Source organism: Leptosomus discolor, chromosome 3 (genome assembly GCF_034619465.1).
Source record: "Leptosomus discolor isolate bLepDis1 chromosome 3, bLepDis1.hap2, whole genome shotgun sequence".
Taxonomy (NCBI): Eukaryota; Metazoa; Chordata; class Aves; order Leptosomiformes; family Leptosomidae; genus Leptosomus; species Leptosomus discolor.
In genome coordinates, this window is record NC_141393.1 from 69,532,583 (window position 1) to 69,584,927 (window position 52,345).

General features: G+C 43.5%; 3 protein-coding genes across 4 annotated transcripts; 1 reads left to right on the forward strand and 2 right to left on the reverse strand.

Annotated features, from left to right (window-relative positions):
* Positions 1-1,125: 1,125 nt before the first annotated feature.
* DARS2 (aspartyl-tRNA synthetase 2, mitochondrial) lies at positions 1,126-21,169 on the reverse strand. The gene is made up of 18 exons (XM_086462429.1): positions 21,157-21,169; positions 16,180-16,311; positions 15,099-15,198; positions 13,671-13,737; positions 13,272-13,373; positions 11,935-12,030; positions 10,782-10,905; positions 10,108-10,154; positions 9,273-9,379; positions 8,421-8,490; positions 7,681-7,860; positions 6,779-6,886; positions 5,500-5,562; positions 5,167-5,319; positions 4,088-4,306; positions 3,514-3,624; positions 3,219-3,294; positions 1,126-2,033 (listed from the first exon to the last, which is right to left on the reverse strand). Exons 1-18 carry the CDS (start codon positions 21,167-21,169, stop codon positions 1,846-1,848), a joined length of 1,956 nt encoding a protein of 651 aa, XP_086318555.1. The 3' UTR covers positions 1,126-1,845.
* Positions 16,753-20,234, forward strand: CENPL (centromere protein L). The gene is made up of 4 exons (XM_086463324.1): positions 16,753-16,890; positions 17,195-17,446; positions 18,255-18,797; positions 20,163-20,234. The coding sequence occupies exons 1-4, from the start codon at positions 16,753-16,755 to the stop codon at positions 20,232-20,234; spliced, it is 1,005 nt and encodes a 334-aa protein (XP_086319450.1).
* A 2,787-nt stretch (positions 21,170-23,956) lies between the features above and the next one.
* On the reverse strand, positions 23,957-46,631 carry KLHL20 (kelch like family member 20). Of its 2 annotated transcripts, XM_086462434.1 has the most exons (12): positions 46,594-46,631; positions 38,624-39,197; positions 34,102-34,260; positions 32,842-32,936; positions 31,517-31,632; positions 30,953-31,136; positions 29,639-29,782; positions 29,292-29,425; positions 28,484-28,692; positions 26,736-26,842; positions 24,551-24,631; positions 23,957-24,466 (listed from the first exon to the last, which is right to left on the reverse strand). In XM_086462434.1, the coding sequence occupies exons 1-12, from the start codon at positions 46,614-46,616 to the stop codon at positions 24,436-24,438; spliced, it is 1,857 nt and encodes a 618-aa protein (XP_086318560.1). In that variant the 5' UTR covers positions 46,617-46,631; the 3' UTR covers positions 23,957-24,435. The 2 variants fall into 2 exon arrangements, with proteins under 2 accessions (XP_086318560.1, XP_086318559.1); XM_086462433.1 differs by lacking the exon at positions 46,594-46,631 and having other exon boundaries at positions 38,624-39,229.
* Positions 46,632-52,345: the final 5,714 nt, after the last annotated feature.

A 52,345-nucleotide genomic window follows, 5' to 3' on the forward strand; every position in this document is an offset into this window, starting at 1 on the left:
CTCACTCTATTACTGACAACTACTCAGGAAACAAACAAACAAAAAAAAGCAAAACAGAGGTGAATTAATTTCAAGATAAGAATTCATAGGTCATACAAGGAAAAAATTAAGGCATTCACAGTGTTTGGCTAGAATGAATGCGAATACAAATCCAGGATTGTGGTGTTCATCTTATTTTAAAATAGTATTTAACCATGCTCCGAGACTGACAATAGAACCATAACACGAGATAAGAAAGGATTTAAGTTTTCTTTTGCACACATAACTCCATTTTATAATCTGCAAAGCAGCAGCAAGGCCCTAACTTGTCTACGTATGGTACGCTCAGCCTGTATAAAGTACTGGAGGGGAAAAAAGCTTAAGAGCCACCTCCCTTTAGTGTTTCTTACCAACAGGACAGTCCAGTATTTAAAAAATAAGAAAAACAAACGATGTGCACCACCATGTAATGTTATCCCACAATGTGGAGGCCGAATTAGCTGACAAGCCTTGGAGCAGCCCAGAATCTGTCAGAGTCTGGAGGAGAGGACCTCCCGCAGAAGGCTGGAGTTCAGCATCAGCTCAGACGAGAACCGCAGACTTCCTTCTGTCCTCAGACACCTCCTCTGGCAGATGCCTCCTGCTGTCCTTCCCTGCTGGGACACAGTAGCACTTCCTTTTCTTCCTTTGCACCATCTTCCTAGCTCATTCAGGTAATCTCTTCCTTCTCTTTTCCTCAGCTTCTTCACCTTCCTCCTTTCCTCCCACCAATTCTCTGCTTTCTCCAGCCTAAACACAGTTAGGAACACCTACTGGAGTGCCTTGGCAGAGGGCTTGCAATGCACTACAGAGCAGAACCAAGAGGCTTGGTCTGGTGAGATGCTGCCAGAGCCCATGCTCGCCCTGGTACAGAGTCACTCCTGCACTGTGGCTGTTCTGGTGCGGGACAGGGGTGAACAGTTACTTGGAGGGAACTTGCTGCTGCATCACTCACCACTGTAGCAGCAGGTTTGCAGGACCAGGCAGAAGTCACAGAAGGCTGGCAACCCTGCTATCTCCTTTCATCTCCTGGAAGGATTGGGGTCACAAAGAAAAACAGGCAGCTTCCTCTTGTAGAGAAAGCCCAAAGCTAAGCTCAGTCAAAACCACGTTGCCAGATAAGCTTTATTTACAAACATACACACTTCAGAATTAGCGTGCTGAAAAGCACCAGGACCACAGGCCCCAAAGACAGATCATCACCTCTTCGACAAGTATTACAAGCACAACTGTTGCAAATGTTACGAACGCTTCTCTCTCCCTCTTTGAAAGCAGAACACAGCTGAATTTGAACTCCCCGTGGCAAGTTGTGGATGATCTTGTATCCTCCAACATGAAGACAAGCTGCTAGCTGCACTGAAGTTTTGCTATGAAGTGTTCAGAGAGAGCTCTTGGCCCAGCACAGCACTGCTTTATTGTAACAGTTCTCAGCTAACAGAGTCAATGATTATCAGGAGTACAAGGCATCCTGACAGGGAAGCTGACACTATCTCCTCCGGGTGGAAGGGGAAATTCTTTACAAGGGACATGTAAAAAGTAGAGTCTTCAATATCACACCCCAAAGCCAACATTCTCAATATCCTATGCTAAAAATTACGTTCTTTTCTTTTGATTTTCTACTTCTCCTTCCCCTTATCAACCCAAACATGAATTCCTACCAGGGAGTCCTTGTATCTATTTCCCATTCAATCCTGCAACTGCCATGGTACAGTGGGGTTGTACTGCTCCCCACCCTCCCACAACAGTTGATGCTTTCTGAACTGAATTCTAGTATTTAGAAGCTCTAACCACAGATCAGGCTGTTTAAGATTACATCACTGGCTTAAGTCAGTTTTTCTTTGCCTCTTTTTCTGCAAGAGGCCAGGAAACCTGGATGTGATATGGCTCTAGTTCTTCTGGAGTGACGTAGTCTGGAGCATTGCCCATCAGGTCTCGTCCCCTGAAGGATTTAGGAAAAGCAATGACATCTCTGATACTTGGAGCGTCAACAATGAGAGAGATCAGCCTGTCAAGTCCTAGAAGCAGAAAACAAAAATTGGTGAACCACTTGAGTTATGGCCTTATGTTACTTCCTCCAATTCAGAAAAATCAGAAGGATGAAGTACATGACACCACTGCGCTTGAAGAATAAGAGTGAAGCAAGTAAGGGGAAAAAATATCAACCAGTAGCAAAGAACCAGACTTGCCTGAAGAGCAGAAACGCTTAGCAAGATAAAGCTTTTCAGTGTTACAGAAAGTTCTGCAACACACCAAGGACTGCAAGACAGAGACAGTGCCTTTGCAAAGACAGCATGAAAAACCAGGGCAGCTAAGCGGCAGAAACACTGTCAGGGTTCTGCTTAACTGCTCAAAGCTCTTGATCAACCACTTCTGAAGGATTACAACAACTAGGAGGAACTGAAAATGAACAAGAGCCTCTGGGTGACTGGATGGAGGGGGAAAAAAACAAACAAACAAACAAACAAACAAACAAAAAAAAAAAAAAAAAAACCCAAACCACACTGGAAGACCACAGGTTAAAATGCAACCCTTGTTTTTCATAAGGATTTTTTGTTTTGTTTTTCCTTTTTTAAAACCCCAAACTTACAGGGTTCTAGGAAAAAAAATCTGACATTATCTGAATTAGTGAGCAAAATGGATAAGGAAGAAGGAAGGTGAGACTGAAGCAGAGGGCAAGGTTGTGGCAGTTACCCAGGGTGTGAAACACAAAGTACCAAGCTGCCCCAGGCCTCTAGGCAGGCAGTACAGGGATCCTGCTCTGTCTGCACAGGAATGAGAACAAAGATGACCTAATCTTAATGAATACACTGCTTGGAGAACAGCAGCTAAGGATCATCCTTAGAGCCACCAATACGTGATTTGGTCCTTACGTAAGAACTAAATCACACTATAACGCTGGGGAGGAACCCCAAAACATTCTGCATTTGGTGATGAGACCTCTGTTTCCTTCTACAAAGCAGCTAGAGAGATGGAAGCACCGTATAAGCCCACACAGTGTTACCATGTTGGTGTGCCAAATAGCAACACCAGAGCAGCCATCTCTGGTAGGAAAAGACAAGGCTTTTGTTAACAAGCACAAAGCTTGTTCCTGGGATCCAATACGATGGGGGCGGGGGGGGGGGGGGGGGACACGACCCCACAAAAAAGACAGACACCCCTGTCACAGGACACCTGCATCTGGAGAGCTATGGAGCACTTACCTAAAGCAATTCCTCCATGAGGTGGAGCTCCAAACTCCAAAGCCTCAAGCAGATGCGAAAGCACCTCAGAATCCTCCTGCAAAATCACATAAGAAGTGTCACCGGACAAGCAACGCTCTTCCTACTAGCAATGTAAGACAAAGGTATGATGAAGTCATCCATTACTCAGGGCTAGGAGTTGTGTTTCTTTATTTGAGAAGCATACGTGTGTTTCTTTCAGAATTTGAAATGAGTTTAAATTAATTAGTCCTTTAAAAAGCTCCAAGAGAACACTAGAGACATCTGTAGGTGTTACCTTCAGCACTTTCTCCAGCACAAAACGCTGTTGTTCTGCACTGTGAATTCTGATGGAGCCACCTCCAACTTCATTGCCATTCAGCACAAGGTCATAGTGCTGGCTACGGACCTGCAGAAATGAACAATCACCTTAGCAAGGCTGGGGCACAGCTACATCTAACAGCAGCCTGCATGGAGATGGCAAAGACACTGGGAATGACGCCACGACATCCTACAACACTGCTCTCTCAATGGGACCTTGCAGTTCAGCTACCAGTCCTACCAGAGTCACAGACTGCTGCTGACAGATGTGGGAACAGTACAAATCTTTTTGCAAAGTTGATCAAAACCTGAAGCAACATGGGATGGATCAGAATATAAGACTCTTCACCTTATGCAACCGTTTTCTTAAGCCCCTTTTATCAGGGGCACACACAGGTATTTGCCGCTCAGAGTAATCTGGAAGCCATCTCTTCCAGACAGACACGTACAATATGCAGTCAGTTACATGAACTCTCTTTTTACACTAAAAACAGCTGCTACTTGCCTCATTTTCTGTGGCACATAGCTGTAAGGCAGGCATAGTCAGTTACCTTTGTGGGATCAGAATAGAGGAGGCTGGTATCTGAAGGATGAGGGGCAGTGAAGGGGTGATGAGCAGATTCCAGTTCAGTGGGATTCTCTTCCTTTGGGAGGAAAAGGGGGAAATCCACCACCCACAGAAAGTGAAAAGCTGTAGGATCACGGAGCACCAGCCCCGCCGCCTCAAGGAGATCAGCACTCTCCAACCGCAGGCTACCTAACGCAGAGCACTGCAAAAGAGAAGGGAGAGAGCAAGACAGGGCAATTTTACTATCAGGGAAGTCACTCAAACATTGAGCAGGAAGAGAGGGTTTCATAAAGGTAGCATCACAGAGAGTATCAGTTGCAATGTTTTGTTGCCTTAAATACTTTTGCCTTGTATCCTGAAAGATAACACCTCCCTGCTGAAGCAGCAGCAGCTCTAGGGTTTGACAAAGACCAAGTAAGGAGCTGGAAAGTCCATTTTCTTCCAACTGTTCCATCTTCGCAGAACTTCCCTAGACTAACCTCAAGCTCAACACAAATGTGGATTAACTAGGGCAACACAGGTAAGATCTGCACTTTGCGGACAGAGAAATGAAGGCACAGAAAGAGAATACGACAAAATTTTGGCTATCAAGCAAAGCATGACACCTTGTCATAAACCAATGCTTGGAAAGCAACATCTGCTGGCACGAGTAGAGAGGAAGGTAAGGACAGAACTTCCCATCACTGCTGCTAATAAGCAGCTGTGCTTCATTCTCATCATCTGCATACGGGAGACAAAATTACCTAGTTGACCTTGTTTTCCAATCTCTGTTTGATGCTTTAGAAATTTAAGTTAAGCTGAGACAAAAGGAGGCTGATTTGTTCTGTTTTATATTCCAGCCTTCACTTCAGTTACGAGTTCTTCACAGAACTTGACTGGGGGAAATAAAAGCAATAGGTATATTTCATGCATTATTTGCCACTGCCACAGCTTCAGCTCCAGAGAAACACAGAATTAGATGATGACCTATTTTAATAAGAATAATTAGACTAAAGTTAGATAACATCAAAACCATTATTAGCAACATTCAACTCACACAGCCACCCAAGAAATTCTTCCTACCACTTGCTTGTGTTCACCAGCTGCCAACAGTACCACATCATCCACCTGCATGTTCAGCACTTGGATAAGCTGGGACTGCTGCTTCTCACCAAGAAACTTTGTAAGCAGAGACTTCAATCTTCCATCAGGCCTGCAGATAATTTCCACGATTTCCTAAAGAAAGATAAGAGTATGTTCAGTCCAGTGCTGCCCTCTCCTGTCTTGAAGCATTACATGCTCAGGCACTGACTCCACTATTAAAAACTGCTCTTCTACCTTCCTCTGCCTGCAAGTGCCTTCATACGCACTTTGCTGTTCACTGTTTCCAATGCCCCAGCAGTGTTTCTATCTCACCTGGTTAAACCGGGATTTTGCAGACTCCTTTAACGACTCCAAATCTTTATTTTTAAGGTATCTCTGAGGAAGGAGCAAGAGAAGACCATTAAAAATCAGAAAAATCTATGGAAAGCCTGACCAGGATCCAAGTCTACTGACTGAGCTATTTCCAAACTTCTCAAGTTTTTCTGTTTCTAGCACAAGTTCTTACAAGGGCTGTGAACAGGACAGGGCCCACAGCCCTAGGCTGCAGCCGGGCACCTTCTCCAAGGCCTCCTTTCCAGAACAGGCCCATCCAGGTCGTACATCTGGCTGCAGTTTTGCTCCCTGATCATCAGTCAGATGTAGCTGGTGAGCAGAGTCAGACCACGTCAACTAACTGCCTCCAGCCTGCAGAAACAAGGCTGTAACGCCACACTGTCGATGGGGAAGGCGTAGCTCAATTTGGAGGAACAGACAGAAACCAACTGGGCTGACTCTCACATGCAAAGATACGCAGTAAAGGAGGACCTGCATCAAGAGCTCGATTTTTTTTCAGCTACTCTAACGTTTCAAGAGGCTCAAGATTCCACTTCTATTTTGCTCAACAACACACCTTAGTGCCCTCTCGTGGGAAGCCAGTAACTTGCACTTTGTGCCAAAATTAAAGGAATCCCAAGAGAAACAATGTTCACAAAGTCCTGTTCCCAAAATAATACTCAGTGTTTAGTGGATTTTTTTTTTTTTTTTTTTCAAGCTGCAAAGATGCCCACAGCCAGAATTAAATCTGCTTCCCTGCCAAAATACATGACTGATCTATTGTCAGCCTTGGATTTGGTCCATGACATTCTTATTACAAGACATGAGTTGTGCCCACAAATGCAGCAAAAGCAAACATGAGAAGGGCATGTAACCACCTGACCTTTCTCTCACTAGCCTAGAACAGAGCTGTGCCATACCTGGCTCTATTTCAATCTCTTGCCACGGGGCACAATTTATTATTGAGATGCACATCAGAAGCCATCCTTGACAGAAGCAAGCTGAAGCCCCGAAAGGATTCCCTATCCTCAAGGGATCTTGCAGCTCTGTTCTCTTCCTCCCCTTCCTAAGGATAATAATATTCTTCCTGTTGGCTGACTGTCTCCATTCTAACACCACTCGGCCCAACCTGACATCAATTACAACCAATCCCAAGTTCCCTGAAGGATGCCACTCCCCCAGTAATAGCAAGGAACAATTCCATACCAACAAAGGAATTCAAATTGGCATTTTATTTATTTCACATAAACCATAAGCAGTATGTAAAAGCATCACTTACCACTCCCTGAGGGATACAAATGGCTTTGACAGTGCCACGTGGGTAACTGAGTGCGTTCTGCACAAACTGAATGTCCAGTCTTCGTAAGAAATCACTGACATCCACTATCTGAGAACGGACAGAGCATGGGAAAAAGCAGTGGTGGTAGAAACATGAAGCAGAAGTCCTGCACCTGTATCTTAACACCTTCAACACCATTCCCTGGGATATCATTTCTTTGCTCAGAGAAATTAAATGGTTCATGGAAAGAAATTAATGGGGCCAAGCTGGAATAACCATTACAAGGCTGAGCACTGCAGAAACAAAGTGCAAGACAGCCAGGAAAACTCAAGGTTGAGACAGTGACATCCTACCACAGTGAAGAGAGCTGTATATCAAAAAAGAAAAGCCCAAAACTAATTCCTGGGGAAATATAAGATGCTTTCTTACTTTTCAGTACTGCTCCTCTTAATACACTCATCAATATTCTTATTTCATAAACAGTGTATGCACACAACCGCAGCTGGTCATCTTGAAAACATCTTCAGGCCACTAAAAAGCTGGAGAAGCCTGTCTGATGAAGCATGCTCACCGGGAGTATGCTTTGGAGTGCAGCAGAGAAGATCACTTACAGTATTTGTAGATGCCTTACGGCCTTCTGTTCCTAAGACAGTCACAATACATCGCTTCGTAACACTACATTATCTTTAAAATAAAATGTTCTAAAAACACACGTTTTTCCCACAACCAAATAATCAAACCCTCTCTTTACTCGTAAAAAGCAGTAATGATGGGATAGACACCTTAGGTAAAGAACAGCGTTAAGAACCTCAGCCAACCATGTATACATGATTTAAAAAAGTTTATTCTTAAAAGACTAAGAGAAAGAAAAAGCTTCAGGTTTCCAACAGGCAAACCCTCACCTTCATCCCAAAACGAGTGTCTGGTTTATCAGTCCCATAGTCAGCCAGTGCCTCCTTGTATGTCATGGAAGGGAAAGGAGTCATAATGGAGCCTCTTTCCTCAGGCCAGGAATACTGCAGGAGGCCCTCTATCAGTCTCTGGATCCCAGCTTGATCTACAAATGACATCTCTATATCTATCTTAACATAGAAAACAAGAGGGGGGATTCCACATTAGCTACAGGTTTTGCCTTTGAACTGCTGTTTACAGAAACTCTTGAGTATAAAGACAGCATAGCAAGAAACAACACACTATATGAAATCAGGGTATGACTGCATTAGACTGAGAATGTGCTTATGATCTCCCTACAGCCTGATAACTCAGGCAACAGTCACCTCAGAGAACTGAATGAGGTAATAGTGACAAGGACAGAGGGAGAAACCTTGAATGGACCAGTCTAACTCTGCCTGGGATCTCAAGGCTGAGGAATGGGATGGCTGACCCAGCAGGATGGGATGAGATTGCATCATCAAGCCAAATCACTGCCCCAACACAATTCCCACACCTACCGCCCCTGGGACCCTGCAGTCAGCCCAGGACAGTAACCACCCTAACTTCAAAGCGCTGTGCCTGTGAAACACGCAGCAAACACTGTACCCCCGCCAAGCAGCACAAGGGCTAGCAGAAGCTAGGCCTTCAGAAAACAGCTACAAGCTGTTTGGGGTGAGGAGGAGGGTAAAAGGCAGGGTGAGCTGGTTACCTGAGTGAATTCAGGCTGCCTGTCAGGCCGTGAACCTTCATCTCGGTAGCAGCGAGCAACCTGAAAGTACCTGCAATAGCACTTTTACTTAGGTAACAATTTAAAGTTGCATAAATTAAATTGCGGCTATAGAAAAAAAAAGAAAAAAAAAGGTCTGTTCCCTTTGCAACAGATGATCATAGCTCAGGTTGTTCCCATCCCCTCAAAAGCATGAAATTTGGAGTAAAAGCAACTGTATCAGCAGCTGTATCCATCTCCAACCACATCTCCAGAGGCATTTGGAGGTTACTAGGTGAGCTGTGTCCCAACAGGGGCATACACAACCCCTTTTCTCAGCTTCTGCTCCAAACCTGGACTCTACTAATGGCCACGCAAAATTCACTCATGGTCAAGACCTGGCCTGCAGTTTACAGAACAATTGTCTCCCTCTCCTTCAATTTTATTTGCAGAAACAAGCCCAGCTAAAAGCTTTGTACTCATCCGTCCTGAGAACATGCTTTCCTTGTCTCGGTCATGCTTAGCTACCCAGCCTCATCTCAATTAGTTCTACAGGTTACTCTTGGAGAGGTTCTTATCACACACTGGATTTTCTGCCTTTTAGGCAGACTGTGCTTCAGATCATATCTCCATTTGAAACCATGAAGATTTCCAACCTTCAAACAGGATACATTTTCTCTTACTGGGTGGCATAGGGCCTGGCCTAGCTGAAAAGTCTTAAGTATTTAAAGATCCCTCTTCAAAACACAAAACCCTTGGCAATAAATTTTTGGGAAAGTATCTAAAACCTCACAAATCAAACCAAGCAATCCCTGGATGGGACATGCAGAGAACAGGAGTCCGGGAAATTCTTACCTGTCTAGGCCTGCAACCATGAGGAGCTGCTTGAACTGCTGAGGACTCTGTGGCAGACAGTAGAACTTGCCTGCTTCCCTCGAGGGCACAAGGAATTCTTTCGCTCCCTAGCATCAGAAAGAAAAGCTTACACAGTTCAGCAAATAAGTGGCCTCAATTCCTGACAGAGAGCACAGACTAGAAACACGACAGGAAAGGACCCATTTCTCCCATTATGAAATACCACTTGTGAGGGAATGGCTGTTTGTACATTACGCTTAAAAAATAAAAATCCGTTAACTTGGGCAAAAATATCCCAAAGGAGGTTTCTCCACCTTCTGCTCCAAGAGACTAATGCATAACAATACACCATCCAAGACAGAAGTTTAAGTCCAAGAACTCCCTGTGTTAACTGCATCAACAATTCCTGGGCTACAACTCTCTTCTCTGTGACTATTTTTGAAATGAAAGAAAGTCAGAAATCAAAATTACTTGAGTAGTGCCACTGCAGTAATCTACTAGTTAAGAGATAAATGCTGGGGAAACAGTGCTGAGAGGAAGTTTTTTTGGTTTTATAATCTGGTTGTCCCAGAACAGGACTTGCATTCAACATGAGCTCTACAAGACAGAAGCTTTATTCATTTGAAGGGTCAAAATTAAGACACAAGGTATCACCTCTCCGCTTTCACTCCCTCTTCTTCTAAAAGGATTCACGCACCATACCAGGAATGTGCACATAAGCTGTTACTTAGCGGGGGAACAGCAATGAAGGCAGAGCAGCAAGTGACAATAATTCAACCATGAACCGCCTGTGCAGTCGCAGGAGGCTAAAATGAATTACTGACAGAATACATACCCCTGGGGTTCTCTTAAAGAGTGTTGGAGTTTCTACATCCACGAACCCTGAGGAACAAACACATGCTTCAGACACAGAACAGGCTGAGAGCAGGGAGAACTAGCATGACGTGGAGCAGGCTAGAGTAGGGTTAGTCAGCAAAACAGGTAATCTAGCACATCATGTAGCCTCTTCAAAATCTACAGATTTTGCTGCTTCTAAGAATAACTTGTGTAATGACAGATTTTAAAGGCTCTGAGCTACCCTGATGTCCTGCCAGAACTGTTCATGACAGATTACTCCATATAGGCTGAAAACTGTTAATTCTCTACCCATTTTGAACTAGGCTTTGCTTTTCCAAAAAGGACTTCCTGATTTTAAGATAAGCAAAAGCCCTGTAAGAAATCCATCCTTTTGACACGCCTCAAGTTGGGTGACCAAGAGGGAAACTACCTGCAAAAGGCCTTTTCTCACTGGATATAAGCTCATTTGAAACAACTGGTTTGTAGCACACTAACAGTTGAACATACTTTGCTCTTCAGGCCTGCCAACATCCCTCTAAACACTTCACTATAAGCAGACATGTCCTTACTAAGCGGGACCAGTTGGAGCAGCAAGTTGCTTGGAAATCTTTCCCAGCAACAGGAAACAGAAGGGAGGGCTAAAATGTTGTTTGCTTCAAGCACCTTTCTTACCATGGAGGTTACAGAGATATTCTCGCATCCTCATCACTATCTGTGATCTCAGCCGCAGGTTATACTGCAACTGGAAGCTACGCAAGTCCAAGTAGCGATACTGCATCCGTAAGGCCTCTGATTTCTGGAGATAAGAAATAATTAGGATCAAGAGATAAAATTCAAATTGCATGTCAAATGAAACTGCTCCTAAAGCCACAGGACAAAAGGGGGAACCTAAAAAAGGATGCTGCTCTACTGTCACAACCCACCTATTACCCACAACCTACACGGACAAACATCAGCCACAGAGAGTGTTTCCATGCATGACAATTACATTAGGAAAAAAAAAAAACACAAATAAACAAAACCAAAACAGACAGACATTTACTGCGATAAAAGCTGCCCCAATAAAGCTCAGGATTTCAGCCCTCCTTATTCTCAGTCCACTGTAACATCCTGTAGCAACCCTTCTTGCTATATTTAAGCAGGGGAGTGGTATCATACATAGCTCTAAAGGAACAACTAAATGATGATACATCCTTATTACAGACAGGAAAACTAAAGCAGTGTGGATGAGAACTGTCCAGCACCCATAACACGAAAGGAACAGGACCCAGTTCTCCCAATGCCAACACCTATGTATCAGTCACAGTTTCAATGGCACGGAGAATGTCTTCAATTAACAGCGATGCCACTCCTACACCATAGAGCCTGCACTAAAACTAACCTCTTGCAAGACTCTCTACTCACAGAGAAAGAAAATCCTCTGGCTGACTAGCTACTTGTCCAGATAAGACTAAGCACCCTTGCCTTAAAACACAGCAGTGCATCGGCAGGTTCTGTTTCACACTCTCAAAAAAGCTAGCATAGCCTGATTTCTTCCACTCTTCCCTTTACCATCTGTTCTTACAGCGATATTTGAAAACCCTGAGCACTGGAATCATTCAAGCTTTGTTTTCTGCTTAACTCTAATTAGGAATACATCCTCACAGCTAACAAGCAGCATCCCTATTTTAAATACCATCCTTCCCCCAAAGCAGAGCTGGGAGAACCAGATGAAGCTTTCTGATGTTTTGCCACTGCTCTGGGCAATTTCCCAATTTAATGAAAAGCCACCGCTTTACTGAAAAAAAACAACCAAACAAAACAACACACACAAAACCAGGGACACCTTGATAAAACCCTTGATTTCAAAAGGTAGCTTCTTGCAGGAGTTTAGGATCTCTGCAGTCTCCGCCTTCACCTCAATATCCCCTGTTGGCATTTTCTGGAGCAAAAAGAAAGGGAAGGGAAAAAAATTACATAAAAAACTTAGGGAAAACAATTGCACAAAGGTATTTCAGAGATGGGGGGGGGGGGGGGGGTGGGGGGTGAGGGGGGGGGAGAAACCCATGTGATTATCCTCCCTGCCTTCTAACACAGTATAACACAGAGAACTTCTCTCCAGGACAGATTTCTCCTAGATTTCCCTCTCGTTCAGAAAAACACAAGTCACCTCACCAAAGATGGCATGTTCTTTCCCAGTAGCATACTGATCTCTACAAGAAACATAATTGCTCAACATGTCCTTCAAGGAGAAGGCAAAGGAAAAGTAAAGAGGAACAGTCAGACACAGACCCGTCTAGGGCGCGTGCATTTGGACACATTACTAGTTCCCTTAACTTCAGTGAAACCATGCAGTATACATTTTAGCGTGTGTTGCAGCGTCACCATCAGTCCTTAATACAAGTCAAAAAATGCAACTTGTGAGGAACTTCTCAGAACTTCCAGTTCTGAACACAAGTTCTCAGAACTAGTCTTCTTTTTCTTATATCCCGAGGGAGAAGAGACAGTTTTCCCTACTTAGCACTGTGCCACATCAAAGTTCATTTGATCCTACAGAACTCTTTCTATTTACCAGGGGAAAATATATACAACCTTCCAACAAAATGATAAATGATTAAAAGAAATAATAGCATGGTTTGAAACCTGCATTCTTTATGGACATCTCCAAGTGGTCAGAGAAAAAAAAAAGTTATGGTCATAAATGCAGGTTCTCTTTCTAGGCCTGCCAGTGATGGGATACGTACAATCCTGACTGATCAGTCTACAGCTGACTACAATGACAGCTGAGGAATGCACAACATTAAAAAAATTCTTCGACCTCTGTCTCCTGTACAATGAGAACAGCAAAATCTATTCCAAGTGAGAAACAGGTCATCACATACTGTGGAAATTGTGATGACAATACTTACTTTCAAGAAGAAGAAATTATCTCAACCACACTTTTAAAGCCTGAAAAAGCTAGCCACGGGCTGGAATACAATTTAATTCATGGGTGTCTAATGCGTTTTGAGGTTCTCCTAAGTTACATGTCATAGCAGTTATTTCACCTCGCATTATCTGAGGATAGGCTGTCACACACCCAGAACCCATAGCAAAGCTATGAGACAAAACCCGCCATCATCCTACTATCCAGTGCTCTTTTCCCCAAGGAATACAACCCCTGAGAGACCCCAACATCCTTACCGGATTCTCCTGCCCTGGGGGCCGAGGAGACACGATTCCAGTCACTCGCACAACAGACTCCACTGGGGCATTAGACAGGAGCTTCTTCACATGGGAATGTGCCTACAAGGAGATGACAGCATCCCACAGAAATTCAAAGAACAGACAAAGGCACCATGCTCAAGGGCCTCATTTCTTAACGGCCCGTTTGAATCCGTGATCACTTCTCATAAGCCAGAGAAAACGGCAGTAATGTTTCTGTTGCAGCATCAGATCAGGGCTCTCATAACACTTAAATCTAATTGTGAGTCAGAGCACTCAGTCTGACAAAGCACTGAATTCTGCTCTCTATGTCCGCTAGACCCAAGCCACCAAAGGAAAAATAAAAATAATAGAGACTCACATTTCGGTAGTGCTTACCTCATCCTGTGGAATGATGATCTGGGTCAGTCCCTGGAAATCCCTCAAAACCAGAAACAAGCCTTGTCTGATCCACAAAAAACACAAAAAGAAAAAGTTTAAGAATTCAGTATTCTGCTGCTTTTTAAGCCAAAGCACATGGCAACTAGCTACTTTCTGTACCCTGTGACTAATCTCAAAGCACGTCCAAGCAATGTATGTACAGATACTTCTCCCACATCTGAATCTAATCTGGACAATTTGTTTCAGATTTTGCCCAGCCACAGACAACGTGCAAACAACCAGGAGAGGTAGGATTTTAACCTGAACATTAATCCACGTAGAGCAGAGATTCTGAACACGTGCAACTTCCTGATGGGAAACGTTGTTCAGATAAACACATAGATGAACAATAAAGCTAAAGTTCACATGGATATTAAAAAAAAAAAAATCCAACCACAAAACAAGGAGAACATTGGTCCCATAAAAGGTTTCACATGAACAATCCATACTCCTACACCAGAATCATAAATCTTGATCTCTTCAGCTGCAGTAGAGTCAACTACCATTGTACTTAATCCATCAAGAAACTGTCAAATGGAACATGCTCTGGCTATTGTTAAAAGCAAGAGTGAAACAATCACACTGCAATAATCCTAACTGTTTCCTGGAGCTCCACCCATGACTGTTGAAAGATGAGATGCTCAGGACCTCCTAAAAAGATAAAAAATCCACTCAGACCATCCCTGTAGAACAATGCTGGATAAAAACCAGCCTCTCCAGACTGTAAGATACAAAAGGGATACTTTTGATACAAATTCACTTCATCAAAGCCGCAGTATCCATCTCCACTTTACAAGCACAAACCCAGGAACAGAAGATTTCGGAGCACTGTCCCTGCTGTATGCAGACACACTTTTCATCCTACATTTAGAAAACGCTCAACGCCATTAGGCGTGATTATATCATGCCTCCTATAGCAAACTGTTGGAATTAACATTTCACCCTCTCCTTACTACCTTTTCTTAATATTTCTTTTTTAAGCAAAGCTTGCATACTTTAAAACTGCACCATTAGATGCTGTAGTTGAAAAGACAAACAACCTCATTTGCTTAAAATTTAAGGACACTATATAAAAAACTATTTGCTCACAGCCGTTAGAATTGCTATTAAAATGGTATTCCTTGTTTTCTCTTCTACACAACAAGGGTAATAATACTTAACCACTTTACAGTGTTCTAACGAGGATCAATTAACACTTGTATGAAACTGAAATTCTAAGTACTGATCCGGCACAGTTCTTAACTGTTTTGCTCACTTCAGAAGTGACTGCTGCAGGGTTTTAAAAAATAATCTGAAACATAAAAAAAAAGTGTTGGAATCCAGGCCTAGAGTACACATTGGACACGGCAAATATGCATCTCCATTTTCAACTTGTTTTGCATTTACCTTTGATACTGAATCCATCCATACAGTGTGACCTCTTGTCCCACGTGAGCAGAGCGCAGCTCTCCACAAGTGTTGGTCCGAGTGATGAAGCTATTGAAGTCTTGAATACAAATAATAAATTCTTTTGTGGCTTTTGCAGACACACAAGACAAAACAGTTACAGAGTTCCCCCCCAACACCAATATGATCTAGAAATTACTTCATATATTCCCCAATATGACTGCTACAAGACATAAGAATATAAAGATAACAGGAAGTTATTCTAAATAAATTTTAAGAGGAATTATTTCCACGTCTCAGTCAAACTTTCATATAGAAATCTGAACAGTCTTGCTGCAAGCTGTTGCCCCGCAAGTTTCAGGGGCAAGAGAAGGGAAAGCCGCAGATCAGTCCTGAGGCATGGGGACAACTCCTCATTCAAATCTAGAAGATGCAGCAAAAAGGAGATTTGACAAGCCAAGACTGAAACATACTGACACCCACCATGTGCCTGTGAATTGAACAGTTTCCTGCCTGCAACTACTGGTAAAAAGCCTGAACCATGATTACAGACTTTCCGCAGACCCTAGTGTACCTGGAATCATGACTTAAGTTGTAAAATCAAGCACACCATTTACAGAACGTGCTAGGGATTCAGCTTGTAAGGAGAAATTTGAAGGATTATATTATCTAAATATATATATGTGTATAATTATACAAACTAGTCTCCCTTGCTACCTTCATCATAGCCTAAAGGCTGTAGAGAGTAAGAAGGTTTGTTTTCACATTCAGCTACACCTGTTGTTCTGAGTGTGTGCTACAGAAGAAAGAAGGGAAGAAAAGCGAAGTAAAAGCTGAGAAAAAAAAAAAGAAAGACAACTTGGTTTTGATATACTTTGAATGGCGATTCACCACGAGATGCCAAAAATCAAATAAAAGCATGATTTGGAGAAGTCATTTAAAACTTTACCCAGGAAAAACAATTTATCACAAGAGTGCTTTTAACCGCCTGCACAGACTACCCTGACCCGGGTCGCAGGGAGCAAAAGACAACAAAAACCCAGGGGAGGCGGTAGGGGTAAGACAAACGTTTCTTCCTCACCTGGAGCCGCCGGCGCCGAGGCAGGGGCCGCCCGGTGCAGAAGCCGCCCGCAGCCCGGCCGGGCCAGCCCTCGGGCCAGCGGCGGCAGCGCCCTGGGCAGCAGCCGGGGAAGGGCCATCTTACAGCCCGCACCTCAATCGGAAACAAGAGGGGATCGTCACAAACCCGCGAGTCGCTAAAAGTCAAGACAGAGGAGGGAAAGCGCCAGCCCCGAGCCTCAGCCTCTCCCCCTCAGGGGCAGCCCTGACCTAGAGCCCCCTCTCCCAGGGGGGCTGGGGCACCGTCGGGGAGCAGAGCCCCTGCGGCCAGGGCCGGGAGCGGCGGGAAGCCTCACGGTAAGACCCACCTCCCCCGCACCCCCGGGCCTATCGAGGGCGGGTGTCCCCACCCTGGGCCACAGCAGAACGACCAGGCCGAAACCCCCTCACCCCGCCGGCCAAGCACTGCCTCCTGCTTCCGCCCGCCACAAATATGGCGGCCGGGGCGGCGCGGCGCCCAGCGTGCTGCGGGGGCTGACGGGAAGGGGGTTCAAACGGCGCCCGGCGGGGAGCGGCGCCGGGGCTGTTGTTGGTCATGGAGTCGGCGGACGGGGCGGCGCGGACGCTGCTCAGCGCTGGGCGGTTGTCGCGGGGGCCACCGTTTGGGCGGGCGCAGGGGCGGTTCGGGCTCAGTTCCAGCGGTCAGCTGCTCCCGCCGGCGCCGCGCTCCCAGGTAGGGCCGGGGTGGCGGTGGGGCCTACCTGTCCCTTCGGCCGAGCTGCCCCGTAGGCCTTTGTTCCTCGGCCGAGCTCGCTCCCGCTCCGGTCCCCGCCTCTGCGGGACTCGCCACCGCCTCAACGGTGCCGCCTCCCGCTCGGCACCGCTCCCGCGGCGCTGCCAGGCGGGAAAACCGTCCCCGTTGGGGTGCAGAGCCTGCGTGTGGCGGCCCGGGGGTCTCTTTGCAAGCCCTGATGGGGGAAGCTAACCTTTTTCGTTGGGTTTTAATACTACTGTCTTAACTTTCTTTTTTTTTTTAGGAAAGCGCAGATCACCAGAGAATAGCATTTCTACTGCGCAAGCAGTGGACCTTATACAGTGTGACCCCTCTGTACAGATTCTCTAGTGCTCACCTGAGGCATTACGCTAGGCTGCTTCGTGCTTTTATTGCTGCGGAGAAGCAGAAAGGATTGGCCGTGGAAGTAGGGGGTGAGCTGGGCATCCAAGTGGCTGTCTCTAGCCTTCCAGACCTGAAAGGCAGCGACCAAGACCACGCTGCGATTCTTGTGCAGGTAAGGAGTCTTCCTAGCAGTTTTGATAACTGTAATTGAGACGCATTTTACAAGTTGCTTTTGCTGTCATAAAATGCTCTGTCTCTTATTAAAAAAAAAAAACCAAACAAAAAAAAAACCAAACAAACAAAAAAAACCAACCCAAACCAAACAACTAAGCCCTAGCTGTATGGAATAACTACTGTAGCATTTTTTGAGATGTAATGAAATCGAGTCTTGTCTATTTTTAATTGTAACAGAATGCCTCATAAGCAACAGATGCATTTAATTGCAATTTTGAGTTCACCTCTTTGATAAGATCAGAGCAAGACTATGAGGAGCAATCTTTGTCTAATTTTTTAGTTCAGCAGTCAATTTACTGTAAGGAACTCAGGTTATTTAGCTTCCTGGATAAAGTTGGTATAATCCTACCTCCTGGCCATAGCTCAAGTCTAATTAATATTTCTGAAATGCTTTGCCTCAAGTGGAAGCAGCTACTGAAATGCTAAGTTCAGTATGGCAGTGGTTTTAGGATGTACAATGGATTGGCTCTTCTGAACTAAGCAGCATAAACTCAGATTTCAGGACTGTTCCTAATGAAGTAAAAAGTGCTCCTCCCGCTGTTTTCAACAGAATTGCACATCTCTTAGGGATGTAACAGACAGACTGAATAACTGTATGAGCTTTACAGATAAGAATGTTGCATGTGAGGTCTTGAGAAAAAACTTCTACCAAACACATTTTGAAATTAAGAAAATAAAAACCATTTTTGCCTAAAAGAAGTCAAACTTGCTTTGTAGCATTCAAATGCTTCTTTTCCCCATCCCAGCTGTCTTTGAGATCACCAGCTTCCCCAAAAAACCCAGAAGAGAAACTGATATGGTCGGGCTGGTTCTGCTCTGTGTCTGGAGAGGATCTTTCTGAGAACGTGCCAGAGGACTTCACTTGTTTGCCTTTGTTTCTTGCTAATGGGGCAGAGAATTTCACGTCCATTGTTGGAAGTTGGTTTCAGAAGACTTTTGACTGCTGCTTCCGCCGTTTAGCCATCAGCCCTCTCAATCTCAGTTGGATGGCAGCTATGTGGACTGGATGCAAAGTGGACAAAACTGCATCTGCCATGGAACTCATTTTCTCTGTCCCCTGTCTACCCCAGCCTCTAGATATTTCATATGCTATTCATCCAGAGGATGCAAAAGCTCTGTGGGACACAGTCCAAAAATCTCCAGGAGAAATCACTCAAGAAGAGGTGGATATCTTTATGGACTGCCTTTACTCTCACTTCCACAGACATTTTAAGATCCACTTGTCAGCTACAAAACTGGTGAAAGTTTCTACAGCAATTGCCTCAGCACACTGTGATGGGATTATAAAGGTGAGGTTTTAAGTAGCATTTTGTCCTAACTAAAGCTGGACAAATAGCTGTGTACCTGTCTAGAAATGCCTTACTCTTAAAAATGAAGGTTTCGTGTTTCATGTGCATAATTTCCTACATGAAGTTAAAACCCTCAGCTTTTATTAGTCATAATTAGTTCTGGAGTTGGGGCAGCTATCAACACAGTATTCTACTGCCATATTGCAGCAGAAGCTACTAACCCTAGTCTTGGCCAGAAATAGGTGAATTAGCTGCGGTATGAACAGGAAAGTTCCTTTGCTCACTGGCCAAAACTTAGGCTTAAAAAGATCCCAAACTTAATAAAAAAAACTTTTAAAAGTTCATCAGCTTTCTAGTATTGCAGTTATTAACACACAGGCTGAAGACAAACACAATTAACCTGCTATTTAAAAATAACTGGTGTGCGGGTGAGCCAAGAGACAACAGATGATCTTAAGAGTCAAAACATCTCACTTAAAACTACTTCACTAGTAACCCTTTTCAAAAAGGTCCTGGTCTTCCTATAGGGGTATCTATAATATCCTTTAAAACCATGGAGTATTAATCCTTCCTGAAGTTTCTCGAAGCAATACAATAGGTCTTCCAAGTTAAAGAACAGTTTGTAAAAGCAATTGCTTAAATATAGTCTGTCAATGATGTGCTGACTTCATTGTTCTGAGTACAGAGGGAATGTCAGAGGCTACAACTGGGACCACACTCCTGCATGCACTTCTTTCCTGGAGCATGAGTTCATCAAATGAAAGAAAATAAGCTTTGCTGGGAAGCATCTTTTAACAATTTTGGACTTCAGTAGGACAGCTGCAAACTACTAAATGTCAGTATTGCATTGCTTGTTTTTATCTGTAGTAGTTTAGAAGTGGCTGAACCAACTCTTTATGTTGCAGATAAGTAAATGCAAGAGATACTCAACTGAATAGGCTTTCTGAGGGGTTTTCTTCTGGAATGTGCGTTGTCTGAACTCAGTTATGGCAATTCTATAATGGGGATAATGAGTTCAAGTCAGACCTGCATTCAATACAGTCTCCTTCCTGGCCTTCCTACAGAAGGAGGGAGGTAGCTGAAAGAGCAGAAGTGCTAGGATTCTCACCTTCCAAAAAGCTGGAGTAGGAGCAGGGCATTTCTTAGGTACCCTGCTTCACACAGGACAGGAGCAGAAGTCAGAGAGTTCTGAAAGGAGTGGCGTGTAGGTATGTGTGTGTTCTCCATATCCAGGGTCAAAACAGTAACAAAGGTACATTGCAAACAACAGAGAGGTTGGAAAACTTGGTACCTAGTTTCCAACTATTTAAGGGTGTGGAAATCTGGCAACTGCAGTTTTTTACATGCTTTTTTTCTTTCTTGCAGTTTCTACAAAGCCAATACCTAACTGGAGTGCTGATGCTACTGACAGAACTAGCGATCTCTCAGATACAGTGAGAGTCATTTCAGCAAATCTTCATGCTCAAAAGACTTACTGTTGGGAGATATATGCTGAGAAACCAATTGGAAACTCACTCCTGCAGCATCTTTCCTTTCATGCTGGCTGCCCAAAGTTGGACTCTTTAACTCCTGCACTCAGCTCTGTAACTAGCTGTCATGCAACATCATGCACAGCAAAGACAAGCAGACACTGCCCTAAAGCAGGGCTACAGTACAAACTTCTAATAGCTTCTCATGCATCTTTGTTTTATCATAGTCACTGTGTTCATTTATGGGTAGATATCAGCCGGGGCTAGGAGATAAAGTATGCAAAGTCAAGCACACCTGAGAGAAGGTGCATGCTCTACAACCCAGGGCAGAAAAATCCAGGTTTCTAACTTCCTTTCTGGATTGCTAAGACCAGTTGGTAATGATGATAAAGTGTTCCTCTGTCCCAGCTGGGCTAAGGCAGACAGCATGAGACTGACAACTGCTTTGTGTGTCCTCTGTTGGTCCTCTCAGACAAGTTAATACATAGGAAATTGAGGTCTGTGTATAAGCTAGATACTACGCTTTGCCTGATGTTTGTCATCTTGGATGTAACCACCTAACATGATGTAATTGCATGCCTAGTTCCTAATCTACTTTTAATAATTATTTCCAGAACTAGCCAAAGAAACATGTACTTGTTTTTAGTTTTTGTTTACTAGTTGAAGATGGATTGGTTTTGCATGTAAAGGTTACAGTCTGTAAAGTGGTAACTCTTACCCTGGTAGCAGCAGCTAAGCAATCTTCTGAGGGTCTTGACAGCTCAGCAGATATTTAAACTATCCCTTCTGGTGCTTTAGTTTCCTTTTAGCAAACTTTGTCCAAGATGTTTCATATCTCAGTTTAGAGGAACACTGGGTAAAGCAGGAGTAGGAGGTCTGACATAACTGGCACCTGTATTTCATTTGAAAATGGGACCGTTACACCCATCACTTAGTTTTAAATCTAATGCTTGGCTTTTTCCAACAAATTCACATAAATAAACTCTAAAAAAACTACATTCCATATAGCTTCTTTTAACCTCTTCCCTGCCTTAAGGACATACTACTAGCATGTGAAACTCCAGCAGAGTATATATATACATGCACTATGGCCATACGCAGCTTTCAAGAGCGTTGCTTTGCTATGTGTGTGGTATTTGCCACAATATTGCTGGAATGAAAAGCTACTTCTCTTTTTTACACACTTATCTGCAAATTGGGGTATAGCCTGCATTGATAACATTGATAGTGTTAACAGAGCTAGATTTAGCCAGATAGTGCAGATGCTTTCTTCCAGAAAAAGCTGGTTCTGAAAGACAAATGGTCATGAGCGGTGTCCCCAGGGCTCAGTACTGGGGCCACTCCTGTTTAACATCTTTATCAATGATTTGGATGAGGGGACAGAGTGCACCCTTAGTAAGTTTGCAGATGACACCAAGCTGGGTGGAAGTGACAATCTGCTTGAGGGTAGGGAAGCTCTACAGAGGGATCTGGACAGGCTCGATTGCTGGACTGAGGCCAATTCCATGAGTTTCAACAAGGCCAAGTGCCAGGTCCTGCGCTTTGGCCACAACAACCCCCCAAGCAGCACTACAGGCTTGGGGAGGAGGGGCCGGTGAGCTGCCAGGCAGAGAGGGACCTGGGAGTGTTGACTGACAGGCAGCTGAACATGAGCCAGCAGGGTGCTCAGGTGGCCACGAAGGCCAATGGCATCCTGGCCTGTATCAGGAACAGTGGTGTCAGCAGGAGTAGGGAGGTGATCGCACCCCTGTACTCGGCCCTGGTGAGGCCGCACCTCGAACACCGTGTGCAGTTTTGGGCACCTCTCTACAAGAAGGACACTGAGCAGAGACAGGCTACCAAGCTAGTAAAGGATTTGGAGTAGGTCTCGTATGAGGAATGGCTGAGGGATCTGGGGCTGTTTAGCCTGGAGAAGACTGAAGGGAGACGTGATCACTCTCTACAACTACCTGGAAGGAAGGTGTAGCAAGGCAGGGATCAGTCTGTTCTCCCTAGTAACAAGCAATAGAACAAGGGGAAATGGCCTGAAGCTGCATCAGGGGCAGTTCAGGCTGGATATTAGGAAGAATTTCTTGACTGAAAGGGTTGTCAGGCATTGGAACAGCCTGCCCAGGGAGGTGGTGGAGTCACCAGCCATGGAATAAAAGAAAGAGGTAGGTGTTGTACTTAGGGACATGGTTTAGTGGTGTTGGTAGAGCTAGGACAAAGGTTGGACTCCATGATCTTGAAGGTCTCTTCCAACCAAAACTGTTCTATGATTCTATGATGTGCTTCTAAGCAATTGCAGGTAACACTAAAGAATTTTAAGCCAGTTTCACTTGGACCAGTATCTAAAAAAACCCAACCAACCAAAAAAACCCACCAGCATCTGTGTCACACAAACTATACAAAAGCATAGTCCACTACTTTCACCCAAAGAAACAAACAAGAAACAGCGTAGAAGAAATTTATTAAGATAGCACTATTTATACAAGTTACTCATGCTAGAAAAAAGCATAAATGATACATGTAAACATTTGTTTACAGAATACTTGTTTCCTTGTAAAGGTGCAAATGATCTTCATATGTAAACACAAGAATACCGACCTTTAGGGGAAAAGGGGCTTTTAAAAAAGTTATGACCCATTTATTACTGTAGTGTAATTTTTACTATATTTGAGCACAATAAAATTTGAGTTACATGAATCAAACTATCAAGTTAAAGAACTTAAGATGTCAGCACTGCCTTTTTCATCTCAAGAATTTACAGTCCTCTTACTCTTTTAAAATCAGATTTAGTAAGGTCCAAAGTTTTATCAGGTGCAAAAGGTCATTCTTTCATACTAGATAGAAATTACAGTACAAACATACCAAAACTTTTGAGTCTAGAGTTCCTCTTTCCTCCCCCCCACCCCGAGTGCCTCCACAGTCACTGAAACATGACAATTACAATGCCAGCAAACAGACTCTCCCCTCCAAACTCTTTAATGAGCCTCATATCTTTCCCTGCTCTAAACAGACACAGGCAAAGTGCATAAAAATCACTAAAAGGGAGGGCGTGATGTCATATCATCATGGTCTGTGTTTTACAACAGGAATTCTAAAGACACAGGCAAGAGGCAGAAGAGCAGCTAAGATGATGCTGGTCTAAGTTTTTTTCAGCAGGAACTGACTACTGGTCTGCCGCTCTAGCAAGAACCTGAGAAGTGAGTGTTGATCTGGACTAGTCAGAATTAACAGACAATACCTGCGTCCCAGCTTCAGACAAGAACTGATATCTAAGAGGCAACATGAGAAAAAGGGCTTTATAAGTAAGCAACAACTAGTTGTTTCTAGGTTCATATACAGGGGAGGGGAGAGACAAAAGCTAAACTTTTGTACCATACACTGTACAGTAAAAAGGCATCATTTGAAATCCTTTTCACTCTCACCCTTTTTGGGCACTTCACTGATTCAGTTGATAGATGAGAGTTCCAGTTCTACTTCTTGCCTCCAGCAAGACTGAAAAGATACTCAGGGCACCCATCCTCATAGCTGTCCTGTACTCTAAGAGACCCTAAAACATACCACAAGGGTTGGAACCACAATAGCTGGCAGGACACAGCCCTGCCCTAACCACCAGCTTGTCAAAACTCAAATCGCACACGCCCGTATACATATATATATATAAAATACATACATATATGCACACATATATATGTATATAAAAAGCTGGAATTATCGCTGTGATCAATACAAAGAAAATACATGATACAAATTAAATGAAAAAATAAATATACTCTGTGCACAGAAAAGCTTCTGTGCAAAGGTGGCACCTTGCAGGTCAAGTACTTTTTTTGAAGCTCTCTAAATAAGGCAAAAGCAATGTTTTCTGTATCACTTTCCTCTTTTACCCGCCACACAGCTGCCACATCCACTGCTCACACAGCAGGAGGGAAAGCAGGAAACCCCCTCTCCTTGCCAGACTCCCAGTACAGCATGTAGTCTCTACATCAGCGCTGTTTACGCTACAGTAAGTTTTACAGTTTGGTTTATTCAAAAATGTAGACTATTTAGAAAAAATACAGACATAAGCAACACTTCTACTTTTGTCCAGTGGTTCCCCGGAGTCTGACAATGTGGTCTCCCATTGGGCACACTCTCACGGAAGTCATTTTTATAATTCCACAGAAAGAGTCACCGGCAAAGTGTTACATTGGATCTAGACCGTGCATACTAGAGCTGCAAAAAGGTCCAGAGTCAACAAGTCTCTTCAGTTTTTCTAGGAATGAGAACCAAGGGGTCTCCCTCCCTCTTGATGCTTACCATATATGGGATTCACAGTGTGTCATTTTGATAACACCTACTCCTCCTCCCAGCCGCCGATAGTTCATCCCACCATACAACCTGCAGAGACAAGGTTTCAGTGGTCACACTGGTTCAGCTCCTTCATGGTGCTACCACAGGAAAGCCTGAAACAGCCACTGTGACCACAATTACACCATTGGTAACATCTGATTAAAGCAGACCATGACAAGTAAGAAGTTAGGTAGCAGTCATCTTACACACTTCCAAAGTAAACAGCTGTATTTGCTCCTACCTTTCTCTCTCAAAACAGAAACTGCTTCTCATTTTGACACTGCAGTTTTCTGTTACTCAAGTGATCACTTGCTTTCTCCCTGTCTGGTAATGTGCAAGATAGAAAAGAACTTTGTAGGCTGTAGCTGACCTTGGGCTATATTTTGGGTAACACAAGAGCAAGAATAGGTTTGCTACTCACAATTCAACTAATTTCTTCTATATTTCTAATACCCTAAATTCAGATGATCCAACCAAGATATAACACATCCAAAGCACCATCTGTTTCTCCAAAATATGTTACTGAAATGGTGCCTGCGTTTCACATGGAAATCTGATCCCTATAGACTCCAGCATCCTACTTGGTTCAGCTGCACACTCCCCCCTCCCCACCCGCGACCACTGAAGTCTGCTGGCAGAAACAGGAGAAGCAAGTTCTTCAAACAACTCCTACCAATGCAATTTGTTAAACCCAAATTGCATCAGAAGCATTTTTTTGTCAGGCTACACAAATAAAAAATACCCTTCACAGAGCAAGAAGTTCAGCAAACAAAAGAAAGAGAAGACCACAGACGTTGACCAGCTATATTGAATGCAGTGGGATAAAAACCCCACAAGCTAGTGCCCTGAACAACCTCCTAAACTTCTGTGTGTGCTAGCCCAGGCAGCAGCTCCTAACTCTAGACATCTTATTACTGTCACTGGAAGTAGCTGGCACCATTCAGCTAGGGAATATGAAGCAGGTATTACTCTAATCACCTGGTTTCTCAGTAGCTCAAAAGGCAGTGTCCATAACTCAACAAACAAGGGGAAGCTCCTCCACTACTTACAGCAGCTTCTCTCACAGGGAAAGGGTTAATCTACTAGTATTACTAGTCTGGAAGGAATAAGGACATTAATTTCCTTCTATTTCCCACCCTTGCCAGATTACTAAAGCAGCATAGTATATGGACGCTATATAGAAACACAGATAGGAGCTTGAAATTTAATACTGATTAGATTTGGGAATAAACACACAGGCAATTGCTTTCAAGTATAGTTACAACTAGAAAAGAAATAGGAAAAGAAGCCTTTCTGCTCAGTACACAGTTTTGATCAGCAACTTCATATTATTTCTCTCAGCTTGTAAATCAGATTAAAATATTCTAACTGCTCTTGTAGATTTAAAGGGATAGAACATCATATGCTCAAAGTGTTCTGTTTCAGCTCCTCCAAAAGGATCTGGAAATCAGAGCCTCAGCCTGAAAGCAAAAAATGAGTAGGCCGGATTCTACATCATGACTGTGAGCTCCTTCTGCTAACGGCAAGCTTAGTTTTATTGTGAAACAGAAGATACTCAGCCCAAAATAAACAGGTGTTTATCTCTCTCAGTGTGGTCCATTTTTGTTATGTTCAAAAGCAGCACTTAAAAATCAAACTAGGTTTTGGTATGACCTTTTACTTGCTACCCAAACAAGCCCACTAAATCCTTTATTTTCTCTGGGTCTCAATAACCTACCTATACACCATTTTCCTACTGCCAAAAATGCAATGAGGCTTTATTCATTAAGTGTTGGTTAAATCTATTATGAAGCATGGATGGGTAAAACTATGGAAAACTCACTCCCATTTTACTTAAAATGGAGTCAATGGCAGGAATTCAAGCAGAAATCTGCAAAAAAAAAAAGTTTCTCAACTGCCTACCACTCCCATAGTCATAGACACAGGGATGCCGTGGTTAAATGGCATATTGGAATATTTTTTCAAAACATGATTCTCTTTCTTACATTTTTACGCAAGCCAACAAAACAATGTGAACGTTATGCTGGCTACCACACAAAAGTTCTTCACTATGGCATATGTCACATTCCTAATTTGGCTGGGACAGCTCCAGTAGGGGCAGCAGCTACAGCTGAAGATCACAATTTGATTGTTTCACAAACTTAATAGTTACCTCCATGTGTTGGCATCTGGATCAAACACTTCAATAGTCTTCAAGTATGTTGTGCCATCAAAACCCCCCACTGCCATCAGCTGTCCATTCACCACAGCGAGGCCAACCTGCAAAACAATCATCACAGACTGTAGCTATTTAGCTGGGATGTCCTGAAAAGACAGGTCCTAAAAAGAAGGGTTAAAATGAAAATACTAATAAAAAATTTAATAACCGTATTTGGTGAAAGGCAGTCTGCAACAGAGGTTTTTTGGTTGGAGGAAAAGGACAAATAAAATAGCCTAAAAAATAACAAGACATGAAAAGTTAAATACATATCTCAGAATACAGAATCTCTTAAATAAAAAGCAGAAGACTCCCTTTACTAACAGCTACAAGAACTAGAACTGCTTGAATGATAATAGATAAATGAGAACCTAAGCTTTTATCAGCCAAAATTTAACTATATCCTGGTCTGAAATTCTTCACTAAGTGTAACGTGCATGCACCAGAATATCTGCCAGCCTACAGCCTGGAATGCTTGCTTAAACTAGGAGAACCATATATAAGCCCCTAGTCTGCTCCTCTCAGGCTGGGGCTTGGGCCATCTGTAAGCACCTTGGCCTCCAGCCTTTCTATTTTGCCTTTCTGCCAAAGCACAAAATCACTGAAATCTCAAACAGTTCTGTGGTTTAGGAAGATCACTTCCAGTGAAAACATCTCATGGCATAACGGAGAAAAGACAGCAAGAACACAACGTAAGATGGTCCTCGATTTGGCTTTGAGGAAGACAGAAAACTCAGGACAGCTGCAGATGCATCCGTTTAGCAATTTCTACAGAAACCAAATAGAAGCAGCTCATGAAAAGTCAATTTCTAATCAGTTACTCAAAAGGACAGTATTGGACAGCATGCTATATGCTTTGAGGATGGAAATAAATACATATTCTCTGCCTCCAAAACCAGTAGTTCCTCAAATTCTTACTCATACTTGCCTCACCAGACACTGAAATACTAACATACAGACAGAATTAATCTACTCTTTACCATATAATCCAGTATCCAGTGATAAATATCCATAACATTTACATCTGCCCAAACACGATAACTACTTAAAACACTATGTTAATCTTTTGTTCCATGTCTATAGAAAGCATGAAGATTAGCAGTTAATGAGAACATGCTGCCATTCCCCATATTCACAGGATTCGAGGAAAAGAGGCAACATACCAAGTAAAAGCCCAGAAACCCTGCTCCCACACACATCTTAAGGAAATGAAAAGACTTTGCTGGAAGTTTGTATCTAAACACTACTGCTTGCCCAGTTTCCCAGCTCGCTCTTCTGCACAAGTAGGTATATTCAACTCCTAATTCATCCAAAGAGACTCTGGTACTAATTTTGATAGTGTTCTCTAATAGTATCTCATACCACGTATGGCTATGTCACCAAGCAAAAACCTAAAGAACTCCTCCATTTCAGGCCTAAGTAGCTGACTCCATATAAGGGACCAAAGCTATTAAAAAAGATCCTCAAATGACTCCATTTCCCCATCCTCAGGCATGTTAAACAGCTGTCCATGGCATGACCTGACTACCACATCATTCTCTAGTCTCGCTAAAGAGCTCTGACCTTTTGCAAACCTTTCCCCTCACAGAAGAGAGGTGAAGGTACAGAGGAAGCAAGATAAAAACTTCACAAGATGGCACTCTACCCTGTGCTCTCCCACACAATTATGTATAACACAGACAAGCAAACCAAGCCAAACTCACTCCACTCCGGCGGGACGTCATGGCCACAACAGGAGACCACTGGTTTGTTCGAGGGTTGTATCTCTCAGCGCTACTGAGCTCTGTCGTATCGTCTCTGCCCCCCACAGCATATATCATGTCTTGGTATACCGCACAGCCCAGATGCTTCCTCCTTGTCCCCATGGGTGCAATTGTGTGCCAGCGGTTCTCCTGGGGATTGTAGCGTTCCACTGCAGAGGAAACGACACATCTTTGGACAACAGGGTTGGCAGGCAGGGGGGGTTAGCACTTTTGAACCTGCACCCAAAGTATCGCTCAATCTGTAAAGATGCTACCATGTCCACACAAAAATATGATGAACCAGTTTGTTATCTCTCACTCTGATGCTTTTCTTCTATAGAACACCTGCTATTATCTCTCCCGTCTCCAGCCCTGCACAGTCAATCACATTCAGCATCTTCACTCCAGAGGGAGCCAGCAATGCTACAAACTGACCTGCATTACCATCTTGCATTAGTTTTACGTTTGGCACCTTCCTTCCTACAGCAGAAAATGGCTACTGCAGGAAAAAATATGCTCTTGCAACTGTTATGCAAATGATCAAAGTATTCTATTCAGGACACACTGCCAAAGAAAAAATACACACACAAACAGGTAATCGGGGCTCACAAGTCTGGAGAGTTAATTACTGTATGGCAAAAATCATATTTAAAGAAGAAAAAACACTGCAAACTGATCACTAAGATATTCAACAGCTGTCTGGGAACACCAAGGACAAACAGGACCATGACAAGTGCTGACTGCAATTAAGGGACAGCAAAAGGCATACCAGTATTGAGAGGAGAAGTTCCATCAGAGCCTCCCACAGCATAGAGGAAGCCCCCTAGCACAGCCACTGCAACTCCCAGGCGCCTGGTGCTCATGGAAGCCACTCGAGTCCACTTGTTTTCTTTGGGATCATACCTGGCAAAAGAATAAATGCAGAAGCTTAGTGAAGTGTCAACATCTTTACACAGGGGCAGGAAGACTGACCTTTTTCTCTCCAAACAAAAATCCCCATCAGATTCATACAGTACTTATCTCCTCTCCAGCTCATCTGCATCAACTGCACCTTCTAAAAGACCCTCTTCTCCCTGTGCCCCACTTTTTTTTTTTTTTTTTTTGATTAAAAAGTACCTTTCCACAATGTTGAGACAAGAGACACCGTCCTGGCCACCCACAGCATAGAGGTAGCCTCCAAGAACTGCTACTCCAACACTGGTCCTGCAGGTGCTGGTGGGAGCCACATCACTGCTCCACTGATTGGTCTTCGGATCATACCTAGAAAAATACATCAAACAGCACAAATTGCTTGTCTAGGTATGCTTCAGACTCCCCCATGCTCGGGAACTACTAAGGCAGTTAAATTTGCCTATCTTGAGCTTAAACTGCAACACAGCTTATTTGTAAGTTGGATAAAACCCCTGCAGTGATATAATGCATCCAATAAATGTTATTCCAGGGATGTTCAAACTGCAGCTTGAGATGATTCAAACTGAAGATCAAAGGTTCAGGTTCATAAGACAGCAGGTTACCAGGGACTGGCTGACATGTGGTAACTTGCATCTATACAAAGAGCAGCAGCCAGAGTTACTCTGCTTTATGTTCTCTGCAGTTCACACAAGAACTCAGCCAGCACTGGGACCTGCACTTCAAGATAAAAGATGAAGGAACCAGATGGACTTGGGAGTCCAGAGACATAGCAGAAAAGTGCAGGACATGGCAGATGTAAGGCTAGGACCATGATTTGCAATGCTTGAAGTATGCAAGGAGGTATGTGGGAAGAAGGGGAGACTCAAGGAGCAAGGAGATATTTGTGTAGCTTATTGGATTTGTTACAGGGCAAGATTTACAGTACTAAGAGTGCTTGAATCATGTGGCTTTTAGACATGTGGACTGCCATATCAGCTCCCAGAAACAGAAAGCTTGGAAAAGCTTGTTTGACTTAAGTCTTTCACAGTCTAAAACTGTCCCATTTTCCTTCTTCTGTATAAGTGCCAAGGTTCCTTAATTCTCTAGTTACCACTCCACAATAAAATTCCAGGATCTTTCCCTCAACATCTAAGAAATACTTACTGTAACCTCAGCTTCCTCAACAACGCTAAAAACAAACCAGCAATTGCAAACAAGGTTAACCAGGATCATCTCTCATCAATTATACCCAGACCCATCTCCCATATACGCCTGCCTTATACCAAGGCTATGTCCTGTCTCATTAAGCTGAGGATAACATGACACAAGCTGTTAATGCATGAAGTCCTAATTCAGCAGTAAACCAACACAATATTCAAGAGGTATGCAAGGGAGGAGGAAATGTAGATAATGCGTAACAAATTTCAGGTTTTCAGTGGAACAAGAACACAGCTGGAAAAATGAACTCATTTTTAAGAGGCTGCACCCAGGTTTAAATATTCAGTTAACATTTTGCATATTGGCCTTACGGAGACCTACCTTTCTACACTGTTGAGATAAGAGGAACCATCATGGCCTCCCACAGCATAGAGGAGATCATCCAGAACACTGACACCAACACCACAGCGTCTTTTGCTCATGGAAGCCACCATCCGCCACTCATTGGTTTGAGGGTCATAGCGCTCGACACTGGAAATTGCATCCCCACTACACCAGCCCCCCACTGCAGGGACCAAACAGAAGAAACAGCGTCATAATAATGCACTGAGCTCACGTACTGTATGTGGGCCTGGTAGAAATAATTCCTCTGGACTTCGTCAGCCTTAACTCAGTAGCCTCATCTCCAAGTTACTTATTCTAAGGATTATAATTAGAAGACAGAACGTGATTTTCAAGAGGACTAATGTAAGTTTGGAAGTACTGTGGCATTTGCAGCACCAAAGCAATCACACAAATAAGAAACTGTAAGTTAACTCAAACCCTCAAATATTAATGCACATGTCACTACAGAAATATATTGTGAGGACTGGCCTTGCGGGAACACTACCACCGGAAAACCCATACTCAAGTCTCCCGACCTAAGCCAGCAGGAGCTATGTGTACCTGCAAAGAGCACTTCTCCACAGCGGATGGGTTTGCGTGGTCTAGTTCTTGGTCCTTGCATCAGAGGCCGCTCTTGGGGCAACAGCAGATAGTTTTTGGCTTCATCCACTAGATCCCTGTGCAACACAGGAAAATATTAATCCCCAAAGTTCACTCAATACCGGTCTCAGGAGAAGGTACAAATCAATACTGATAGCAAGAGCAGCCAGCACCAGTCATGCACTTCATGTATTCACAAGTCACATAAGTGCATGAATAGCTCTAGTTAAAACATACACTGTCACCTAAATACTCATCAGTTGTTTACAAGTCATTTACACAGTGACAGCAGTAGACCAGTATCAATATTTGGGCAGAGTTAATAATAGATATTGCTTAATGCAAAGACTGATAAAAAAAATATGACAAGAGATTTGTCAGGCTTACTGTGCAGAAAAGAAAAACCCAGTCTGCCTCAAGCTAAAACTTTAACAATCGGTTGTTTTGTCTAGGAACAAAACAGCAGTTGAAAAGCACACAAATACATAATACGCACACATGACCAATAGATGGAGATAGTACCCTTCTGATGAATATTTTCTCCATCAGCTCTGGCCAGCTCACACTGTCCATCCATTCATGACTTGCCACCTGGACTAATCCTAATATTCCAAACCCTTGAATAAAACAAAAAAGAAAAAAAAAAGTCCTCCTTCCCTCTACAAATGTGGAATTCCCCCAGTATGAATGCTTATTCAGAAAAGAACAGTTTAGCCTATCCCCTACACTTTTTTACATTAAGTACAAGAAAAATTGTGTGCTGTATCAATGATACAGAACTCTGTAGAACCAGAAAGGTGAGACTCACACTGTAAGAGGAAGAAATGACAGTTTCCCTGCACTAGAATTGTGGGAAATAGCAGACTCTAAACCCAGAGTCCAATTCAGTTATCAAAGTGCAGACTTTTTACATAGAAAAACTACTTTAAGTCCTAATGAGATCATGAATGCCATGCAAGTGGTAAGCTGTAACAAAAGGCCATGACTAGAGAAACAAAAGGGTGAAATGGAGAACAATATACTGAAGGGTATTTTAGCGACACTCAAACTGCGCACTCAAAGTTTGCTATTTCACTGAAAACTTGAAAGAACAAAGACTCCTCCAGGGCACACGATTAACTATTGTGCAAACAGAAAACACTTTCTCTTGCATCTCTCCTCCTCCCAGTTGCAAAAAGAGAAAATTGTGAGATATCACTCATTTACCACTGGCAAATCAGCACAAGTTTAGAGAACAGATGTAAATACAACAAAATCCAATTCTGTAAATCAGTGAGGAGATTTACCGGCATTCCTCATCGCTCTTAATAAGCGGATCAGAACCCACTGTACCCACAAGAAACTTGGGACTCAGCAGCGGTAGACGGACATGCTGCAGGACCTAAAACACAAAACAGAACATACATGGTAAACCACGTATAGCTGCAGAGATGCAAGGCGGCAAATGGGAAACAATAGTGGCTAACAAATTTTGATAGAGTTAATAATTACTCTGGGAAACATGCACAGTCGTTTACACATCCAAACCCCGGCATTTTAGTTAAATGCAGCTCATCTTACCTCTGCCTTTTCTACACACCAATTTAGATAACCAGCAGAAAATCAGTCTTTGAAAGGGCACAATACACTGGATTGATTAACAGCTGAAAACAAGGTCACAACTGAAAACCTTTACAAAGTTACAGATGTCAATACACCTGCCTGAAACACGAGTTAAGAAGTTTTATCAACCATTTAGGTCTCTTGAATGTGAGTGGTATTGTGCAGTAAACAAACAATAACAAATAACACGCCTTTCACAACGGCTTAGAATTTAGAGGTGCAAGCAGGTACAGACAGAGGGGCCTAAAAAAAGCAAAGGGTTATAATAGCATTAAGAACTACCTTGAGAACAGCAGGTTTTTCTGGTTTGGTTTGTTTATTCAAAACAATTTTCAAAAGCTTTCCATTAAATAAAGTTGCATTTAACACCTATTTCCAAAGCAGAAACACCGAGGCAAGCAGACTCTCACTTCTTTTGATCAGAAAGCCTGAGACTTCAGAGGCTTTCCAGCTGACAGCTTTGTCAGAATGGGTACTTCTCTCTGAAATGCCTTGGCTTAGATGAAGTATCACATTTCAACAAAACCGTTTTGACAAGCTCCAGCATAAGATCGTGAGGGCTGAGGCATAAATCAAACAGCAGAACTTAAAGATATGCTGCAAATGAAGAGAAGCTTTTTTTTCTTCCTCCTTATCTACTATGGTTTTTATGTAACACTCAAAGCAATGCACGCAGGTTTGTCTGGACAGACTACTGGAGTGATCTAGTTTGGCAAGTCCTACCTGGAAACAATTCAACAAAGCCCCTATTGAAGGCTCTAGAGAGCGCACCTTCCAGCCCAGATGAAGGGAAAGTGCAAGCCACCTAACACAGGTGAAGTCAGAGAGAATTGCTCTGGCTTTGCTCACATTCAGAACTGTGACACTGCTGTGGCACCGCCGTATCAGCCCTCACTACTCTTCCTGGATAAAGCGGTCTCGAATGTCACTGTGCTCAAGGTTACCTGTGGCAGCTGGGGTCTTCTTTCCTGAATGCTGTATTTCACCCAGGCCATCACTGCATTGAACACCTGCTCTTCACTGCGAACATTTAACTCATCACTGGATATAATGTCTATGAGCTGGTTGGCAGGAAGCAGCATGAACTCCTCACTCTCCATTACCTTGTTAAATGGAAAGGAAACAAAAAACAAACAAAAAAGTAAGGACAGTGGCCAAAGCACCAGAGCCATTCACCACTCCAGCACTTCAGTGCAACTCCAAAGGGGACACAGTCCACTTGAATTAGAGTCTAATGGACTGATCCAGTAAAGTACCCAATATCCATCAGTTTTGACACCAACACACACAGAGGGATTGCTGCACAGAGTAAAATGCAGACCCTAGCAACTCAATAAAGATACTTTCAGATGGGGATGCAAATGAAAGGGAATTTTACATAAAGTTTTTGTAGGACACTTTAAAAGGGTTAAATCACAGAACACACTGATCAAGTTTCAAAATTTAGGAAAAACAAAGCCCTTTAAAATCAGTCTCCTTGCTTGCCCTGCCTATTATATAAAGCAGAAATAAAACTGTTGCATAGGTGATAAATATGTGACTGAAAAGCAGTATCGGAATAGAGAAGCTCTATTCACACGAAATCCAAAACAGAGCACAAAAATAAAGAGTCTGAGAAACAAGTTACCAGAGGCATTGTAGAGAACATGTGAAGTCTTCCTGAATGCCCATTTCTGGCAGAACAGAAAATATTTCAGGAGAGGGTGATGGACTCATTTGATCCTGCTTCTTTCGTTCGCTCTAAATATATACATAGAGTAAACACAAGTCCAGATGGACTTAAGAGGGAACCAGAGCCTCTTAAGGACCTAAGGACTGATCTCTTGTGAAATTCAAGCCATTGACAATCTGCAAACACGCTAATTCCTTCACTACCCAAGATAGCGACCGAGTTTCTCAGGAGGCTTTAGCTGCCACCGGAGGACTGCTCACGCAACACACGAGTCAGTCTGTGACTGCCTTGAGAGGTTACAGAGCTCATGCAAAACCACGTCTTCTGCACAGATATCAAGTAGATGGGAAAGATGCAGGAATCAAAATTTTTTTTTTTTTTTTTTAATACATAAACAGTTTGATTAAACAACTGCCAGCTTGGCTTCCCTACAAGCATTTCCAGTCTGTAGCTTGTAATCTCCAAGAGGTTCAGTGACAAAAATAACTGAATATTGGCTTGTCCTTACAATTTGCAACCACATTAGAATTACACGACTTATTTTATGATTTGCAGCATAAAGAAAAAATACATTCTTTGACACGATCATCTCAACGGCAGTCAGCTATGCAGTCCTTTTCATTACCTAAAGAAATTACTTAAGAGCAGTGAACAAATATGCAAAAATTGCCAAGTTACTGACAACAGAAAAAATTGTTAAAAAAGAATGACAGACAATGAGATCAGTTATCAGACTTTGTTCTTGGATCCTGTGGGTTTTCAGGGTCAGTAAAAGCCACAATAAGGTTAGCTCACACACTTCTTCAGCCTTAGAGTAAGATCTGAGTTAGTTATTAAAGATCTTTTATCAGTATTTTTCCATAGTCTCCCTCCCTCCTACACAGACTAGCTTATGTCTAAACTTTACCCCAACAGTTTGTGAATGCAGCCTCAGACTCTGAAAACAGAGGCTCTGGAAATTTGTGAGTTAAGGATGGTTATCCAGCCTCTCCCTTCCACCCTCAGGAAACCCAGCACCAACGGCCTCACAAAAGTCCAAGTACTGGAAGCACTTCTGCAAGCCAAGTTATTACTACTATGCAACTTGTTAGTTTACACAGTAAAACAAATAATGATTTAAAATGCTTTGGCTTATTTTAGCTTAAATACCAGGACACTAATAATTACCTGACTAATATTAATGGTCTATTTGACTGACTTGCTTACTAAACAAGAATAGGATGGGCTTCATTTCCCCTACAGTATTCATATGCATTACTGCTTTCACAGACAGAATAAATGTCAGAGTATACAATATGGAGTGCAAATTTTGTTAATACAAAGTACAAGTTGTTCATTCTTAAGTATATTTTTTCCCCTTCACACAGATGTCAGACCAAACAAAAAAATACGAAAGCTGTTCTTGTACAGCAGAAAGTTGTTAACAGAACCATTTCACATTACATGCACCAGATTCACTAGGGGTTTTAGGCAACAAATTAAATTGAGGGGAATGGAAAACCTGGAAAAATATTTTCCAAGAAGTTAATGATGTAATGCAGCAATACGCAAAATTTAACAGGACTAGAAGTTAGCACAGCAGAAGACATGAAGCAATTCAAACTGCATTCAAAGTAACTGCATGGGTTGGCCTGATGCCTAGTGCTTAACACTTTACACTGCCATTTAGGAAATCCCCATCTCACATTTCTTTTTGCCAGCTTGGAGGAATGACCACCATACAGTCTCTGCAGAGGAAGACACATTTTTTTTTATCAGTCCTCAGCCTCCATAGCAGAGGCTGATCAAGTAGGCAAGTCATTGGCTTTCATCAGGGACTACCAGCCCACACTCCAGATGGAAAATAACGGCAGAACAGAATACAGTCCCAACAAACAGCACCACTAAGATTGACTGCAGAGAAACAGTGGAAGATAAAGTGATCTTTAAGGCTGAAGAGCTGCAAAACTCCCAGGGCACTGAAAGGGACACCAAAACCTGCCCAGGACAAAGAAATAGTTCTCTAATCTAAGCAATTGTTTTCCAGAGGCCACAATTCAGTTACATCAATTATAATTTGCATTGTCTTTGAGGAGTGCTTTCTTGAGTCAAAAATTTTTGCCTTTGTGTTAACGGGGATAAGGAAGACAGGAAGGGACTTCTTGTCTTCAAGGGACTGCAAAAGAAAAGAACCCCATAGCAAGCAGCTCTTAACAGCCAGCTGCACGTATTAGTGCTAAAACATTTTAAAACAAAGCTGTTATCCTGTTAAAAAGCTATTTAGAGGCTTGTAAGCATGTCCTATCCCTGTAAAAGTAAGAAGAGCAGAGATCTAACCATTAAAATGACCAAGCACTGAAAATAAACGACCATCTGTTTACCATCTTGCTCTAAAAAAAAAAAAATGCAGAAGAAATGCAGAGCAAGCACAGAGCATATGAAATAGCCAGCTCAAACATAGGGCTCTTGAGAAATCATGAAGTTCTACAAAAAACAAGCTCTCATCTTAAACAGCAAATCTTATTTTCTAGTCTTTATGATTAGGAAATATGTATTGAATTGCAACTTGTAGAGTAAACTGATGTCCTGTGTGTACAGTTAGATGCCAAGTTCTGTCTTCAGTGTGTCCAACAATCAAGTTCAACAATGTTTGTTTCTAGTCATATTTTTCTTAAGTACTACCTGACTGAAATTAATATAATCCAATCTGTTTCCTGCAGGAAAAAAAAAAAAAGTCAGCAAGCTGCATCACAACACTTACATACTGCTGTTTCTCTGGGCAAACTACATTAGCATCAGGAGTCAATACTGGAGTTTCTCCCCTTGGAAAGGATCTACTTGTGAAGCAGGTGGAAAGAGGAGATTTCTCTCCAGCAGGCTACCTGTTACAAAGGATGGAAGAGTGTGGTTTCTGGAAGTAAGAGACAAATCTCTCCAGCAGGGGAACAGACCTTCACACTGAGCAAACTCACAGAGAGTAGCTGCTCCAAAACATAAGCAAATTGTTGCCCTTCCAACCAGGGCTCAGGAAAGACACCACTTAAAAGTGCTGGACTCCTTTCTGTATCTGGCTGTAATAGTTAAGTAAAGACCCACTCTTCTCAGACTATTGCTCACAGAATCTTTAATTATTATGCTGATCCTTCTCTGAACCAGATGCTAGCAAATTCCCGCCCCCCCCCCCCCCAAAAAAAAAAAAAAATCTAGGCAGAATTAACAGAGGAAGAGAGACTTGAGTTTACAGAGGTCACCTACAAAGTTACACATTTGAATTACTTTCAAACAACTTCTGCTGAAGATAGATGCAAAACTCTACTTCTGGATATAGCAAGGGAGTTGAAGACTCCACTGAGGCAGCTGTATGCTCCCCCATACCCACTTTTCCAACCCCTAAACTCAACATCAATTTTTTTGATTCTATCAATATATTGTCCTTACTCTAAAACCTGTCTCCCCTCCAATAACGCAGAATCCAGAACATTTCTGAAAGGGGAGTGGAACATCACACCATTGTGTAGCCACATCAGATTCAATGCAAAATTCCAACTATACCCGCAACTTTGCCTTCCACGTAGCACTTGCAACACAACTTTAAGAGAACAAGCAGTGCTACGGATCATACACAAACCACACAGTCCTATAAGTACCTCTTCCCGCTTTCTTCCCCACCTAACTGCTGGCACCCATCACTATTAGGGCACACAGCAGATATAAAGGCAGGACTTGGAAAGAAACACAAAATGAGAGTTGCTCAAAGCTCTCGCAGGACACATTCGCACATTTTACACCATGACTCCAGCACATGAGCTTCTTACCTCCTGGAAGTTATGCTGTGTGAACTTGTCAGCAATCCTCAGCAGTTCACGGCATGAGTGAGTGTCAGCAAAAGCTCGGATGCCCAGGCAATTGGAAGGGTCCAACTGCCTCTTAAGGAACTCACAGCAGGCCTCCTGGATCTCAGCCAGCTGGAGAAGGCAAGCAGCTGGCAACAAGGTCTGGACATTTCCCTCTTCCACAGTGATCTGAGAGGTGTATGCAAAGTCAATCAGCAGTTCCATCGCTCTTTCGTCTATGTCTCTGATCACCACTTCTGTCTGCCGAGACTCTGCCAGCTCCCCAGTGAACATGGCTCGGAAGTAAGGGCTGCAGGCTGACAGAATCACCCTGTGGGCATAGATCTTCTTCGCACCAACTACTAGCACCACATCGCACAACTCCCGGTGCTTCCGGAGAAGGTTGATGACTTCCAAAGTTTGTCGAGGGTGCTTGTCAGAGATGTAGGGCATGCGAGCAGGCTGCGGCACCCCTTCTGGCAGTTTATTAGGATCTCCGAGTGTGCAACGGCTAGTCACATCCATTCCGGTCTCTCCTGGTCGAGTACTGGTACACCTGCAGTGGAGGAAGTCATAAGACAGGACCATCATTAACTAATCTACGACCAACTGTCAGCCAAAGCTGTACGGCTCGCACTGATTACGAGTGCAAAGCCAGCAGTCCTGTAGCTCCACACTGGAACGTGGAAACAAGCTCGTGATCACATGAAAGAGGAATCCATCTCAAACCAAAGCGGACCTAGAAGTAAACAAATGCCAACTTGCAACAGGCTTACATCTATACCTATTTTTATATGCTTTCTATGACACACAGCTGTAATATCCAACTGCATGTACATATTTATTAACTGAATCTCATAATACCCTTGTGTGGTAGAGAAGCATTATCCCATTTCACAGAGTGTGACTCAAATCACAGAAGATTAGCTGACTTGCCCATTGTCCCTTGAGTTTTCTTTGACAGAGAGAGATGGATTTACACTGCAAAGAACTTCGGCTGCATTATTTCACCAAACTTCCCTGTTCTTCTACCTACATTTTTGATAGGGTCACTCATCAGTGTGATATCTGAACACACTAAACTGTCACACAGACCAGTAACTTAAAATGGCCTGCAGCTTACCATGAGTACCTTTCAGGTTCACAGAATATCCACTTAATCATAATCTCTACAGGTTTTTTTTTTTTAATTTCGGAGGCTTCTGACTCAATCCACCTTCCCTGACACGTTTCAAAAGAAGGTTAATCTTTCCCAAAAATGGCAGACTAAGAACTGCATAAAGCAATCTGGATTATCAGACCAATCAGGAAAAAGGCAAAACAAAGTATCCACAACTACTGGCCTTCCAAAAAAGGAAGAAAAAGTCAAGATTGTGATTTTAGAGATGAGTAACCACTTGAGAATATATAAACCAAGCTTCTGGCACAGAGTAGGAAAAACTACCTTCCCAGTTCCGCGTGCAATGTTCTAGCTATCTGCTGTCCTTCTTCACAAACTTCAGGTACCTTTCCTTTATCCTTAACATCCCTGATCAGATGTCAGCTCTGCCATGGCTTAAGTGCAATATGCCTCTGCACGGCAGCACAACAACACTGACAGATCACACTTCACACCTTGTATGCTACTAACCTGAGAGAACACGAATGCAGTATTGCCCCGAGCCCTTCTGCAGCGAAGAATCAAGACAACACATCTCATACTTCACTTTGCAGAGACGTCTGCCTACACCCCAGGCATCACTATCATGTTATGACTGAAATCAGCTCTAAATAAGAAGAATTAAACCCAACTCTACTTTCAACAATCAGATTAAATAAGCAGATTAGTGCACGTTTCATGTTCCCAGCATATGTAAATTTCTGCCACATATCATACGCACAATTATTAAAAAAGATGCATTAGCACCAGTGACATATCAATCACCTTGAAAATACAAGAAAATATAGGAAGCTATTGCCTCTTCCCACTTCAAAGGAAAACCATCACTTGGAGCAATTAAAGCACACTGCGCAAGTATCAGAGTACTCATGGTTACGAATCATCCAGTGAGTGCACTGGCTGTTGGAGATACACTGAAAGACCCAATACATGCTATCCACTACCAGCTTCTCTGGTACACTGGCATTTGTGAGCTGTCACTACCTCACTTTGTTCATATTAAGAGTGGAAAAGAAAACTAACTTTGCTTTGCCATTGCTCAATGTATGCATGGTCATGTTGTAGCATGCTTGACAGAAAAATTAGGAAAAAACCCTCACGTCGTTTCCTCTCATTATTATGTCAACTGCACTTTCTAACCACAGGGAAACCAGTCTCTTTGCAGCAGCTCAAATAATTCACTTGCATCTTAGCCTGCTTTCCCATTCCCCCCCACACCCTCTCCTAGATCATGATATTCAGATGTTTCAGACCATTACCTCTTCCTCATATCTTAGTTACACAGATCCAGCTGGGTCTCCCCTCAGGGTTTTGCCGCTTGCTCTTGTTCAGCCTCTGCACCTTAAATGCCTTGGTTTTTTATCCCTACTCCACCTTTTTTATATCCATCACCATTCTCCTTTCCTGACACCTCTGACAAATCCTTCTGCTGTTATACTGCCTCTTGCTCTCCCTCACCCACTCTTGTCCCTCACAACCCAAATTCACCTTGTGGGGTTTGACAACCATTTTCAAAGCTCTGCCAAGTTCCTTACAAACAATGCAGTTAAGCTCTCCTCACAGCAGCACACACAAACTAAGTTTAATGGTACCCCTACAAAAACCCCCAAGAAACCTTGGCTAAAGATTCATTTACCTAATTGGCTTACTTTCATAGTCCTTAGCAGCTAAGGCCAGAGGGTAAGTAATTTAATCCCTCTACCAAGAGATGGAGAAAGGTGGTGACAAAACTCCCCCTTGTAGAGTCTAGCTCTTGCTAAGCAAGTCAAATGGATTTTACTGTGCATTAGGGGTTTCAAGGTGTGTCAAACCAACCCCTGGGAGAAAAAAAAAGAAAAAATAAGAGCCCTATTAAGACACATGGTACTGTAATAATTTTGGACAGTTTATATCGACCAGGCTGTCAATCAAAGCATCTAAGCACAGAATAAGCATTCTTCAAACAAAAAATCCAGATCTCTAAGAGCTTTTTAGACTAGCACAGATTCTAAGTACAAAAAGATTAGATTAAGGCTATGTTGCCACAAGGAATACAGCGTACCTCATCAATCTCACCACCCCTGACTCTTCGGTGACACAGAGCAACGGGGTGGACCATCTTATGCCATGTGATTAGTTGGTCAGATTTAGGCAGTAGTCCTAGTCCTTCCCAGCCAGAACGGAACAGGATTTCTCTGCCTAAATGAAACTGTGCTGAACACATCTTTAAATTAACTAACTGAAAAGGAGTCTGGTTATTAAGAACTGGAGGCATTCCTGCATTGTTCCCATCAGCATTTCTCTGAGTGCATGCGTTGTGTCCAGCCTCCTTCTTCCAGGAGAGAAAGTGCTGGTTAATGATTAAAGAAAATTGAATGGATGGAAAAAAAAAAGGTAATAATCAAATCAGCACTACTGATTCATCCATAACTTACCTCTGGGTAACGCAGAAGCTAGTGATCAATGGGCTTAGGAATTTCAATACTGGATCAAACCAGATGCTTGAAGCACTGTGGGTTGCTGCCATACACAGGCACATAAGTGTGAATTAAAAGGACAGCATCTGATGCCATGTGTCTCCACGAGGATAATAATTTAACTGTATTATGTGTGCATTATGCATATATATGCATAGAGAATGAAATGATGACTCAGTAGCTTAGAGGTGTGAAAGACTGAAGGCAGCACTTGATTCTTACACGGCAGGCTAGCTGCGTCCCCCCACACAGACGCAAAGCTAAGAGCTGCTCCTGAATACTCAGGGTGATTAAGAAGGGTTGAGGAATCAGAGAGGAAATGTGTATGCAAGGATAAAAGATTCACACTCAGCTATGCAGATATTCTAGGATTAGCTTCCATCAAAATGCAGGGCTGGGGAAATCAGCAAATACAATGGGATTAAGAAAGGGCTGACAAAGGATCAGTTTTTGTAGCACACTGCTGAAAAGTACAAATGGGAACGCAGGCAGTCTGCAACACTAAGTCAGCTAAATAAATAGGCTGCTCTGCCTCCATTTTATTCAGCTATGCCAGTTCCCAAAATTTTATTAATACAGGCATCCATGAGATATCCATCCTTAGAACTCATAGCAGCTTCTTACAAAGTTCAAAAAAATATCTAATGACATATATCTAAAACTCTCTGCAATACTGTCATAGAGCTCCTTAACTTTCAAGTCTGAGTGGTCTGCATTTTTTTGTTTAAGATATTGTATGTTTTAGCATGAGATTACAAGCAAGCTTTAACACAGTTCAGGAGAAATCAATAGGCTGACCTAAGGTCTATGAAACAGAACAAGTCTCAGGCTGAAAACATCTACTGAAATCCAAAATCATACATTGCTCTAGTGAATTTCAGTAGCAAATTAAAGTAACACACCAAACCAGTAGTGATTTCTGTCAATGCCTTGCTTTGAATTCAACACATACACAGATGAAATATTTCCTATGCTCATTACAGAACTGCTAAGAACAACAATCATTGATTTGGCCCAGCCAAAGGTGATACCTTCAGCATCAGAAGTGATCACCACAACACTGCCAACTAAGTAAACGGAAATGCTTTATTGTGGCAATCAACACTCTAGGAATTAGTCAGCTAAAAGTCTGCTTATTGTAAAAAATACCACTGATGCCTTTTCTTACCTAGCCAGCAAGGTTCAGGTGTATGTTCTCAATGAGGCTGAGTTACGCAAGTAAGCAGAAAACTTGACTGCAACATTATTTTACATTACTTAAAAGAACAGCAAGGATCTGGTGTGTATGTCCCTATTTGCATTGTTCAGTTTGATTTTCAGTGACCAAGCCCAGAAAGCTCAGTTTCACCAAGAATGAGGATGTCCATACTCTGAAAGATGAGGTCGTTACTGGAGTCTTCCAAAACCTTCCTTAACCTTTTGCAGTTTGTCTTGGGCAAGAGCTATGTCCAAGCAATTAGTTAACTTCTCTAGTGCCCTAAGCACACCATCAGGATCTGCAGCCTCTCCCCCTCCGCTGCATCTGGCTGCTGGTGCTCAAGCCAGCTCAAATACAGCACTGCTGTAACCTGGGATCAGGCTGCCAGGAAAGAGCTGGACGGGCCTCCCTGCTTTGCTTGGGAGCTGCTCAAGCCCTTGTGCTTGGCCTGAGCTATGCTAAAGGCACATCTGCACCTGACTGTGTTCCCCACTGATACTGACCTGCTGAGTTGGCTTCCTGGCTTGACCTCAGCCCTTCCTCATCACTACAGACTTGCCTGATGAGTACTAGACTCTTGACTGACCCTGGTCATCAGGTCTGCTCTGCCCTGCTTGCTTGGGTACTGTGGGACTATGCCAGTCACTGGAGAGATCACCTCTGTCTTGCTTTTACCTTCAGCAAAACAATGTTCTCTTGCCCTTTCCTGACAACAAGAAAGAATAGACCGCCCCAACTATCACTTCATTTCTAATGCAAGATAAATCCTGTTTGAACATCAATGTATTTTCTCTACTATAATTTTGACAGGAATAGCTTCAATTCCTTTTCTGTTCAAATTGTACTTCCCACCCTCTGAACGTTGTACACATTTGACACCAACTCACCATTTTTACTAAGGCAGTACTGACCAAGTCTCACTTCCCCCTTCCTGCAGTATCTAACAGAATTCTCATATGTGGTGTTAAATGGCTGCAGAGCCCTGAGTAAAAGGACAAAAGGAAGTGCTCTGCCATCTGCTTAGCTGGACTTCATAGGAAGATCTGTGAGCCTGAAATCCAACCAGGAACCTTTTATCATTTTCTGCCAAGACATGCAGTAGAATAACAAACAGAAATTTTAACAATCCACAGAGAGGCCCTTAATACATGCAAGCGTATTCAAGAACTTAAGTCCACAGCTCATGACAAGAGCTTTGCTTGTCAGGCTAGACTGCAGCAATACAATACATTCACTCACAGAGATCAGCTGAAAGCTTACTTCAGAAGTAAAGCCACGTAAATACATCAAACATGTTATCCATGCTCTACCCTGTCTTGCTAGAGAGGGAGGGAAAACAAAAGGTATTGAAAGGTCTGGTCTGCATCTTCATCCAAAAAAAAAAAAAAGCCTGAAGTGTCAAGATCAGCACCACAACAGAAAACCTCTACTTCTTCAAGCCCTGTGGTGTTGCCCACCACTAGAACTACCCAGTCTGAGTGGTAGACAGAACTTCCATGATAGCAAGTCCAAGGCCACAAACTCACATAACATATGAACTTCAGCACTTTCATTCCGTGCCTCAACATGGCATGCGGAAAACAGCGTAAATACAGAACCTCAATTTTTCCATTAGGAACACAAAAAATAAAGTAGAGAGAAAATAAGAATACAAGCCAAGCTAGTCAGCAATTTTATGTCATTTTGCAAAAACATTTTGAGACATTTGAGACAAAAACAACATAAGAACCTGAAAAGCTGTGGTTTTACATTGGTTAAGATTTAACCAATCTCAGCTACAGAAGACTAAGATGGAAGAAAGCTCATCTGCTACTTAATCTGTCTTGGAGAAAAAGGAACTCACTGTAGGAGTCACATACAGCTCCTCATTGTCTAAACCATATTTCTTATCTTGGCAAAAACACTCAACAATGCACAGCCCCAGTGAAGCCCATACCATGTCCCAAGGTTTACTCATTAGCTTAATTGAAGCAGCAGTACAGTCTTTTTTTGTTGTGCTTGAGGGGTTCATTTAATTAAATAACGTAGTGCCACTCTTCAAGGGTTTAAACAACTACTTACTTCTTACCTCCTTCCACAACACAAAACCCAGGCTAATGGTTTCTGCAAATGCTGTAGCTAGAAATACTCTACATATTAATCCATCGTTCAAACTCCTTGCCTTTTCTTACATGACTGTTTACCCAACTATCTATAATAAAGTTTCCCTACTTTCAACATCCTAAAGAATGCAGGCTGACTAAGCAATTTGCATGAGTTCACTTCATTTAGAGGTGTAGAACTTCAGGAAACTTTGCTTCCACACAGCCTGTATCACATACAGAATTATACTTGCTGTTTACATACACACAGAATAATGTAGTGTTATTAACATAGAAAATATTATATATAATTATATTCTTAAAGATAAAATAATATATATAATGTTTACATTACATATATTTCCAATATATTTTCTATATATTATATATATCCATATTACATACAGAACTGTATCTGTTGAGACTGCCACTGGATAGCAAAAAGAAACTAGAACTAGCACAGAATCCTGTTTGCCAACCTGTCATTGTGCTGATTTACTGTGACATTTTTTTCTCTATATAACAGATAATCTTTCTAACATAACCACAGCAAGAACTTCCCTGAATTAAACTTCAGCTGCATCTTCAGCTCATTAGAACTGAGGCAGCTGGCATTCGTAATTAGAAAAGGAAATCTCCTTTTCACCCAAGACCTCACCCCATCAAAGGGACTAAACTCCTTTAGTTTAGGGAAAAATAATGCCCCTTAGAAATCAAGCTTCGATTTATTCCCAGGCAGTTTATTTCACACAATTTGAATACCTAAGTAATTAAATACTGGATTTTAAATATGAGAGTAAATGGGGGAGTAGAGAATTATAACCTGTCTTCTGTAGTCTTCCTAACAGCATATTCATTGAAAGACAGCTGGTCTTGTAAATACTGAAAACTAAATCTATTTCAGTAAGGACTAAAGATGAATGTTTTATATTCTAATTCTCCTAGCCTTTAATAAAAGCAAAACCAAACAACATTTTATGGTCTAGGCATTTAGGAAAGCAACTCACATAATTTATCGCATTTGGATAAGAGAAGGACAATTGTTTTTCATATCTTACCTGCGCATTGGCTTTCCGTCCATGCACCGTGAAGAGAAACCTTCACTCTATGCTTCAAGACCTGTTCCAAAAGAACAAAAAGAAAAAAAAAAAAAAGTGATATTCTGAAGCAAGAGAACCTTCTTTCCTCTCTTCAGTCTGGCTCTAGGACAACAGCACTGACCACATCCGTCTATTAATATGTCTTCAAGCTCTTATCCAACTATAAAATTCACAGCCTAGATTAACAATGTCTGGATTGCAGAGAATAAAGCAGAAGAAAATATAATCATCATTAAAAGTAATTTCACCACAACTGCATGATTCTGTAGGCGCACGGAACACACACATCATAAAGTCAGTAAACCGTCTGCCTCCCTGAATCCTTAAAACTGTTCTACCAAAGGAAAAAATACGTCAAGTCACAAGGCTCTTGCTCTCACTCCTTGCTCGGAGCCAGGAGGTGTCTCTCCCTCATACCAGAGATTTAAGGCAGGCTGGCACCTAATAAACAGCACAGCACTGCTCAACAGCTACACTGCAGAGCCAGAATTTGATAGAAGATAAAACTCGTGTCTGGAAATTGAAGATAACTATGCACCCCAGAGGCAAGAGGGATGCTAATAATGGTACTACACCTGCAAAGATTAACGATGCTGCCTGATGCTCACTACACTTCCACTCCACATACTCATTTTCTCAGAGCAGTTAACAGTTGCAAACTGCACAGGTCTTCCATATTCAGCCACTAACTTCCAATTCTAATGTAGATTAACCCTGTTTACAAGGGCATCACTTACCCCGACTTAATTTTTAATGACTATTCAGTTAGGAATAAATTTACTTCAATCATTGTTTAAAGCAGTAAGCCCAACTTTTTGACATGAACTGTCAAAACAGATGGTGTTCTGCTTCCATATGACAGTCCCATCCAGAAATGGATTGAGAAATGGGAAACCAATGACGCTGTAGGCAAAGCAATGACAGAACGAGACTGAATAACTCTTAAAATAAACAGAAGTAGCATTTTAAATAGAAAAACTTAAATTTAGGAAGACTAAAATCATTTTTGGAAGACTGAGATTGTCAGATTGGAGCCCCCCGCCCAACAGTAACAAAATACTTTTGGCACAATTTAAACTGAACTACAAAATGGCTAGTTTTATTTGGCTATGTGGAGAAGCACCTTGTTTTATACGCCACATTCTCTAGGTACCTTATCACAGAAACACAAACGGAGCAGTTTGCCAGTCAATGAAGAACAGGCTCAGACTTGCTGACTTCCACAGCTGCAAACTGCTCAGGTTCCTACTTTCCTGCAAATAAAGCAAGCCAGTTCCTCCCGCTTAGGGCATCGCATACCAATTTCCATCCGAGCTACGGTTGCCCAGCCTCTCCCCGTTCGGCTGCCGCTCCTCTCCCCAGCACCGAGGGGGGCCTCCCGGCAAAGCGAGCCCCGCGGCGCGCCACCGGAGTACACCGGGTGCCCGCTGCCAAGCAGCATCTCCGCAACTGCCCGTGTGCAAGAACACACGCAAAAGCCCTTCGGAGCACTTTGCACACGCTAAGAAACGTGGACGACGCTATTCTTAGGCCCCTGGTTGCGTCAGATTTAATCCCCACATTAAAAGTCGTGGGGAGGGGAAGGGAAAAAAAAAAAAAAAAAAAAAAAAAAAAAGACATTTTGGTCCAGGGTTCTCCGCGGAGCAGCAACTGGGCGAAAGAGCGGTTTTCCCAGGCAAACGCGGCCCTGGCTCTCAAGCACCCGCAGGCACAAGCGGGCTCTCCGAGGCGTGCGGCTGCTCCTCCGGGACGGACACCGCTCCCCTCCCGCCCCCTTCCCCGAAGACCTCACGCCAGCAGCCCGCGGCGCACAGGGCGCGCCGCCGAACGGCAGCAAGCGGCGGGCAGGGGCGCGGACCGCCGGCCCGCAGGACGCCGAGCCGAGCCGAGAAGCTGGTCACGCTCCCCCGGGGCCGCCGCCTCCCCACCAGCCCCGGGACCGGAGGGCCCAGGCCGCGCTGGGCGCCGCGCCCCGGTGGCCTCCCGGGGCGGCGCGACACACGCCGCTGCCGGCCCTGCCCTGCCCTACCCTACCCCGCCACCCCGGCGGCACCCGGTCAGGGCAGCGCGCCCGAGCCGACGCCGCACCGGCGGGGGCACCGGGGCCCGCCGGCACCGCCGCGCTGCGGCAGGCAGCGCCCGCAGCCGCGGGTAAGCCGCCCCAATTCCCGCCGGCGGAGGACGGCCCGCGCCGTGCTCACTCACGCCGGGCGCTGGGTCTGCCGCCGCCGAGCCGCGGTCCCGCAGCAGCCGCGCCGAGCCGAGCCCACCCCTCCGGGCCCCTCCTCAGCGGCAGGAAGCGGCCCGGCCCCGCACGACGGTCCCGCCAACCACCGCAGCCGGGCGTCGGGCCGCGCCCGCCCCTTCCGGCCCCGCCCCGCCCTGCCCTCCCGCGGCGGTGGCGGCAGTGGTGGCGACAGAGGCGAGGGCGAGCGCTCTGTCGCGGCCTGCTCCGGCCTGCGGCCTGCCCCCAAGAGGCGGCTGTGTCTCGGGGGACCCGTGTCGGCTGGGGGGTTCCGTGGCGGCCCGATGGACGCGTCCCCGTCGGGCGGCAGTGACTGCGGGATGGCCGTGGCCTGCCGAGAGCCCCGGTAGGTGCCCCAGACCTGCTGGGCGACCAGTGTCCCCATGGTGCGCCCATGTCCTGCAGGGGTTCTCAGTAGGAGCCCGTGTCTCACGGAGGTGGCAGTGCTCTTGGGCTTCTCGTTCTGCAACGTGGGGCCTTCAGATGGGCCCGCACGCCCGGGACCCCTTCGAGGGAGAAGTGGGTATGTGAGCAGCTTGCCCACAGCCCGTGGCTGCCTGCCCCGCAAGGTGGCATACCAGGGGTTAGGAGTAGGGACCCCAGTCACACCTCGCCCCTTGACACCCTCAGCAAGAGGGAAGGGTGGAAGGAGCAGGAAGGAAAAGCCTCTACCTACAGCGATAATTGGTCTACTATTACCAATAAATGCCTTTATCCTAATGCTGATGGCATATCTGTATCATCAATCTTTAATTTATGAAAAGGAAGACATGCTGGGGGGCATGTGCCTTTATGTTCAGGGGCTTTAGTAGTGGTAAACTGCTGACAAGTTGTACATCCCCCTGCAATCCTCTTTGAAGCAGCATGAATTCCTGATGCTGCCCACATGCGTTGCACTTCGTTCACGACATTTTCTGCTCCACCATGAGATTTATCACGGAACCATCTAGCAGTGACCAATGAATACTCCCTTGGTAAATTAGGCTTTCCCCTTGTTGTCCGTATGCCATCCTTGTCTTGGATCACCTCCTGCTTTTCCCAATTGCTTTTTTCTTTCGGCTTACCTCATTGTATGATTCTGTCATACCTGGTAAGCTCAGTCCCTCTGGATTTTGAGTCACAAGCATAAAAACCAGAACCTGTTGTCTGGCTGCTGCTTTTGCTGTGTCACCAGCTAAGGCATTTCCCTGGGCAACCGGAGTGTCTTCCAGGGTATGGGCCACACAGTTATCACTGCTATTTGGTCTGGCAATTGGCCTCTAGCCGTTTTCTTATCTCCTTTCCATTTGCCCCTTCTTTTCCTGTGGCTGTCAGGAATCCTCTCTCTTTCCACAGCGTCCTACAGATTGACACACTCCAAAGGCATAACGTGAGTGAGTAAATAGTCACTCGCTTGTTTTTACTTTGCTTTGCCGCTTGCAATATAAGGATCCATCCACATATAAAGTTAAATCAGGGTTTGACATGGGTTCATCTTTTAAATCCTCTCGCTGTTTAGTAGTAGTCGTAATGACTCTCTCACAGTCATGGTGTGGGGTACCATCCTCTGGTAATGGCAAGAGTGTAGCAAGGTTCAAGGTATTAAAACGCTTTAAAATTATATCCTCTGCCATCAGTAAAATAAGTTCATACCTGTGAGCACATTGCGGTGATAGAGCCTGAGTTGCATATTGTTTTAATAATCTTTCCACCTCGTGTGGCACAAATACATAGAGTTGGTGTCCTAAAATCAAAGGGCAGCTTCTTTCTACCATCTCAGCTGCTGCCACTGCTGCTCTAGTACATTGAGGAGTCTCATGGACAACAGGATCTAACTTAACTGAGCGACACAGTACAGGCCTCTGATGTGATCCCAGTTTCTGGGTAGTCACTCCACTGGCTACTCCCCTTTTCTCAGGAGTATACAAGTAAAAAAGGCTCAGTGTAATCTGGTAAGCCTAAAGCAGGAGCGGTCAATAAAGCTCTCTTTACCGTTTCAGATGCCGCCTTCTTTCTGGGCCGCACCAGGGGATCTAGTTCTTCCCTCTGGTGGCTTCAGTTAAGGGCTTCATTAACCCTCTGAGTCCCAGAACCCATGGTCTGCAGAATCTCACTTGTCCTAAAAACCCTCTTAACTGTTTTTTTTTGTTACCGGTTGGGGTAAGTTAATGATTGCCTCAGTTCTCTCTGGGTCTATTAACCTGAGTCCTTCTTTCAGGATAAATTCCCAAAATTTTACTTCTGTTTGGCACAGCTATAACTTAGATGGAGATGCTCGGTGTCCGCCAATTTTGTATCTATTAAACGATTATCTTTCAATTTACTTGCTGTCATCAAATCACCCACATACTGCACCAATACTCAGTGTCTGGGTAGTTGTATGTCTTCCAAATAATTTTTCAATATTCATGAAAGTACAGTCTGTGATCCCGCAAAGGCCTGTGGCAATCTTGTCCAAGTTAACTCTTTCTCTTCCCAAGTGAAAGCAAACAATCGCTGGCTTTCCTCTTCGATTGGTATACTGAAAAATGCAGCAGTTAAATCTATAACTGTAAGAACTTTTGCCCAATGAGGAATTTGCAATAAAATGGTTGATGGATCTGGTACCTCGGGATGTGGTACTATCACATGCTCATTAATTTTCCTTAAGTCCTGTACGAATCTATATCCCAGATTACCCTCTTCATCAATTCTGGTTTTGGTAACGGGCAGAATGGGGGTATTATACGGGGACTCACATTCCCATAGAATACCGTCCCTCAAAAATGTATCAGTTTGCTTTTGAATACTAAGGCGTGCTTCAGTTGGGATGGGAAATGGTTTTCCTGCTGGTGGAACAGCCCCCTTTGTTTTTATTCGCACAGGTTGTGCTGACTTTAATAACCCAACATCTGCACTTGTATGACTCTGCAATATTTTCAGAACCTCCTTCAATTCTGAGGGTATTTCAATTTCATTTCTAGTCACACCTTCCTTTTTCTTTTCTTTTATCACACTCATTCCCGTAACAATTAAATCTACCCCTTCTGGTGTTAACCTTATTTCCACATCTAAAGCCTGTAACAGGTCTCTTCCCAAGAGACACACGGCGAATCTTACCCATAGACTCTTACCTCCAATAGTCATTGGCAATAGTTTAGTCAAATTTATCTTTGCTTCCCCCACCACACCCTGTACCGAAACTTGATCTTTTGTACGAGACCCTTCAGGTATGTAATTTAGGAGTGATAGGGTTGCAGCAGTGTCTACCAAGAATTTTATTTCTCTATGGTCAATTTTCCCCATTATATGTCCACTTCGATCTAATTTTGTTTTCCAGAGGGAGTACATAATCAGTACCTCCTCTGTTTTCTGTTCTAGTCACTGGGAATTTGTTCGGCAACACGGATCAGGTCGATCCGTTGGTCTGTCTGACCCCCTCATACGAGGGCGCAGAGGGCAGTCCCATGTTGCAAGTGTCCCATATTCCTACAGAAATAGCATTCA

Excerpts from the sequence above, each read along its gene's own strand:
- CENPL (XM_086463324.1), top strand. The coding sequence starts at position 16,753 with ATGGAGTCGGCGGACGGGGCGGCGCGGACGCTGCTCAGCGCTGGGCGG. Across the intron at positions 16,891-17,194 it reads CGCCGGCGCCGCGCTCCCAG|GAAAGCGCAGATCACCAGAG; the intron begins GTAGGGCCGGGG and ends TTTTTTTTTTAG. Across the intron at positions 18,798-20,162 it reads ACTGTGATGGGATTATAAAG|TTTCTACAAAGCCAATACCT; the intron begins GTGAGGTTTTAA and ends TCTTTCTTGCAG.
- KLHL20 (XM_086462433.1), bottom strand. The coding sequence starts at position 39,229 with ATGGTCCTGTCTTATGACTTCCTCCACTGCAGGTGTACCAGTACTCGA. Across the intron at positions 31,137-31,516 it reads TGGAGAAGTGCTCTTTGCAG|TGGGGGGCTGGTGTAGTGGG; the intron begins GTACACATAGCT and ends TGGTCCCTGCAG. Across the intron at positions 24,467-24,550 it reads CACTGTGAATCCCATATATG|CTCTAGTATGCACGGTCTAG; the intron begins GTAAGCATCAAG and ends ACCTTTTTGCAG.
- DARS2 (XM_086462429.1), bottom strand. Across the intron at positions 7,861-8,420 it reads GGCAGCCTGAATTCACTCAG|ATAGATATAGAGATGTCATT; the intron begins GTAACCAGCTCA and ends TTCTATGTTAAG. Across the intron at positions 4,307-5,166 it reads CTGGTGAACACAAGCAAGTG|TGCTCTGCGTTAGGTAGCCT; the intron begins GTAGGAAGAATT and ends TCTCTTTTGCAG.